Source organism: Simochromis diagramma, unplaced genomic scaffold, assembly GCF_900408965.1.
Source record: "Simochromis diagramma unplaced genomic scaffold, fSimDia1.1 OVJJ01000165.1, whole genome shotgun sequence".
Classification (NCBI taxonomy): domain Eukaryota; kingdom Metazoa; phylum Chordata; class Actinopteri; order Cichliformes; family Cichlidae; genus Simochromis; species Simochromis diagramma.
The window spans coordinates 2216583-2277530 of record NW_024387467.1 but is presented as its reverse complement, the minus strand read 5'-3'; the positions used below and the strand labels follow the sequence as shown (position 1 = coordinate 2277530).

Sequence of the window (60948 nt, the reverse complement as noted above, 5' to 3'; positions counted from 1 at the left end):
GAAAGTTATATTTCCAAGAAAATACTACAAACATTTTTCTCAGTTATGGTGTCATTTTAGCAGAGTGGCAAACATTCTTGAGTCATCACTTTTTCAATTTGTTCCCTTTCCAACCTCAGCAGAAATAAAGGTTTTGTTTTTGAGTCTGAGCTTAGTGGAAATGTGGAGGAATTTTATATTCAAATAAGGAAAACTGCTACGCATCACAGTCTGACAGACACAAATTATTTACATATGAGAACGTAGTACAGTGTCAGCACTCTGCAGAAGCAGATTCAAAGATGCTCCACGTTGCTGTGAGTTATTGAAAAATCTGCACCAAGGTACAAAAACATGGAAATATTCAGGTTGGGCCTTTATTATGAAAAGCACAGGATACCAGCAGTTTCAGCTTCTTTAAATAAAAATACAACAACAACAAAATTACATATATTCTCAGTCAATTTTATTAAGTTCAAAAGTATTTCACAATTAAATGAGCTGTTTAGCAATTCTTTACAGGCTGACATCATCTGTCCTTGTCAGAAATAACTGTTCCACTGAAGAAAAGGTACACATACAGCTGGGAATATATGCTCACTGATCAACTGGAGATCAGCCAAAGGATAAAATGTTTTGGCGTGATTAACTTTGAGTGGAGCTGATAGAGCCAAAGCCGGATAATTTAAGGCCGGGTCTGCAGAGTAACTCTTTGCACAGCTTTGTCCCGCCAGGCTACATTTTAACATGCTGAACAGTTTGGCAGTCATTGGCGTAAATGCTAATTATTCCAATGTTGTTCATTTAGCACCAGTCTCATGTAGACGATTGTGGTTAGGCGTGATCCATCTGTCATAACCTGCACATCGCACCCCGGCAGCATCATAAGCAGCTGAGGTAATCACAAGCCAGCAAAACAAAATCGCTGTCCACATATTTACTTTGACCGATGAATACAAATGTAGATTTCCAATTAACAATTATATTACAAAAGTTTAGAAAAATAAATTAAAGCATTGCACATCCTTGATAAGATAAGCATCTTATACTAAAACGAATCAACATCATCTTCACTTCTTTACTGAATAAAAAAGTCATTTTGTGTTTTGCATGCTGGCATGCACGCTCCACGTCCCTGAGTCACTCGAAACAACGATGTTCTATATTATTTAAGTCTATCTTTATTACAGTATTTGTCTTGCACATAGCAGGTGAACACAGCTATTCTGCTTGATAGTGTGAAGTGCCAGCACAAGACAATTACTTTTGCTTTCTCTTTCCAGTTGTGTAGGCTAATTACCTCACAATGTAAAGTGGCCTGAGCAAATCGTTGTTGTGAATTGGTCCTCTATAAAAAAAAAACTGCATATATTTCCTACATGCTTGAAATGGGAGGTTTGCAAAATGGAGAAAACTGTAAACTGGCACACGGTGTCTTCAACTAACGGCCTCTAAAGAGCAAACACTCAAAGCATCACTGCAGGTTTTAATCAACTCATCATTATAACTGAAGTTATTACTACATGTGGTGATTAAACGCTTCCTTTTAATCAGGCAGTTGTTTGGGCAGCAACAGACGAAGAGGAACGGTGACATTTTAGAACACGTTGAGAACTGTAGCTTTAGAGTCCAAGCCAATGGCATTTCTGGCTGTGCATCGGTAGATGCCAGCATCTCTTTGTGTTGGATTCTGGATGATGAGGGAACCTTGCGGAAGGAGGTACTTGTTTTCAAAGAGCTTTGGCTTTGCATTGGCAGCCAGACGAATTTTGTCAGGTGTTTCCCATGCTACCTCAACTTTAGGGATGCCAGTTGCTACACAGTTTAACTGAACAGCAACTCCACGTTTAGCATAAGTCACAGAGGGAGGGCCGTTAGTAATTTGAGGTGGGTATGCTATTACATTTACCAAAATGGAGAGCAAGGAGCTGCCATATTCATTACTAGCTCGGCAAACGTAGGGACCCCGATCATGGACTGACACTTGTTGAATGGCAAGGGTTCCATTGGGCTGTATGGTGTATCGCCCAGCTCTCTGTGGTCTGCTGAGGACGACTCCACTGGGCAGAGTCCATGCTAGTCTGAGTGCTTCACCAGTGGTTTGACAGTGAAGCCAAAGGTTTTCCCCATTCATGACACTGACAGGGGAATTATATCTGCTGTTGATCTCTGGTTTTTTTCCTGGGGACAGTGTAACAGTATGCTCCACAAGCCCCCTTGAATTATGTATCAGACAGCGGTACATACCAGCCTCAGCCATAGAGGGGTTGCTGATGATCAGCAAGCCGTCAGGCTGGTGGAAAAACTTGGAGAACCGAGCACCACTACGCAAAGGTGTACCGCTGGGCAGGATCCAGGTGACAGGCAGTAGTATTGAGCCCTCAAAGGAGCAATTCAAAGCCACAGCATTGCCTACACTCAGTGACTGAACATTTGCTTTGGGAGCTCTAATTTGTGGCCCCTCATCAACTGTCTTCACATCCAAGTTGACCACCAACCTGACCTCTCCTCCTTCATTACGAGCAATACAAACCAGCTGCCCCGAGTCTGTCTCCTTGGGTGAATGGATTTCCAAGGTACCATTCTGGTGAACTACCACTCTATTGCTGTAATATGGCGCAGAAAGGGTCAAATTTCCTGGCAGAAGCCAAGTGATTCGAGGGCTGGGGTTTCCATGTACATTGCAGTGCAGCAGCTTTTGCTGATTCTGAACTGCGGTTACTTTGATAGCATTCAAAGTTCCTCTTAACCCACTGATCACTGGAGGTGTTATCAAGACTTCGAGTCTGGTAACTTCACGGTCCTGTCCTGCATTGTTTCTAGCTATGCATGTGTAGTTACCTTTATCAAAACCTTGGATCTTTTGAACTACCAATGTCCCATCATCCAGAACCTGGTATTTGTCTAATGCGGGGGAAATCACTTTGTTTAAAGGGGATAGCCATGTGATGACTGGCACTGGTTCACCTTTGGCATTACATCTCAGAGTAGCTTCGTTGCCATAGAAAACGCTGACAGTCTGTGGGTCTTTATTTTGAATTTTCGGTGGGGAGGGTGCAGCTTTGATCTTGACTCTGACCTTCATCTCATCTTTGCTATGCTGGTTTTCCGCGTAACATGTGTAGTCACCTTGTTCTGGCATGCGAACATTGTTGAAGTAAAGTGTCCCATTGTCAAACACCACATACCTACATGTAGTTCCAGAAGAGAAGGATAAGAAATGGTTACTCACTGTTACACTTTCATGACTGGATTCATTGGTTGGCAACGAAGAGAATGTATTAAATTAATACAACATATATAATTACATTATTTAAATTTAAACTTCACATATTCATGTCACATGAAGTTCTTTTCTTACCAAAGGAAAAATAACTAGTGATTACACCTGATGTTTCAGTCTGACTGAAATCTGTTAATTTAATTACATTTCAGTTAATTTCTATAGCGCCAAATGACATCAACAGTCGCCTCAAGGTGCTTTATATTGTACAGTAGATTGTACAATAATAGATACAGAGAAAAACCCAACAATCATATGACCCCCTATGAGCAGCACTTTGGCCACAGTGGGAAGGAAAAACTCCCTTTTAACAGGAAGAAACCTCCTGCTGTGATTGGTTGGGGTGAGAGAAGGAAGACAGGATAAAGACATGCTGTGGAAGAGAGACAGAGATTAATAACAGGTATGATTCAATGCAGAGAGGTCTGTTAACACATAGTGAGTGGAGTAGAAACTCCCAATGCATCATGGGAATCCCCCGGCAGCCTACGTCTATTGCAGCATAACTAAGGGAGGATTCAGGGTCACCTGGTCCAGCCCTAACTATATGCTTTAGCAAAAAGGAAAGTTTGAAGCCTGATCTTGAAAGTAGAGATAGTGTCTGTCCCCTGAATCCAAACTGGAAGCTGGTTCCACAGAAGAGGGGCCTGAAAACTGAAGGCTCTGCCTCCCATTCTACTTTTAAATACTCTAGGATTTCTCTAGGATGGTAAACTGTTCTTGAAGTTCACTGTGAGAGAAAGAGCTGTGCAGGAAGTGTGATTATGTTGTGGTGGAAGCAAAACAGCCAAAGTCAGAGAGAATTAACGATGTTTATCAAACATGAAGATTAGTTTGGATCTTCTTTTGCTGCTGGTTCAGTGAATTTTGGATGGAGAGAGACAAAACCTGCAGCATCAGAATCTGTGAGACGTCGGCCTTCAGCACCGACGGCGTGCCTGTTTACGTGCGGTCGGGTGAACGATCCACGCTCTGTGTTTATATCTTTGTGTGGAATCTGTTTACCTGCTCTCGTTTGCTGTTTTAGCTTTTTGGTGGTTGTTGAAATAGTTTAGTGAGCTTTGAGCGGAGACTCTGGCATTTCTGGCAAAATACATTTATATTTAAAAATTGATTCAGGGTAATGAATCGATTTATCGCATTATTCAAATTAAAATCGGTTTGAATTGGGAAATCGATTTTTCAAAGCCACTTCTAGTTTTGATGCTTTGTGAATCTTTTATGTTTTGTTTAAGCCAAAATATGTCAAAAAGAAATACATATTTTACCAATGCTTAATAGAAGAGTCATTAAACTTAAGGTGGTATGGTGCACTAGAGACTCGACTAATCGTTTCCAAGGGAGTCTAGTTTTAATGAAATGAGACCAATGACGTAAGACACCTTTCAACATATTTATGGGGTAGTTGCAGACTTTTCATAAGGCAAACTAGCAAAGCTATGTTTTTAGTCATTTTTGTTTAAAAGGATACAATTTATTGGAGCAATATTGTACTTTTAAATAATTCATTTACGTGCTCTGTAGCTGCTCTTGACCACATGGTGGCAGAATTGTTTAAGTTACAGTTAAGTCGAGTTCTTGCAGCAAAAGGGAAAGTACAGAGACAGAAAGAAGGTTAGCTCGGTTTTCTGTAATAATGCCCAGAAGTTCATGAAACAGTTAAAGGAAGATGGATGTTCAGTCATTTCTCTAGTGACTAGGTTCCCACACTCACAGATCCTTCTGATAAACAAAGCATCACCATAGAATAGAACTTCATTAACCCTGGAGAACCCATGGGGTCAGATCTGACCCCATGGGTTCTCCAGGGTTAAAAATGGTTAAACTTTCATCTACACAGAAGAACTTGGATCACACAGCACAAATACTGGCTGGTGAAGGTGTTTTCCCCCTGTGTTAGACACCGGGAGCACTTTGTAGAAGTTAAAACAGCTCGTACCTGCGACTGCGCCCCTCAAAGACACCATCGCTCTGTTTGACTGGGTTAACCATGGTGCCATCCGGCAGAACCCAGCTGATCTCCGGGTTGGGGAGGCCAGAAGCCACACAGTCCACCGTCAGGTCCCCACCGTACAAAACCTCCTGACTGGATCTTTGCTGCTTCTGTTCGATCTTGGCTGGTCTGCTCAGCACGTGTACCCGCAACAGCACGTGGTCGTCGCCCATCTTGTTACGAGCCACACATAAGTAATCGCCACTGTCCTTGTCAGTCACTGGATGAAGGCTAATGCTGCCATTGGGAAACACTTTGATTCTCCTGTCAAAACTGCAAGAAACAAACAACCAAAGTTGATGCATATGATTAATAATTAAGATGCTTTGAATGATTTCTAATGACAACACTTAGTATGAGCATTTTGTTTCATTACAAGATTTACGTTTCACCTGTACTGAGCATCTACTAGCTTCTTAGAAGGTGTCCTCCAGATGATTCGGGGCTCTGGCTGTCCTGTTGCCACACAGTTTAGTAACAAACTACTCCCATAGATGACATCTGTTCTTTGGGGTGATGATAAGGTGATACTGGCCTTGGCAGAGGACAGATTCTTCCTTATGTTCAGGATCACAGTTCTCCTGCTGGATGCCACTGTGTTACTGGCTGAGCACTCGTATCTCCCAGCATCTCTTTTGCCCACACGCTGTATGTAGAGAGTCCCATTGGGGAAAACAATTAGGTTCTGTCCAGTGTCTAGGGATGCAGTGAGCTGTGCACCATCAGGTGTAAACCAGCGAATAACAGATGGAGGGGAACCTGTAGCAGTGCAGTGGATGTAGGCAGGGCTGCCTTCTGAAATGGTGGCAGTCTCATGATGTGACTGCTGAATCACGGGTGGCAATGCTCGGACATGAAGACGTACTGAAACAGAGTCAGTTCCAGCTGCACTGCTGCCAATGCACTTATAAATCCCTCTGTCTGTATAGCGGGCCTGGCTGATCCGGAGGATCCCGTTATTTCCAACAACTACGTGCTGCTGAGATGGAACAGAAACGGAACCAGCAGCTACATGGACGTAGTTAGGGAGTACCCATGTGACCCGGGGCGCAGGATGCCCTTCCACTTTGCATTCCACACTGACTTTGTCACCTAGATGCACAGTCATTTCTCTGTGCTGAGGATGCAGGACCCGCGGAGGCTGAGACAAGACCACAAGGTTGACCAGCATCGTGTCCGTGCCGTACTGGTTCTGCGCTGTGCACAGGTATTGGCCTCCGTCTGTGAGCTGTGTGCTCCTGATGATTAATGTACCATTTTGGTGGACCTCAAACCTCTGGACCCTGGTGTTCTGAGGAATATTCGCCCCTGCAAAAGTGGACAGACACAAAATGCACAGTCTTTTCTCAAACACAGAATAAAATTTAAGATGAAAATAATTGAGAGTATAAAATATTTAGCGCAAGAGAAATTGATGTCACATTTACATAGTGTACAAAAATACAATAAATGAGAGGACTTACTGAAAAATGCAAATATTTTAGTGTGATTGCCAACCGTGGAAAAAAAACCCGTACCATATAAGAGCAAAATAGTTACTTTTAATTATGAGCAGGCTAAAGGCCCTTTTAAAAACTCATATCATAATAAAGTAAGTAAGTAACATAGATTATAAAAATGTTACAAAATTCAAGACTATAACCATAATCTTACAAGTGCATCATCTACATCATAGCATCGTCAGTCATGGAGGTTATATGGAAACACATCTACAGTAATAAGGACTGTCTGAACATACTGATATGCTTGCAAATGTTGCTGATAATCTGCTATTTGATATACTATGTGCCAATATTTCCAATAAAACATCTTTGCAAGCTATATTTATATAAGTCTGCAGGTAGTTACATTTTGCTCTGGTTAACATTTCACAACATCAAAATATTTTTGGATGTTTCCATTTGAATAAATAAATGATATGTTTTCTGTTTTCATAGCCATGTTTCAGCAGACAGAAGTATGATGGCTCTGAAAATGTATGGAAAAAAGAATGAATGAGGTTGAGTCATACATACCACTAAGAGCTTTGGTCCATGACAGGAAGGGCTTTGGGTCACCTTCGGTCTCACAGGGAAGTTGAGAATCTGTTTCAGCTTTAACAGTGAACGTCTGGAAATGAGTCTTAGTTATCCTTGGCTTTCCTCTTGGAACAGATCCTTGTGTAGGTACCTGGTGCTTCCTGGACACATTGTGAGTACTTGTTAACAGTGTCCCTCTATGCGGATTCGTTTGGACTGTAGCAGTCGGAGCAGAGGTGACCAACTGTAAGACGATCTGTCTGCCAGTCAGACGTGTGCTAGTTGGTTTGTGGTCTGCCGACTGGGTTGTGGGCTGGAGGTCTAATTCTTTCCGTGGCTCTGATATGTTAATGATGGGGTTTATTTGTTGGTCTTCATTATGGCCGACTCTGATCCAGGGAGTCTCCTGCATGCTGGTCCTCAGTGAAGAGTCCATCTTGGCTTCTGTGGAAGATATTTTGGGAAGTGTGGTATCCACTGTCACTTTGACACGCATTATAGGATCAAGCCTCGGAGTGGCAGGAGAGGTAGGTTTTGCTTTAAAGGTACTAGCAGTAGAAGGAAAAACATTTTCATTTAGAGCTTCTTTAAGATTCTGAGCTACCTTTGAGGGTTTACTTTGACTAGAAGTATAATGTGAATTTTCAGGTACTGCAGAAGTCTGTGTAACACCCAGAGCTGTCTCCAAATAATCCTTGGAAAGTGTGCTTGGTGTCACAGTCAAGTCACTGGGAGTGTACCCAGAGGTTGTCTTGATTACTTGGTCGATCAAAGACGTGGAGGATGGGGACAGCGGTGCCAAAAACCCCTCCCCACTCTCATTCAACAGCATCCCTTCATTAGTTGTGTACTGCTGGCCCAGTTGGCTCTCCTCCCCATTGCGTTGCAGTTGTAAAGTGTTGGTGGCGTAAAAACCCACCAACAAGCTGTCAGAGCTTGGCAGAGGTCCAAGGTCACCCATAACACTTGACCTTTGTGTCTCCTCAGGAAGCCTAATAGGTGGAGCAGGCGTGTTTATAAGCCTCTGCAAAGTGGCTGGTGTTGGTGCACTGAAGTGCTCTAGTGGACAGTCTGAAACTCCAAAGGCTGCTTGAGAGGTTGTCTTTGTATCACCCACTTCTGGAAAAGTTGCTGGAAGCGATGGTGCCGCTAACGTGCTTTTTAATAATGGCAGATGGCTGTCCTTTGTTTGGAGGAGAGAAGCTGGTGGGGAGGAGGGTTTAGTGGCTGCCTCGTGGTCGTGCCTGGAGGCTGTGCTTTCTTTATGACTCAGTTTTCCTGATGACGCTTCTTGGCTGCCAGTGAATGGAACAGTGGTACTGTGATTGGTTGCTGTAACTTCTGAGGAAGCTATTTTTAGCAGTGTGGAGGGAGTGGTCTTGACAGTTGCTGGGACAGCTTTGGCAGGTGTGATGGCCATAGACGGGACAGATTTCACAAGCTTTTGTTTCCTTCTGTTTGGCCTCCTCCTCTGACTCCCATTCCTTCGCCTGGAATTATGTTGTTGGAGGCGTGGAGGGGATTCAGAGCCTTCAGAGCCAGTTGTTGGAGATGCCCTTGCTACAGACTGCAAATCATCAGATTTTATGACAGGCTCACTAGGATATTTTTCTTCTTTGCTTTTCGTTGATTTGTTTGGATTTACTGAAAGGATCCTTTTCAAAAAGGGTTCGTTATCATTCCTCGAACTGGCAATAACCTTTAGTCTATCTGTATTGACATGTCTCTGTGATTCCTTGGACCAATCAGCTGTTTTATCCTCATTAACATCTGTGTTTGTGAGCGACTGCCAGAACGTGACAGCATACAGTGGAACAGATGTGGCCTGTGGGGAAAACACACTGTTTGAACTTGTGTGTAGGTCTAAGACCGTATCGTTGGATGTCTGTGCTGTTGTAGCCTGTATGCTGTGTGCGTTGTCTATAATGTTGCTGTTAGATGTCGCACGTTGTGTGGCCTGGTCTTGTACATTTTGTTTATCAGTTTTGAACAGTGGATTGTGTACAGGAGTGTGCAGCGTCCTGAAAAAATCCTGCCGTGCCTGCTCAGTCACACTGCCTGCTGATCCTTTAGTAGCTTCATTTGACTGCGTTGTCCCCTCTGCAGCTTTCCTCTCTGTTGTGTGCTGAGTTGGGATTGGTGTCACAGTATTTTGAGCCTTTCTATCTCTAATCTTGGCCAAAATATGAGCCCATTTCTGTGGATCTATTTTACCTTTCGATATATTAATCCTCCTTGTGTTGTCAGTAGGATTCTTCCTGTCTACAACACGCGATCCTCTTGGTTGCTGAAGCACTGGGGGCTTCCGCCAGAAGTGCCTGGACGGGTGAATGCCCCTCCTGCTCGGGACCACACCTCCTGGAGTTCTCCTTCTCAAAGGCTCCAGGTGGCTCACTGGAGCCCCACCCTGAGTGCCTTCAGTGTCCCCTGATGCTTCTTCTGTGTCTTCTGTGGGGATTTTAATTTGAGTGTTGACTCCTGAAGCTGACTGAGGTGTTGCTGGAAACTTCCTGAAGTTGTGCCTGATAACAGCGAGTTTTGTGGCCAGTGTATCCACACCATGTTGATTCATGGCAACGCATTTATAATAACCACTGTCTAATAACTTGGACTGTGGAATATGTAGAGTGCCATTGGAATAGACTAAAGCTCTGGATGAGTTGGCTTGGAAACTCACGATGCTGCTGTTTGGCAGAATCCAGTTAATTTCAGCATCGGGGGAGGCAGATGCAGTGCAATGCAGGGAAATAGGTTTGCCTACAAATACCTCACTAGGTTTGATTGATGTTTCGTCCCTCGGGGGAGGGCTGGAGGATTCCTGCACTGTCAGATAGAACGGCAAGACAGCAAAGTCTTCGTGAGCCCTGGCGATACAGTAGTAACTTCCTGCGTCTGTGGGGCGGACAGCCTTAATAATCAACGTTCCACCGCGGGACACAGACAGTCTGTTGCTTGGACTTGAGTACGGTGCCTCCACTTTGGAGCCATCTGGCAGCATCCAGCGAATAACTGGTTGACCTGAACTGTGCACGTTGCAGTTCATTCGAGTTTGCTTTCCTAGGATAGCACTGAAGACTTTATGACTGGTGTTTGTTGACTCAATCGTGACCCATGACCTCTTCTGTCTTTGCACCTCCTCCGTCTCCACCATCTCTGAGAGCTCTGTGCTCATAGTCAATTTTGCCATCCTGGCTGACGACTGAAGCCGGTTCAGCTGAAGGTTCACAGATGTTTGCAGCAGCCATGGTGGTTGGGCTGTTATATTAACTTTGAGACCTGTGTAGTACAGGGCATCTTTCTCAGAGTCCTGTCTGTACATATGGGTTTGATGAAGGTCTTTGCTTAGAATAATTTCCCTTTGTAAATGTGCTGGCACACTGCTGTAGTATGCTATGAGCCGCCACAGTTTTTCATATTTTTCTCTATTAACTGGACAATCCAGATCTACCGCCACTGTGATGTTGGTCAGCTGAGGCTGACTGCTCTGCTGCCAGCTGATCTTGGTAAGCTCATTAGACTTGCTAATATTACACATCAGATCCAGCTCATTCCCATGTTCATCAGATAGGCCAAACGAGAGATTTCCAAATGGTTCTATAAAATCCTCTGTGGTCAAAACCTCACTCTCAACATCCTTAGGTGTGGACATCCTGTGAGGAAAGGTGATGACGGGGCTTCTGCAGACCAGGTTCTCCACATCAAAGAGGTCCTTTCTCTGGAGGTGTCTGGGAGACGAGCACATGGGACACAGCTGGCCACTAGGAAGGGTCCTATCCTTTTTACATTTTACAACTCCTGGGCAAAGAACAGAGCATGAGCGTTATAAAATCAGATCATCACGTCTCTTTGAATATTTTATGCATTTTGAGTCTTAGTTTACTTTAACCATCACAAAAAGAAAGCTCTAAACATAATTGCAGCGTACATATTAAAAATACCACCTGGAAACTTTTTATTCCAGTCATGGAGCCGCCTCATGCTGCAGTCACAGATCCAAGGGTTTCTATGGAGGTACAGGCTCTCCAACTGGGGCATGGTCCCTACCAGCCTGGAAGGCAGTGTCACCAGATCATTGTCTGACAGGTAGAGGTGCCTCAGAGTTGAGACATGAAAATGGCTTTTCACAGTGAAGGTGGTGAAGGTGTCTGGGTGCAGCTGCTGAAGCTGGTTGCCCTCCAGCTGCAGCAGCCAGAGAGAAGTGAGGCCCTGGAAGGCGTCTGGATGGATGTACTCCAGCTGGTTGTGATCCAGGTGTAACCTGGCCACAGACCACAGACCGTGGAGAGCGTGCCTGCTGATCTCCTTCAGTTTGTTGTAGCTCATCTTCAGCATCTACATCAGTGAGCAGGAAGAACAGAGAAAGTCTCTATTGCTCATCATATTAGAGTACTTCTAGTTTCTGATGCATTGAGACATACATGAACCAGGCATCAAGGTTCAGCATCAAGGCACATGTACATCATACAGTTTGTATGTCAGTGCTTTGTTTCATTAACATTTCAGGGAGAAATTTGGGATTTAAAATTACACAATTTTTACTTCATATCTTACAAATTCTTAGGAAGAATCAGGAATTTGTCCAGCAGATAAAATGATTATTAAAGTTGGATGTCTTTTGTAAATTTCGATTCAGTTTGGCCCAGGTTCAGATATCTTTTGCTTTTTTATTCCTAAAACTAGACTGTGTGGATAAATCCAAGAGATTTACACAATCTCATTTAAGTGCTCGTGTTGAATTAATCAGTAATATGTGCTGACTCTTTTGCACATTAGTAAAATAGTTATTATTGTATTAAAACCGAGCATTTTGGGAGATATAGGCTTAATGTATACACTCATAATCATATGTGTATGTGAGATACCATATGAGAGTTTATGAAAGGCTCAGACTAATATGGATTCATCATTAAAATTCACTGTTTTGCTCAAACAACAATCCCCCTGCCACCATTTATTGATTTGGGTCATTGCACCTGAAGTGAACTGAGCTCCGTGAACGCTCCATCAGGTAGCTGGTGAAAGTCATTCCCATGAAGCATGAGCATCTCCAGCTTCCTCAGGCCCATCAGTGATTTGTCAGTGATGTTATTAATTTTGTTGAACCTTAAATAACAAAACCAGAGTGGAGAGGATAACAGACATGAAACCAACTCATGCAGAACACTTCCTAAGCCTCGGTGTTTACATAAAGCATTTCACTGCATTAAGTGTTTAATCCAGTCACTGACAGTTTAATAACCATGCTAAATCAATGCTACGGATGCCAGAGCGACTGACCCCAGGTTCATGTGTTTCACGTGTTTGGGTATAGCTGCTGGGATGGTGAGAAGGGAGCGGAAGGTGCAGTGGAGCTCGGTGGGCTGAGGGCAGGAGCAAAGTCGGGGGCAGAAGCCACAAGTGGCAAGAGGAACAATAATCAGCACCAGCAGAGTGTTTAGGACGAACTGAGAGGGAAGATCCATCTTCATCTGCGGGATTATCCGTCACAGCAGCTGCCTGTAAAGTCACTATGATGACAGAACAATGAAAAGAGTACAGAAAAACCCAGCTGCTCACTTTCTGGTGAAAAGGCTCGCCTGAGATGTCAGTCATAATCTGTCAAAGGTAAACTTTACTTTCAGCACTTTCATGCCCCATGCATGACTTTGAGGCTCTGCTGAATGATGCGCATAGCGCTGGAGCAAGGTTTCATAAACGTCTGCTTGAAGCACTGCAGTCAAATGCAGATATCCTTACCTCCTCTCCTGCAGGGGGGCTCCTGTGTCCCATTTTAACGACACTGTTAAAACCGAAACTTTAAGATGACGTGCTGCAGAAAACCCCAAAAAGCAAAAACGATTTTAAAGTACAGTCCTCCTGATCACTGACTGCTTTAAGCAGTGACCCTGGTTGTGAACCTCCGTCGGGGAACGAGCGGTGAGTCTCCTCCGCTCGCTCGGCGGAGACCCGACAGGAGGAGGGGCCAGCGAAGCCCGTGGAGGAGAGCGAAGACGCTGAAGGACGGAGCAGCGATGTCACACCGCTCTCCAACAACTGCTGAGTGTTTAGATATGCTTCGTGAGTCATACTGAAGCTATTGGAAAGTAGATCAACGCTGGAAGCTGAAAGAGAAAGAATGAGGAGGAGAAACTGTTGAACTACACAAACTGAACAAACTTTGACATTTAGGCTGCTGCTCGGACCGCAGCCTGTCAGCCTGCTCTTCACATTACTGCGGGGATGTTTTATGAGTATCAGTGGAAAGCATTTATATCTGAGCAACACACGTGACCTCAGATTAAACCCTAAAAATGCCATTGAATTGAGCGCCATTATAATAGTGAACGCATAACCAGTACATATACCTTGGCATGTTTTAGTTCTTTCATAGTAACACTACTACTCCATTAGAGTACCATGGTTTCAAAGATGGTAAAAGCTATTTTCCCCTTTTTGTGCTCTCCCACATGCTGCTCGGACAGCTTTCATTCCTCCTTTAATCCACGAGAATCCACACTGATCATATTCAAAGGATAACTGAGAGGAGCGAGGCTCAAAATGTGCGGCTGGTCGTTCCAGCTCACAAAGGCAATATGGAGTTACTACAGTTTATTATCGTAGAGTCTTACATAAAAGCTTGTTACGCCATAGCTGCAGTTGCAAATTAGTGAAACTTAATAGGATTTCTTCATTATTAACACATCAAATTTGGACTGATCCATCCCATAATGAACAAGTCTTCCATCTCCTTCTAGAACACACAGGCGCAAAAAACTAAGTGAAGCTCTGAGGTAAAGATTTCTCAAAAAGGGAGTTGTTCCAGGTAATGAGTGGGTGTGGAGGCTTTTAGAGCTTCTCCTTCTATTAAATGTAGACCAGGGGTGTCAAACTTAGGCCCGAGGGCCACATCTGGCCACCGAGATAATTTCATCTGTCAATTATGAACGACTCCTTGGTATGTGGGAGCCCTGCTGAGAGCCCTGCGGGCAGGGGTGGGACTTTATTATGATGGGCAAACCATGCGGCCAATCACATGCAAAGACAGTCTGGGATCATACCATTATGTGAAAGAAGGAAGGGGGCAAAGTTCTGAGGACAGATAATGTAGTGGTACAGGCCAGGTCCACAGAGAGACGGGGAGTCGGGTTTAAAAGCATCGCGTCGGGAAACAGTGAAGAAATGAGTGACAACATGAAATGATGTTGGTGAGTGCAGAACTGATGCAGTGATGCCCGTTTTTATTTTCAGCCACAGGTCTTAAACCTCATGTGTGTTCTCCGCTGTAGCAGTGAATCCATAAAAATAAGGCTTTTATGAAAACACTGAGTAAAAATTGCTTCATTGAAAAAGCCTAAATTTATAGTTGAGTGTTGAATATTCCACAGTCAGCAAAGTGTTTGAATGGCAGAGGCGCAGGAAGCACAGAGGCTCAGTGTGAGTCTCACAGGTCTGAATGTGCCTGAAGCCGTTCACACTTCTTCTTTGATCTGCTGCTCACTAGTTTTTATATGTTTGACACCTTTTCCTCCCTTATGGCCGTTCACACTACACACAGTCAGTAAGCAATAAACAATTCAAGGACAGAAAAATGTCTATTTTTCGCTTTCTAATATCAAAATTTCAGGCTTTTAAAAACTACAGTTTTGTTTTTAAAAACTACAGTTATTAAAAACAAAAACTGGACAGTCGTCTGAGCTCTCAGAACGTTTTCTGTAATTTTGCACATTTATTTCTTACAGTTTAAGTCCAAAGAGTCGTGCTGACAGATTTCTTTCTGTGTCACAGCAGCTTTTTTTTTTATCACGTAGAGAAACAATTAAATATGAACTGACAGGAAGAGGAGTTTCACTGGTCCAGCCTACTCAAGGTCAAACTGACCAGTAGAACCAGTGCTGCCAGCATGCTGCAGCTCGCATAACTGAACTGGTTCTTAGATAGTGCTTTTCTACTCTACTTTAAGTGCAACTGTGTTACATGCCAAACGTACTTGTAGAAACTGTAGACTGTCACAGTGCCAGCAGTAATCCCTCTTCCCCTCCAGTGTAAGGAATTAGGAGTTAGGCCAGTTCATTGTGCATTATTATAAACATTTCAAATCCAAGTTGTTTTGATTAGAAGTTGAAGATAACAGAAATTATGGTGCAGTGCTGAGCGTCTGGGTTTAGCTGATATTTGCATGCAGAGACAGAAGAACGGAAAGGTGGCATTACTGCTCGGTTTCCCCTAAACTCAAGCTGAATATAAAGAAAAAGTAAACTAGTCATTCACACTGACTCATACATATAGGGCACAAAAAAACCCAGCAAACAGACAGACACGCATACAAGGCCTACTAAGAATGGGCCATAAACAAAAACACGTAGAGAACACGCTGAAGCTCAGGCTTTGTAACGTGGTGGAGAACCGTGGAGGTGATGGAGCTCCCTCTGTTCCTGTTGCTTTTCTAACACAGTTGAGCTCGTGGTTGATTCTTAACACCGGTGACGTTTTACTTTAAGGTGTGTTTCAAGTTTTCTTACAATCATTTGTTAAAAACCAACTTGAGAGAGCAGAGATTAAAAAAGACGACCTTTCACTGCATTAGAATAAATAATCTGACACTGTAAGTTCTTCTAAAAGAAACTGAGAATCGTGTTTAGGCTGTACGTTTCTTTTTATTTTAGGGCCCAGTGTTTTCTGGTTTGATTCAGTCCTCTCATCATTCATTAACATTCAGACTAGCTACACTGAGTTAGCTCATGGACACTGTGAATCGAGTAGAGCTGTTTTGGCCTCTGTCACATTTATTAGTATTTTTGCATATTTGTCACACTTACATTTTTCAGATCATCAAACTAATTTTAATGATAGATAAAAAATATTAAATCCTGGTTTCAGTTACTATTAAAGAAAAACAAAGCCATATGTACCCAGCCCTGTGTGAAAGAGTAAATCCACATATGAGGTCTTTAATAATCAGCCAGCATCTTATGTGCTCCTGTTATTGTAGAAGGTTTTTGCCCGTTTCTTTACTCGAGCTGGTCCCTGCTTGTTTTTAAGATTACGCTTGGCCCTGCTCTTCTTCACAATTACAGAGCAATCTCCAAATCATTGCTACGTTTATTGCTAAGATTTTAGAAAAGGTTGTTGCTGAGCAGCTTACAGATGTTTACTTGACAAACCGTCATTGTTTTGTAGCACTCATTCTACTGAAACTGTCCAGTGACATTTTGATGCAAAGCGATGCAGGCGAGTGTTCGGCTCTGCTCATGTTGGACCTGACATCTGCTTTCGATACCATTGACCACCAAATTTTGCTTGATAGGCTGAAATATTGGGTGGGTGCATCTGCTTTGGAGTGGTCCACACGTTATGTGTGTGAATGATGCTTTAAAGTAAAAGACAATATATGCAGTGTTTTCTTCATTTTAGATGTCAAAAAGTATTCGCGGCTCCCAGTGATTTCTTTTGCGTGGATGCGTGGGTGTTAAAGGTTGCTGACCCCTGAGGTAGAGTATAAAGATGCTATATGAGAACAAGTCACATGATGAAATGAGCATTTCTCTCCCAGGTCTATGTTACTGCCCCTGATGCCTTTACATGTCACTGCTGCATGGAATCACCTTTGATCAACACTCTCTATCCTTTTTCTTCTCCTCACCATAAAGCAGCTGCTGCCCACCCTGGAGCCTGGTTCTGATTAACGGTTTTTCCTGTTTAAAGACTTTTTCTTTCCTGCCACCAACAAGTGGTCGCTCATATAGGAGATCGACTGGTTGCTAGCATTTTCATTCTAATATCATAAGGTCTGCCTAACAGTAATAACACAATCAAGAATCTGTTGCTGTGAATTGTTGGTATATCAGTACAAATAAACTAAACTGATCATACAAGCTCACAATGATCAATGTTCAGATGTTCAATATCTTGATTAAAGACAGTGCAGCATTCAAACTGAATACTTCAATCAAACCAGACAGGCGGTCTTGGAAGGTGTAGCTGGTTTTATGGTCGGCGTGGTGCACTCCCTGCCAATTCAGGGACTGCCAAGCTGCCTGCAGCGAGCTGGTGAAGGCAGTGTAGAAAGTGTGTGGTACAATGGGTCATGCTGCTGTTGGTCTGTCAGCCAGCCACCGAACGGTTCCAACATATAAAGAACTGAAGTGAAATTTAGTGGTATAAAACAATGCACTACCTCTGTATAGTGCACGCAATAAATTCGATTTTGTTTCCTTTAGTTAGTTGGATAATACACATGTTTGCATTGAAACTTACAAAAAAATTACAATATGTACCAAGGTGAGCTGTGCGGCAGGCAGGGGTGGGACCCAAACGCAGGACTCTGACAACAAGAATTAACTTACAGTTTCAGCTTTATCCACTGGGAACTTAAACTCAAAAACAAAGTAGAAAGAAGCAAACAAAGCAAAGACTCTGGACACTACAAGCTCATCACTATACATAAACAAGAGCCCATGAAACACTCACTAAACACAGCTAACGTGGCAAACAGGCAAAGACTGAAGACTTAAGTACACCTACAGGAAAACAGCGGGATGGGAAACACAGCTGGGGCTAATCATGGGACAGAGAGGAAGCAAAGCTGGATACACTGACACGGGACAGCAGACTACCAAAATAAAACAGGAAACACTAAGACAGAAGATAAACAGAGCTAATACACTCAACAAGCCTGAAACAATAATACTAATGCTACTATTATTCTTGCATAAGTTTGCTAAACAAGCCAGCTGTTTGTTCAAAGCGGGAATAGTGTTTTAAGTCTCTCCTAAATAGCAAATTACCCGTCATAACAAACATACATATAAAAATGAAATCTGAGATACTTTGACTCGAGTAAATTCGGATATTTTTAAGCTTTAATTAATGTCAAAGATGAACCATTTTGGTGCGTAAACTATATTTCCTAGTTAATCTCTGTGACTGCATGCAGTGTAGTTTGGCATTTTTCCCTAAAAACATCTGTCATGGCTACAATTTTACTTTGAAAATAGTGAGTGAGAATAAAACTCCAGATTGTGGACTGAAAAGCTATAAACCTAAAATGAAAGGAAACTTACTCTACAAGTTAATAAAAAGGAATGATCATGAAAAGACCAGAAGTCATGTTAGAGAGTTGTGAAGTAAACTGCTATAAATGTCACAGCTTGAGTCGCCTCCTCCACCCCTCCCATTTTAACTGTTATGGATCAGGATCTTACACGAGGTTATAACCAGTCTACTGAAAAAGACAAGGCGGAGAGAGAGAATCAGACAAGGTCATGCTGTACAAGAAGACATGTGTTAACATTTGAAAATGTGTGTGAGGGTTACGAGGTCATAGAGAGTTTTCCATCCAGCAGTGAGTCACTTTTTCCTCCCCTCTCCTTCCTGCAAAGCTTTTTTCTGCAATGACTTAAAGTTCAACCAGTCTTATCTATTTCTCTACATTTTTTCTAATATCTGGCTTGGTTGTTGGAGGACAAAATGTCGTGGGTGTGTTAATAAAGCTTCAGGGATCCTGTTTCACATTATGCTGCTTTTCCTGCAGAAAGAATGATGAAGAACTTATCCCTTTACCTTCTGCTGGCTAGTCATTTTTGAACACAGGAAGATGGGATGCCGTGGCAGAAATTGAGGATTTCATCTTCTAAATTTCCAGCCATTAGGTTTCCCTTGGCGTTTACATAATGGCAAAGTGTCCAAGTACTCTTTAGCACATGCTTTGGGACTGTTTTCTGAGGTGAATCGTCATAAAAAAGTCACCCTGAGCATATAGAGTAGAAAAGCCAAATGTCTGAGAGACATTTAGAGTGAGTGTAAATGCAGGAATCCTCCTGATGCTCGTCAGCTCTATCATTCTACAGGGTGGGCCATTTATATGGATACACCGTAACAACATGGGGATGGTTGGTGATATTAAAGTCCTGTTTGTGGCACATTAGTATATGTGAGGGGGCAAACTCCTCAAGATGGGTGGTGACCATGGTGGCCATTTAGGAGTCGGCCATCTTGGATACAACTTTTGTTTTTCCAACAGGAAGAGGGCCATGTGACACATCACACTTATTGGTAATGTCACAAGAAAAACAATGGTGTGCTTGGTCTCAACGTAACTTTATTCTTTCATGAGTTATTTACAAGTTTCTGACCACTTAGAAAATGTGTTCAATGTGCTGCCCATTGTGTTGGATTGTCAATGCAACCCTCTTGTCCCACTCTTCACACACTGATAGCAACACCGCACCCTGTACTATTGCGTCTCTCTCTCTTTTATACAAGTGCATATTCAGTCATATTCAGTCAAACCTTTTCCTTCATTTAAAGCTGAAAAGTTCCTAAATCAAGAAAAACCAGGTAAATAATTCAAAGGGTTACAATAAGTTCCAACTAAGCACAAAGAATGCAGATACCTTAAGTAGGTATCTGTAAAGTAAATTCTACTTAAGTACAGTCAAAAAATGATTCCTACTTGTTACTGTTCTGCTACCTAGCAAAGTAAACTGCAAATAACACAAAAGGTAACTGATCTCATGGCCACTCGGGCAGGTTGAACTCAAACATTGGAGTCTAACATAAAGTTTGACAAGCTTAGTAGTTCATACAAAAGGAATCGCTGGTTCAGGCAAAGATAAATCCAGAGTTCAGACAGGTATTTTCCACAGAAGCTCCTCTTCATCTGTTGGGTTTAATGGCAGTTGGCAAACCAGCTTAAAGGTGTATTACTGCCACCCACTGGATCAGGAATTTGACAGAAAAACAGACACGCTTATTACAAATCGCAAATTCCATCAGTTGGCCATAGATTTCACATTATATTTATTGTAAAGTTTTATGAAGACCTGAGTCCTATCCTGAGACCGGTGACTGATATTTCTTATTTCGGTTCCTGCTCACATCCCATGACCATCATGTTTTTGAATTTTGTATGAGTGCCTTCCTGTATCGATGTCCCAGTACTTCTGCCATATTTGCTGGATTTGACTATAACTTTTAACATGAGCTTTGCTCAGTGGTGTCTGTAAATCAAGTGATTGTAGTTTCGATGATTGTTTTGTCAGTATATCCACATCCTTGTTTCCTTGCACACGTACATGTGTGGGAATCCAAAGAAACTCAGTATTTACACACCTATTGTGCAATCTTTGCAAACTATAATATTTTTCATGTTAGCCTTTTACTTGCATGTTTTCCCAGACCCAAATCATTATCAATAATTTTATAACTTTAACTAATAACTTTTTGGATTATTTCTTTCTGCCCACTGCAAACCAAGCATTATGACCACCAGCTCTACTGTTTACACTGATGAATTATCTGCTAGTCTCTTCTTAATAGTCGAGGGATGAATACTGCAGGACCAATGCACCCAGACCTTGGATCTCGTGACCTATTTGTATATAGGTAAATGCATCACTTTATCTGTATATTGCTTCTTCATAAAACTCTGTGCTATATACTGAACAAGTGTATAACTGGACTTTCCTTTTATTGCCTTTTGTCCAAGGATGGTGTGACAAACACATAAGGATAAATAGATGAGTAAGTGACTGTTGAACAATACATGCTTTACAAAATATAAAGTAAACATAAGCTTAAAATAAGCATGAGCGTAAATGAAATTTGAAGTGCTGAAAGAAACAATTTTACATGCATGAACTTGTACCTGAGGCCTACAGGCAGAAATGTAGAAATCACAAGAAGTCCAGCAGTCAAACATATGCTGAGTTTGCACATGAAAACGGGGCTCTTTTTGATAAATGGTGTCCTAGTGATGATTAGTCCCTTTGTGAGTTAATGCTATTGGAGGACTTTAAGAATTCTTAACTGATGGAGTAATAACGTTCTCAAACGAACAGAAGGTGATGTCAATGTCAAAAGCAGCTGTGGTAGCCGATGAGTTTCTGTTAACAGATAAAAATGTGTTTACCCCTTTTTCTCGTCCAGGCAAACCTGCAGCGTTGTGTCCTGCACAGCTTGAGTCTAGTTGCCCCTCCTCTAGGCCAGTATGACTACCCTCACCTCCACATGGTGAGCGTTAACACTTCTACTGCCATAAAAAGGATCATCTCATTGCAGAGTGTCTGGCATTAAAGCATAAACAGCAACCCTCCTCACAACCAGAAGGGGTGGGACTGATTAAAGCCCTTCATCCTAAAAGGGAGTAATTTCACTGACTGGGAATCCAAAAGATCAGCAACTGGTGAAAATACTGAGAGACACGGGGCCTCTCAGTCCGTCATTAGAGAAGTGATCTTACCATTTTCTGAAGAGTCATTCTGTCAATCAAGTGTCATTGTCCAGGGAGTAGAACTGGGATCTCCACATTTTGCTTTGCCTTTCAAAGGTATTAACTTCATCCTAGGTAATGACTGTGCTGGAGGCAAAGGCATGTCCGTTCCTGAAGTATTAGACAGACCCAACCAGAGTCTGGAGTCAACCTCGGCTAAAGACCAGCCTCTGTAGTTACCCAGTCAGAAAAGTATGACCCTGACTTGGCTGATTCCTTTAAGAGGTCAGATCCCCTTGGCAATTACAAAACATTTCTTCTGGCCAGGTCTAAAATCGGATGTCATTTGTTACTGCCATACATGACAAAACCAAAGAATCCCTCTGGCTCCCCTCTGTCCTGTCCCAGTAGCAGAGGAGCCATTTCAAAGAGTGATTGTTGACTGTGTGGGACCTAAACCTAAAACTGGATTTCAGTTTCTGTTGACAGTTATGTGTGCTTCCACCAGGTTTCCTGAGGCAATCCCACTACGGAGGATTACGGCTCAACATTAAGTTGAGTGTTCGACCAGGCCCTTAAAACATTAGGCATTGAGCACATAACCTCCAGTCCTTACCGTCCTGAGCGTCAGGGGGCGCTAAAAAGGTTTGATCAGACTTGATCAGTCCATGTTGTGGAAACACTGTTACAGTTCTCAGCGGGACTGGGACGAAAGTGTTCCCCTTGTGTTATTTGCCTGTCACGAAGCTAAGTAAAGATAGGCTGGCTACTCCGGTTAACAACACCAAAATCCTCCCAGAGTCTGTCAAAATGCTAAATGACAGGTTAAAGAGAGCTTATTCACTAACAAGGAATGCACTACCAACTTCACAAGCAAAGACGAAGAGACACTTTGACCAGAGGGCTGTTGACCGTTCATTCCAGCCTGGTGACAAAGTGGTCCTTCTCCTTCCTGTGTCTGGCTCAGCTCTTTCTGTTAAATTCTCCAGTCCTTAAGTTGTAGACAAAAAGCACAGCAAGACCAACTACATAATTCGGACCCTAGATCGTACCTGCCCTGTCATGTCAACATGATGAAGCTGTATGGCCCAAGAACAGGTGGCTACATCACTGATGGCTTCTGTTTCCAAGGTGAAATTTTCCCTGATGAAGATGGGTTGGTGTTACGGGGTGCTGAGCCTCAAAGTGCTGGACTAGGTAATTCGATAATACAGCGGTCCCTCGTTTATCGCGGGAGTTACGTTCCAAAAATAATCCACGATAGCTGAAATCCGCGAAGTAGCCAACTTTATTTTTTACAATTATTATAGATGTTTTAATGCTGTAAAACCCCTCACTACACACTTTTCTCAGACAGGCATGAACATTTTCACTTTTCTCTCTTGTTTAAACTCTCAAAGTTCAAACCTTTGTAGAAAAATAAGTCCAGTATTATAGAATGAAAACAAAGGCTCGACGGTGCAAACCGTTTCATCAACATTTTTGTGTTTGTTGGGGAGAAACTTACAAACATACAGTGCAGCACTTCAGAGTCACACTGCTCGTGATCGCAGATTTATGTAAATTTGACAAGCTAAACGCGTTCTGTACTGTACAGGCGACACGGCATGAGATTGACTGACAATGGTCTACACCAGGGGTCGGCCACCCTGGGCACGTGTGCCACAGCTGGCACGCGAAGGGTTAACTGATGGCACGACCATAGCTGGACTGGCCATCGGGTATTTGCCCGGTGGGTCGATGGTGATTTTTTGTTTTTATGGGCCGATGATTTTTTTTTCTTCTTGTAACGGTATAAACAATGAGAGGTGGTGGACTGGTCAGATACTGGTCGATGTGTAAAAATAACTCAGTTGTTTGGTGGTGGCTGTGGCGGAGCTTCCACAGAGGCCAGCAGGTGGATGAGGGAAGGGGAGGCAAGAGGAGCAGAGACCCGAGGCGGCCGCCGGTCCGAGTGTCAGGTGAACTGAACTTCAGGTAAGAAGTTCTGACCTGCAGTCTATCTGGGTCAGATATAAACCAAGTTTAGGTGGAGTTTATTTTCGTTGTGCTGACTTTTTACAGTCAGTTACAATAACTCTGCGTGCTAGCTAGCATGATGGAGTTGCTATACAGCTGGGTGGGTGCTATGATGTTACTGATAGTGAACTTTATTTTGTTCGTAAGGTTAGTTAGTAGAGTTTCCAACCGTCCCGTAAAAAATGGAATCATCTCGCATTCAGAGAAAATATTACGCATTTCGTATTGAACTGAAAAGGAACAGTTTGTCCCGGACTTCAGCTACAATGAAAAAGACACAAAGCTGGAGTTATTCTGTGTCTTTGCTGCACAGCTGCCTCTTCTCCTCTCATTCTCCCCCCTCCCTCTCCTGTTGTTACTTCAGTCATGAAACTGATCAATGATCAGCTGATCGTCTCTCTTGTTTGTTTATCTCCCACTTTGCGCCAGAAAGAGGAAACCAGCAGATGTCGCGCTAAACAACAGCAGCACGTTTAAGCTTGATCAGCTGTTGTTAGAATTTATTTAATATTAATTTCTAGTATCAGCTGATGTTTGCTGGAGCCACAGCTGTAAACCTGCTGGTCATGATGTCGGTTTGGATATGTGGTGAGAGGGAAACATGAAGATGAAACCAGGAGATGTCCTTACTGAATCATCAGAGCTGAACAGGTGATGGAGAAACAGGTTTACCTTTTAGGTCACATGAATGAGTTGAAGTTATGAACTGTTTCTGAGAGACAACACTTAAAACTATTGAAAACATTTATAAAAGAAGTTTAAAACTACTTGACAAAAGACAGACCTCCCACCACCACTGTCATGTGTTAAAAAAACATAAATTACTGAACTTCAATAACTTAGTGAAACTTAAAAGAGTGTGTTTAATATATAAAGTCTTACACTCCCTTGCTCCACCACCACTAAAGCAGTTCATTAGGCATAAAGAAAGCTCAGACAGGACCACTCGAGCTACAATCCGAGGAGAGTTGTTTATACCCCACAGACGGACAGCATTTGGGCAGAACGTCCTCTCTGTCAAGGGAGGCCACCTGTGGAACAGTCTTCCTCAGCCCATTAGAGAATGCTCGACACTCAATTTGTTTAAGGCAAAGGTTAAAAACTGGTTATGGACAAATCAAGTGTGTGATCATGTATGAGTTGTATAGTTTTAATGTTTTATTTGGGAACAGAATGGTGTGTATGTGTAAGTTTGGTGATGGAGTTTTTATTATGAATGAATGATGAATTTTTATGAATTATTATGTCTATTTTTTATGTTTAAGGACAACAGATGGAAATTAGCCTTTGGCTATAATCTGGCATGTTTACATTCATGTAATTTTTTTTTTTACATTTATGTTCATTAACATGCACTGTCCTAAATAAATAAATAAATAACCCCAGGATCCTTTTCTAAGTAGCTGACAGCTGGTAACTGTGCAGGGGCGGGTCTAGCAAAGTGTTGCCAGGGGGCCAGGTAGGGCATTAACAGGGGCAGGAGCAGTGCCTCTCCAGGAGGATAATCAGGGCATTGACCATCCTGTGAGTTACTTCGCTTGCAAGTTTGATAAACATTAGCTCAAGCATTCTACTATTAAAAAGGAGACGCTTGCTTTGTTGTGGGCCTTGCAGCATTTTGAAGTTTATATAGGGTCAAGTCTTCACTGATCACAACCCTTTGGTGTTACTCTCTAGGATGTATAATCATAACCAGCGACGTATGCATTGGTCACTGATTATTCAGAACTCTGTTCTCGACATCCATCACAAAAAGAGATCAGAGAACATTGTAGCAGACACTCTCCCGTGCTACTTGAACATGTTACCAAATCCTGAGCTTGGCTCCTAATGGGTGGGGGTGTTACATACCACCATAAGTGGCATCTCTTGTCTTTCAGGTGTCAAGCCTCAACCTATATACCAATTCAGAGTTAATTGGCACGTGTCTGTTGGCTGAACTGGGCACAGTAGACCAATTGCTCGCCAGGGATCATTATAAAAGGACACCTCCATGGCCAGCTGGGCTGCTTCTGACGGTCTCTGAACTTTTGTTTGTAGGTTTCTGTGTGTGTGAACAGAGTGTTGTGGTGGGAGGCTGGACAGGTAAGTTTGGGGTATCCCATATACCTGCAACAGAGCTACAGTTGTTAAAACCACTAGATTATGTAGTTGATGCCACTTTTGTATGTTTATGAGCTTTTTCGTCGAGCAGCCCAGCAGGCCTTTTGCGTATTGGTTTAGACTTTAAGGAAGCTCTTTGTGCTGTATTCATTTCTTTGATTTGGCTCGAGCCCCTAGTCCTCCTCCCCCACCTTTTTCTTTTGCTAGGTTCATTATTGTCAAGGCATGGTAAACGATAAATAGACACTGCCTGACTATTCATCTTTCTGTTGTCCCTCTCTTTCATTAATTTTGGTTGTGTTGGTGTCTCCCCCCTGTCTTAGCCCCCACCGTGGTGACGTAACAGCCATCGAGTGAGACAGGGCCAACTATGAAAGAATCAACTGCTCCAAAAACATCTTTAAATTTGCAGCTGCCCACACAGGCAAGCCAAATGCTTCCTGTCAGACAAGACAAGAATTGTTGGTCTGTTGGATTTTCATGCTGTACAGTTTTTTTGTTGTCTTTGTGACCCCAATACATTAGTCACATATAACCAGATCACAGTGATAAACCAGGCTATATAATTACATTAGGATCAGGGAGTCTAATTTCAAGGCACGTCTGCTCATTTGGTGAATATCCTATGTCTGAAGAGTCTCCCTCTCTGCAGCATCTACTCCCTTGGGCAAAAGCCAGCCTCTCTGTTTCCTCAGCTGTGGATGTGGAATTCAGCCAGACCCATTTGTTTCTATCAGCAGAGGGCTGTATCTCCAGAGAAAAAGGTTCAGCGATTAGAACAGCTCATAATTTTCAAAATGACATTTTTGAGAGCTGCTTCGTGTTTTAAAGCTGTGGAAAAGCTTCCCAAAGGTTAGTTTAGTTCTAGCTGAAGTGAAGGACTGAGGATTTTTTCTTTGTCTTCTTATTTCTTTTAGAAAACTGAGGGTTTCTAAAAAGGCAACAATTGCTATGGACAAGAAGTGATGTTGTTACAGCTATCTGACAAAAATTGACCAATTAATAAAAACTGGTTAGTGATGTTATTGGCCAGTACAACGTCATAATAGACGTGATGATGGATTCCAAAGTTACTGTGATCTGGCATTAAGATAGCAATTGAGATTAAGTCAGTTCCTGTTCTTCAGTCAAGTGACCGAGTGAATGGAGAAGTGGTTTTAAACAAATGAATGAGAGAATTCTTCCACTCAATGAAGGACACAGGGCAGTGTCTGAATTTCCCTCAAGACATAGCTCACTCACCTGCAATTCCATTAGTCAAAAATGAACATTCATATACTCAGGCAGGAAACAAAAATCTAGAAGGTGCCGCGATGTAGTCACTTAGAAGCAGCTGACAAAACTGTCAAGAATAAAAGGCACTGCTGAATATCATGTAAGTGCGTTTTACATCTTGGCCACTGAGAAGTCTGCATTTTGATTATTTGAAAGATGTGGAATTACATTTAATGAGGATAACAAAGTGTTTTTGTAGCTTTACATGAACGTGACTAAACACAACAGCTGAACATCAGCTAAAACCAAAAAAGCTTTTATATCCTTGTACTTGTACTGTTGTCTAGGTGAATCTTATCAGTGAATCCTTGGTCAGTTTATAACAGTTCTAATGTTCTAATGTTCAACAGGACCTACAGTCGAAACCACAGTATCTTTGTACAAGGTAATAAAGTTATTGTCATCACTGACAAATATCAGTCTTCCTGTTGACCCACTGCTACATCTTCTGCTTTATGACTCTAGGCTTCCAATGACAATTGTTCTAAAAGCAAATAAATATTGCATTATAAAAAAAACACAATATATTTATCCGGTCGTTAAGTGATGATGTGACGAATCCTACTTCCGGGCCTAAAGTAGTCTGCGTTTAATATGGCTTTTGTGTTGTTAACATGTTTAATGTTTTGTATTTTCTTCTATTTGATCTCAAAAAGCTCCTAAAACAGTCAGTGATCACTGTTGACCTCCCTCGGCTTTTATTACCGCTAATCATTTATTTACGCTCAGTTTTTAAAACCTTAGGATGTAACTACAGCCCAGCCCATGCAGCAGTATATGAATGACTAACCTCGTATTGTGGATGGATTATCTCAGTTGTTCTCCTGGCTGAAGTTTGGTCCTTTTACAGCATCCTGCCATGCGATTACATTTGTTCCTGACCACCGAGAACACTCACGTTAACTTTTATCGAGTGGAAAAAAAGTTAGCTTGTTTATATTATGCTAACATAGCTGTGTCGCTAGCGGTCACGTAGCACATCATTATATACCAGCTAGCCAAACTTCAGTAACCCTACAAACGTCACTGCTGTTTAGTTTTCTGTCTTCATTTATGCTGGAAGTGATAGCAGAGCTGTACGTTTGAATTTGTTTCCAAAACCCCGCAGTCAGGACATGCTATATTGTATTTAGATAGAAGCTAGCGAGCTAACTTCCTGCTAACTTCTAACTCCGTTAAATGTCATAAATTCAGTTTTCATGGATGCCTGGATGTTAAACTCAATTGTTACACCTGGTAGAGCAGAACGCTGATCATTTTATTAAAGATGAAAGACTTTAGACAGTTTTTCAACTCTCAGTAATGCCATAGTGATCGTTGCAGCGGAGTTTAGGCCCAGACACGGCTAGTGACGTCAGACTGAACGATAATAACTTAATTATCCTACGTGTAACAAATCTGTTTATTAACAGTCATGTTTGTCAGAATGGATAGGTCAGTTGTAAGTAGCACATTTTCATAGATGTTTGTTTTGGACCCAAGAATTAGCTTAATTTATAACAGTATTTATAACAGTATGTTTGCACTGAAGCACCGCAGCAATTTCCTAATGTTGTAAACCCGCTCAACATTTGGCAATAAAACCCTTTCTGATTCTGATTCTGAAGAATTTGTAAAGTCCCTCCAGTATGTGATAGGATGACCTTTTAGCAACCACTCCAAGAAGAACTAAACAGAGTCTTGGTTGAAAAGTGTCAATACAACTTGGACCCAAATGCAAGACACAATACAAAGGCAAGAATAGCTTTCTGTACTTTACTGTGTATATACACAATATACAGTGACATGGTGTGACTGTAGGAGCCCTGGTTCGACTATGAGAGTGGCAGCAAGTCTCTGAGGTGATGGACACTGAAACAGAGGAGAGATCGGTTACTGATCTGAGTGAGAGGAACCAGAAGCAGAGTAACACTGGCAGGGTTAGTGGTTTACTTGAGTATGCGAGGAGCCTAACGAGGAGCGGTTCTGAGTGAATGTCCAGATGCAAACAAATTCCAATCTGTTTTCCAGGTGCAACCAGAGCCGGTGGGCAGGAGGACAGGCAGGTAAAGACGGCATGAATCCAGAGAAGCGTGAGCAACCTTAAGCTGAGCTCAGCAGCTAACGGAAGAGAAGAGTAGTTCAGTGTGGCATGGACTCGTGGTGTGGCTGCTTGGAGAGAGAAGAGAACAAGGTCAGTACAAAGAACAAAGAATTATTATGTGGTCTAGTTACAACCATAAGGTAACTGACAGGCTGGTGGAGACAAACTAGTGGTGATGCTGACCTTAAAATACAGCTCCCACTGATTGCTGGCATTGATGAACAGGTGGACGCCGCAGGACCGGGCTGGAGTGGAAAACACATCTTTTTTTCAGATACCACACAAGCCCTTGAAATGCTTGTTGAGACCAAGTCTTTCTGACCTAAAACTGGTTTAGTGACATGAAGAGGGCCAACAACATAGTAGAAGTTAGTTTTTAGTTTGACTCCACAAGACAATGTGTGGGCAGGGGGCCTGTGTATAAGGAGAATTCAAATCTCAACGTTAGAGTGTCCTGGCTCTAGATATGATTGAATACTGAGTACTGCCCAACATTGCATTGGTCTGTTTTGTGCCCCCTGGCCTGGTGAGTGTCAGGGAGGAGTGTGATCCTAAATCCTGACTATGCGCCACCAAGTGCCATAGATAGAACATAGTGTGCAGTGAGATAACCACTAAATCAGTAAACAAATACATAATAAACACAAAAAAATCTAACTGACGTGTCAATTTTTTAAACTTGTTTAAAAACATGGACTGAACTGTGATCCCATGAACAATGAATTAGTTAACTATATGGCAAGTTAACTATAGCTATTATTTTAAACACACATTTAACTGTTCATATTCTCAGTCAAATTACTTTAATTTTTTTCAAATATGTATGAAAAAGCAAATAGAAATGCATACTTTCAGTTTTGTGCCACAGCTAGTCACCCAAAATTCCCTTTCAATAACATCCCAAGGATGGTGTATTATACTGAGATATGGTAACTGTGGAGGGATGCATCCAGGTGAAGGAGAGAGGGCGCAGCAAGTCCGCAGCCCCGGTAAGCAGCAAATTCTGGGCGAGAGGCGCCGTAAAGCTCGCGGCTCCCCTTTGCCACCGACCCTTCCTGGCCGAAGCGGAGCCAGCTACGACGCACCACCGCAGAGGAAATGTGCCCGGCGGGGAGGCCAGCATTTGAGTGTTTTTTCAGTCGTCTATAGTCCAAATTTGTTGAGTCTGTGCAAACTGTAGTATCAGTTTCTTGTTCTTAGCAGACAGCAGTGGCCCCAGTGTGCTCTTCTGCTGCTGCACAGCACGTGTCGTGTAAAGCAGAGAGTACCGGAAGAATGCTGCTTGGTCTGTAGTTACTGACAACCATGTTATGGCCTGATTTAAAAACAGTTGTAATCACTGCAGTTTTCTTTCCAAGCACGTGGAAACACTATTATTAATGGGACAATTAATGTTTTTTATAATAGGAGGAAATAATGCCTCCTTCTGAGTTTTGATAAATACTGTGTAAGAGGGTAATGTCACTTGTAATGGAAATTGTGTATTTTGTTTGAGTGTTTTTTATAATTTTTAATATTTACATGCTTATATTTTCAGAATTGTGAAACCTTATTGTGGAAGTAAGAGCCAAATTATGTGGATATTTTGCATCCAACTCATTGTGTAACATTTTATTCGGTGGTATTTGATGGTTTGGGCCCCAGGAAGACTAGCAACCACTGTTGTGGAAGCTAATGGGGTTCCTTATAAATAAACAAATAAACAAACTTTATCCATTCCATGTTCTTCCGTTTCCCTTGAGTACTTGACAGAACAAACTATCCTACGAACTTCTGAATTAGTCGTTTCTCTAAAAGTCAGAATAGGAGCATTAGTATAGAGGAGTCATTATAAAGCTGCACATGTGCAGTGTTGGGGGTTCTTAGTAACAGAAATGTGTTACACACTACTTGCTACTTTTCTTAAAAGTAATGCAATATGTCACCAAATGACTCGCTGAAGACAGTAATGCAGTTTTTTCTGTCCTGAATGCAGTTTGCATGTTCCCAGTGCGCTCTCCACCTTTTACAAAATCACTTCATCAGATAACTGATGAACAAAACCTGAAAACATGAGCAACAAAATGATGTTAGCTTGTCTCTACCCTGTTGCTTCTCTGCTGGATAGAAATGCAGAAGCACACAGAGTAGTAATGAGTCGGTGATGATGGACCGGGCATTTCAACAGCAGACTGTGAATGTGACGTTACCAAATCTCCATGATAACACATAAGTGATGAATCTGGACATGTTGAATGACCTATTCATGATTTCACAGACCGGGGCATGAATTGAATTCCTGGAGCTTTTAAAGATGAAAATCAAAACACTGTCCCTGCTGAGTGGAAACTATTCTTTTGTGATTTTTCACTCAGAATTAGGCCAAGCGATGCACTGCACTCAGTCAAACATAGCTTTGAATATTCTGGTTTATAAAGAAGACATATTAATCATCAGGAACTAGGACGATTCATTGACTTGCCGTTGCTAAGTGAGCTAGGCGGTGGTGTCTGGATGTTTTCCTGGCCAGCAGGGTGATAAATCTCTGAATCCCTCTCCCAATCGCTTGTGTCACAGCCATCAGCCTGTGTGTAATGTTTCCTTTTGCTGGTGCCAAGAATCTGTCCCCCGTGGTGTTGAGTCCCACATCATGCTTAACAGCAAAGCGCTCACCAAGAGGCCGGGCAAAGGCCAAACATTTATTCTGTGTCAGGAAGTGAGGGAGTTAAGTGTGGTTAATGTGCCAACAAGCATGGCAGGACAGCTTAGTAGCATCTGGGAAAAGAAGGTGAAAGCTAATATGAAAATACATCAATAAAAGTAAGTGCTCTAAGGGATACGAGGGAATGAAAGGTCAGGCATGAAGCAGAAGGGAGATATTTGAGGCAAGCTTGGATGATTGTGCTCCTACTAGTGCCTGAAAATGATCTTTCTTTAGAGGTTCCCTTAAATATGGGAGACAAAACTTCACGCTCACATAAACAGATGACTTTGGGATGGAGTGGAGACACTCAATTGCATCCAGCTGTTGTGCTGATGGATGGGAAGCAACCATTCACTGAAAAAGTGGTTCTGGTGTGATGTGCACACACAATCATGTGCAGCATGGAAATGGTAGCTGGCTTTTGGCCTGTTATATTAGCAATAGGGAGTGGGAATGGAAAATTACAAACTGCACGTCTCTGAAGAAGTCTTTGCTCACGCAGACCAGGAAAGTGTTTTTGTGCATTCACATGTAATGCCAGAAGCATAATCTATTTTGCTTAGAGAGAGCTGTGAACAATGAAAAGCTGAGCTCGATTTCCACCACAGTTAGGAGGTGGCCTTAATAAAAATAACTCACCGCTGTCTTTGTGTGTGTTAAGCACATATTTAATGTGCAGTTTCATTCAAGTGCAGAAACCAACACTATTCATTATACCCTCAGGATTTCAGGTTTCCACCTGCAGTAAAAACAGGAAAAGTCCTTATGAAGGCGCGTCACAAATCAACAGATAGTAACCGTTTTGTCTTTTATCCTGTTGGGTCACAGTTTTCACTTGATTTTAAAAGCTTTGCACATTACAAAGTTCAAGCACATCATTGCCCAGCTCAATGACAAGGAACCTTTTTTGTGGGGCAAATAATGTTGACACCAGTCATTTTGTGTTTTTCTGAAATAATTCTGTTATTGTGTGCAAAATATTTAAAAAAAAATAAGCTATCGGGAAATCCATCCATCCATCCATCTTCATCCGCTTTATCCGAGGCCGGGTCGCGGGGGCAGCAGCCTAAGCAGAGGCCCAGACCTCCCTCTCTGGCCGAACTTCTCACCCCATCTCTGAGGGAGAGGCCAGCCACCCTTTGGAGGAAGCTCATTTCCGCCGCTTGTGTCCGCGATCTCGTTCTTTCGGTCACTACCCACAGCTCGTGGCCATAGGTGAGGGTAGGGACGTAGATCGACCGGTAAATTGAGAGCTTCGCTTTTACACTCAGCTCCCTCTTCACCACGACGGACCGGTGCAGCGTCCGCATCACTGCAGCTGCAGCCCCAATCCGTCTGTCGATCTCCGGCTCCCTTCTCCCATCACTCGCGAACAAGACCCCGAGATACTTGAACTCCTCCACTTGGGGCAGGAACTCATCCCCGACCCGGAGTGGGCACTCCACCCTTTTCCGGCTGAGAACCATGGCCTCAGATTTGGAGGTGCTGATCCTCATTCCCGCTGCTTCACACTCGGCTGCGAACCGTCCTAGTGCGAGCTGGAGGCCCTCACCCGATGAAGCCAACAGAACCACATCATCCGCGAAAAGCAGAGATGAGATTCTGAGGCCACCGAAGCGAAAGCCCTCCACCACTTGGCTGCGCCTAGAAATCCTGTCCATAAAAATTATGAACAGAATCGGAGACAAAGGGCAGCCCTGGCGGAGCCCATCACCCGCCGGGAACGAGTCCGACTTATTGCCGGCAATGCGAACCAAGCTCTTGCAACGGTTGTATAGGGATCGAATGGCCGTAGCAATGGGCCAGACACCCCATACTCCCGCAACACCTCCCACAGGACACCCCGAGGGACACGGTCGAATCGGGAAATCCTCTAGCTGAAAATCCTGTTTAAAAAAAGCATTTGGGACAATTGTGTTGGTGACAGCTTTTGTTATAATATCAATAATATTTATGTGAATATGGGATACTGTTACATGTTTGCATAGACTTTTGTGGAATATGGAGAGACTCCTGGCAATGGAGTGAGCAAAGTGAGACTCATATTTTAGGGTTTATGGAGATGAGTGTGAACACCCAAACAATCCCTGTCAGTGATGGAGAAGCTTTGAAAAAATTTGGTAAAAAGTTCACCAGCATGAAGGAAATGGGGGACCCCAGCACGCCTGCTTAAAGAAAAATAACCCTCTACTGCATGACCTTTTCATTTTTGGGGAAAAAAAATATTTCTCCCTATTTTGGGGGAGCTTTAGGGTTCCTAATAATATATCAATTATAATATTTGACCCCCCCCAAAACAGATATTGGTTTGTTGCTTCAAGGCAACACTGTGTGACAAGGGTAGTAAAACACCAAGTTATTCTATAATAAGTTGTATTAGTACAACAAGGATGAACAAATAAATAAACAACAAAAAACAATGTAAACATTTCACAGAACAATAAAACACCAACATTTGACCATAACCCCATGCACGCGCACACACACACGTGCACACACACACGCACACACGCGTTGTGTTTCCATCACTTTTGGAGACATTACATTAACTTACTTTCATTTCCTGGAGACTTATCCTCACCCTACCCATCACAGGTCCCTGCCTGAACCTCACCCTGACCCTGACTCAAGCCTTCACCCTAAAATTGAATGAATTACTCTGGATACTGTAGCTCCTGTGAAAACTAAGGTCTCTAATCAGAAGTACCTGACTCCGTGGTATAATTCTCAAACACGTACCCTAAAGCAGACGACTCGTAAGCTGGAGAGGAAATGGCGTGTCACAAATTTAGAGGATCATCATTTAGCCTGGAGAAATAGTTTGCTGCTTTATAAGAAAGCCCTCCGCAAAGCCAGAACATCTTACTATTCATCACTGATTGAAGACAATAAGAACAACCCCAGGTTTCTCTTCAGCTCTGTAGCCAGGCTGACAAACAGTCAGAGCTCTGTTGAGCCAACCATCCCTTTAACGTTAACTAGTAATGACTTCATGAACTTCTTCACAAATAACATTTTAATCATTAGAGAAAAAATTACCAGTAATCATCCCACAGATGTAATATTATCTACAGCTACTCTTAGTACCATTGATGTTAAGTTAGACTCTTTTTCTCCAATTGATCTTTCTGAGTTAACTTCAATAATTACTTCCTCCAAACCATCAACGTGTCTTTGAGACCCCATTCCTACAAAACTGCTCAAAGAAGTCCTGCCATTAATTAATGCTTCGATCTTAAATATGATCAACCTATCTCTAATGATCAGCTATGTACCACAGGCCTTCAAGCTGGCTGTAGTTAAACCTTTACTCAAAAAGCATCTCTAGACCCAGCAGTCTTAGCTAATTATAGGCCAATCTCCAACCTTCCTTTCATATCAAACATCCTTGAAAGAGTAGTTGTCAAACAGCTAACAGATCATCTGCAGAGGTTTATTTGAAGAGTTTCAGTCAGGTTTCAGAGCTCATCACAGCACAGAAACAGCTTTAGTGAAGGTTACAAATGATCTTCTTATGGCCTCTGACAGTGGACTCATCTCTGTGCTTGTCCTGCTAGACCTTAGTGCAGCATTCGATACTGTCGACCATAATATCCTATTAGAGCGATTAGAACATGCTGTAGGTATTACAGGTACTGTGCTGCAGTGGTTTGTATCATATCTATCTAATAGACTCCAGTTTGTGCATGTAAATGGAGAGTCCTCTTCACACACTGAGGTTAATTATGGAGTTCCACAGGGTTCAGTGATAGGACCAATTCTGTTTACATTATACATGCTTCCCTTAGGCAGCATCATTAGAAGACATAGCATACATTTACACTGCTATGCAGATGACACCCAGCTCTATCTGTCCATGAAGCCAGATAACACACACCAATGAGTTAAACTGCAGGAATGTCTTAAAGACATAAAGACCTGGATGGCCGCTAACTTTCTGCTTCTTCATTCAGATCAAACTGAGGTTATTGTACTCGGCCCTGAAAAGCTTAGAAATATGGTATCTAACCAGATTCTTACTCTGGATGGCATTACCTTGGCCTCCAGTAACGCTGTGAGGAACCTTGGAGTCATTTTTGACCAGGACATGTCCTTCAACGCACATATTAAACAAATATGTAAGACTGCTTTCTTCCATTTGTGCAACATCTCTAAAGTTAGAAATATCCTGTCTCAGAGTGACGCTGAAAAACTAGTTCATGCATTTATTACTTCCAGGCTGGACGACTGTAATTCATTATTATCAGGAAGTCCTAAAAACTCCCTGAAAAGCCTTCAGCTGATCCAAAATGCTGCAGCAAGAGTCCTGACAGGGACTAGAAAGAGAGCAGATTTCTCCTGTTTTGGCTTCCTGTTAAATCCAGAATTCAAAATCCTGCTCCTCACATACAAGGTCTTAAATAATCAGGCCCCGTCTTATCTTAATGACCTTGTAGTACCATATCACCCTATTAGAGCACTTCGCTCTCACACTGCAGGCCTACTTGTTGTTCCTAGAGTATTTAAAAGTAGAATGGGAGGCAGAGCCTTCAGTTTTCAGGCCCCTCTTCTGTGGAACCAGCTTCCAGTTTGGATTCAGGAGACAGACACTATCTCTACTTTCAAGATTAGGCTTCAAACTTTCCTTTTTGCTAAAGCATATAGTTAGGGCTGGACCAGGTGACCCTGAATCCTCCCTTAGTTATGCTGCAACAGGTGTAGGCTGCCGGGGATTCCCATGATGCACTGGGTGCCACTGTGTATTAATAGACCTCTCTGCACTGAATCACACTTGTTATTAATCTCTGGCTCTCGTTTTGTTAAAAAAAATAATACTTTTTCCTCTGTGCTTGGACTGAGTTTCTCTTTTTGGTAAAACAACCTTTCTAAAACCTTTTCACATGATACTTAGGATGTAGGAGTCTCCCACAGTTTAATAATAGGCCAATTATTAAACCCCTTTCTGAACCAGTGAGGCTTCAGATGTCATCAGTGATGTCACCCTTAAAGAAGCATGCCTCGATACAGGCTTCATAAAAGGCCTCCTGAATTTCTCAATACATGCTGCAAAGCCTTGGGACAGTGCATCCCATCACTTACTAGCAGTGTGACTGCAAGACTCAAACTTTTTTGTAAATATCATTTAAATTTTATGTGTGAATATTCAGACACAGGAGCAAGAAGCCTTTTGCTGGAACCCTTTTTCTCTCATTTAGCTAGAGGCTTTTGTTTGTCCTTTATTTTCAGTTTAGGAAAAATAGGAAATGTTAGAGACTTTAGTTTGTTTTAGTATTTCTCGCAACTCAAGCCAATAACTTGCAGCTTAGCATGTTCATTTGTTTGCCATTGGCTTCCTTCGGTGTGGTTGGAGTGTCATCACTTAGCCAAGCAAACTGGAATTCCAGACAAAACATGACTCGCTTTTCTATTGGAAACATAACAGTTCATGAAACACTGCGTTCAGCACATTAAGTCCACTCCTACATTTGGATTTAAGAGATCGAATGAGGAAATTAAGACTAAAGTAACTAAAGTAGGATTAGGCTTATAGGGTTATAGAACAACATGGTCACACCTTTGCTGAAAAACATTTTGACTGATTGTCAGATTGTTTCCTCATGAAGCGGTTAGCCAAAGTACCACCACCAACTCTTTTTGTCACAAAGCTTAATTCTCAATGGACACACTCAGGATCAACCACCTGCATCAGTCCTACAGCAGCAGTAGGAGGGTAGCAGCATACACTGGCAGCTGCTCCAGTCAGCAGCACACATATTCAGTCTCTAAGGAATAAATAGCAACACGACTCAGCGTTGACTCATGACTTTCCGTCTCTGCCACGAGCAGACTAAATCTGCGGTCAGAACCATTCCTATGGCACTTATTCAGCAATAAAGTCATTCCTCAGTTATGCACGAGAAGAAAAACACTTACCTCTTCAAGCTGGAGTTGTTGAGAAACTCTCTTAACAAGTTGTGGGAGATTCGCTGCAACAGTCATCATCATTCATTTACTTGCTGCTCCAATCTTTAGAGACTTCATTTAAAATTTTAATGAATAAAACAGAACAAAAAACTATGAACTGTAAATTATTTGATTAAAGGCAGATGTTAAAACACTGGAATGTTGGACTATCGCACTCCCCAGTGTAAGTACTAAAATAAGAAACGATGTACTTGAGGATCACATCCATGCACTCTGAAAACTTTGAAATACAGTATGCTGGATAATGCAACGCAAAGGCTTTCCATTATACTGTACTAACACCTACATTAACAAAGGAAGTCAATCAGTATTCACTGTGGGCAACATTTTCTGGTCTGTTCAGCCATTTACGTGAAAAGGGAAAAACATCTCTGGATGGAGGAGGGGCCTAAGGGTACATCTGTCACCATCGTACACTCTCTGTGCATGGGACTCATGGACATTGATCAATGAGCTTTGATCAGTGGTTGTTGATCAATGGTCATGAGAATTTGCATATTAATAATCAAGAACCTGACCTCACAGCGTGTTGGTCAGATGTGTTAGTTTCAGTCATTATGCAAATGTACTGTTTATAAGACTGAAGAAGATGCTTGGATGAAACGTCCCATAATGTCAACTCAGGAAGTTAGCGTCATGCTATGATTCAATAAAAAAACAACAAACAGGTAGTAGTGCAGGAGACAGCCAAACTGCTTTTGGAAAAGTCCTGAGAGGAAATGAGTTTGTGCACATTTAACATTAACATATAGGGAACGCTGATGGTGGGTAGGCTTCACAGTTGATATCAGAACACAAACTAATGTAGCACAAATGAGCTCGACTGGATTTCTATTAAGACTGGAGCTTTTCTTCCTTCACACTATGACAGTGTTCATGCTATGATAAAGTGCACACATCACACATACCAGCCGTAGCACTAGAATGTCTCCAGCTGAGATTCTGTAAGAATGGGATAATAATAAATTGCAGTACCTCGCTTCCTTTACTTTGTCCTGAATCACCGAAATGTGAACAGCCTGAAGAAAGGATGAGGGGACTATAGCGTTCGACTCTTCCCAGCACCAAAAGAAATGGCAGCTCTGTCAACATTTCTGTTGTCATCAGTCTTACTTAGAAAGAACTCTTCCAGGTAATAAGTTGCAACAGAAAATTCACACATGTAACAATCCCACATCCTTAAAGTTCACACACACTTTAACCAGACATAATGTTTTATAACATAATTGTTTTTTTCAACTACTAAGAAAAATCAAATGTTATGATGCTCAGTTAAACTTTTGATGCAGTAGCACCCGTCTGTAGAAGTAACCCCTGCATTTCTCTTCTGTGGCTCGAACAATCCTCCTGGTTTGTCCATGTTTACTTTCATGCACTGACATGTTTCAATGACCAATTTCTGTGGCATATGGACACCTATTAATATTACTGCAGGAACGGTTAGGACCAAGGAAAAATATGGCAAGAAAACACTTATTAAACATAAAGAATCAAGTTTCAGTTCAAACGACTCCATTTAATGTTTTAAATCAAACTGGAGTATGTGTGGAGGTGGTTTAGAAACGAAAACACTGACTGTGTTGTCTGCTTTGTTCTAGATGGATGCTGCTGTCTCCTGAGTGGACTGACGGTATTTTCATGAAGGCCTGGACCCGAGAAACGTCAAACAGCAATGAAGGCTTCACTTCCCAAATGTCAGATTTCCATTTTGTGAATGCAAAAGGTTTGCTTGACTACACAGGCAGGCGACTAACCTTCAGAGGCTGCTGGGTGGCTGAAGGACGCCGCACAGGTGAGTGTAAAATAAACCAAGCTGGACAAAACATGCTTCTTTATAAACTCCACTTGTTTCGACAGTTTAAAACTTCACTCAGGCTTCAGAGCTAAAGGTATAACTAGAATTCATGGAAATGAAAAGGCATTGCTACGTATTGGGTAGAAAACAATGCATATTTGCACCAGAAAACATATTTCCAAGACAAAGGCTGACATTTTAAACAATATATTGCTGTGTAAGACACAATGTCCCAGGACTGGACAGAACATGTACACTCGTCGGGTAAGAAAACAAAGCTTGAAATGCAGCAGGGGTACAGCAAAGAGAAAAACCTGTGAATACAGATTAATGTGACACTTCAGGTATTTTAAAGCATGCGGACATTTCTATTTAGAAAAGCTACTTAACAGGACACAAAGCTCTTTGTAAAATGATGCCCATAAACAGCATAATTCAATCATACACTCTGATAAGTATCAAGACAATAACACAGAAATGTCAACAACACATTTAAGCTCAGGTGATTACAGCACAGGCGTGTCCATAAAGGTAAAGGTAAGGTGCCAGGTTACAGCATGCAGTCGCCGATTCTTGAATTTTCTGGCATTGTCCTGGAGGGTGGACACTACTTTTAGTGTTGTGTAACAAGTGGACATGTTAAGATCTGCTGACTAGGACCATCAAAGAACATGACCCTTATCATTTTAATCAAACCATTCACCGAATGGGAGCTCTGAGTTGGTTTGCAGTGGTCCTTCCCTTCAGCGGCCTAACAGAGCTGCTTCTTTATTATGTGGCTCAGGAGTTTGGGTTTTCATTCATCCATAGCTAACAGACTGTCACTGAATCACTAAGAGTCTCCTTTAAAAGGTCCACCTCAGAATTCATCCATGTGTGATAATGTTCTGGAAAACCTTCAGTAGATCTATGTGCAGTCTTACAGATGCAGTGACCTGAGTCTGAAGGATCTAAAGTTAGATTTCAGTTTACTGAAGTTAAATCTCTGATGTTTCCACTTCTCTTGAGCACTTATTCACAGGAATGAGAATTTTTCATTTATTTTAAATAAATAAATGTAAGCAAACATGCCATTTTATAACTGCAGGGGACAGGTGATGCAGGGGACAGGTGATGCAGGGGACAGGTGCTCTCTGCCTGACAGCAGGTCTCAGGTGCTCGAGACACTTGGATCCAATCATTTTCTTATCAGTTTATCTAATTTAGAGTTGCAATGTCTGGAGTCCACTGCAACTGACATTGGACTGATAAACAATGAATAAGTCATCTGCGATCTTGAAGAGCGGACTTTCGTCTACTTCTGTAAGGTCCTGAACCACATAACGTCGCTGTTACAACAGAAAAGCAGCTTTGTTTGTCCGTATAACACAAAAGTGCAACGAGAAAAGCTTACCATCATGAGATACATGGCTCACCAACAGCTCCACTATTCTGGTATCCTTCTAGCTGTCTGGACTTTTGCAGACCTACGTGGACATGAGGTGGTATCTTGGCCTTATCTTAAAAATGACTCTCGCTAACTCATTTCAACAGGAGCTACTTTTCAACTTTAAAACGTGTTTTTAAAATGTCTTCAGGGTGTGCCACAAGCTCTGGAACAATTTGAGTTGTAAAAACAAAAACAGCAATCAGAAAAAAAACTTGTTTATGGACAGTGTGGCTGCAGCTACATACAAATAAATGGATGAGGAAAACCTGTGTAAAAAGGACATTGGGTGATTGTTTCTGCAGCGAGACACAGTCCACCCAGAGTGTTTTAGATGAATTGATGCTGGAGCCAAGTATCAAAAACAAATTCCAGTCAAAGGCATTGATAGGCTAGGATGTTTCAAAGGTCCAGTAAGGTTGTGTTCAGAGCAACATCTGCACAGCGAATTAGGAAAAATAATTCCACAGTGTTTACAAAACAGGATACAGACACGAGGGACGAATGAAAAAAGGAAAATACTCTTATGTCATCCACAGAGGCAGTCCAGCGGACGGTGGATAATAAAATACAACCCTTCTATCATCGTATCCATCTGAACAAACATCATGGCTTCCATCAGGTTGCTCCTGCTACTTTCAACGTTTTTTTCACAACAGCCTAAAAGGTCAAATTTCAAAGTGGAGTCAGCACTTCTGAAGTCAGCCAGTGATGTTTGACAAGAGTTCAACATCCCTTCTAGTTCATCCTGCAGGTGTTCGGTAGGGTTCAGCTTCTTCACCAACCCCATCCAACCATCCTTTTATGGAGCCTGCCATGTGCACTGGAGGCATGGAAGAAAGCTGTGCCGATTTTAGTTAGAATGAGATGGATCCAACTCATAATGAAGCATGAGGCACAAAACCCGTGATAAACAAGGTTTATTTTGGAAGGTTGATATGGTTGTGATATTCAGCAAGCAACAGTTCACAGAAATGCTAATGAATACTGACTGTACGAATGCTAAGAATGGGAACTGATAAGATCAATATCACCTATTGATTTTCACTGGCTCCGCTTTTAGAGTCATCACCTTCACTAAGCAGCACATCAACAACATTATAGTTGCTCAGAGTAATTGCATGCTGTGCGATCAGTGCTGGGGTCATTACTCAAAAATATATTAGTCAGAACACTGTTCTTAAAAGCAATGAAGTGCTTTAGTTTACTGTTCCCAGGAGAAAGTCCTTTGTGACCTGAAACTATCATCTTATAAGCATTTAATAACATGAGGCTACAGTCCCAGCACACACCAACACAAATCCCTGTCCTGACGAGGACACACATGTGATCCTCGTCTTAGTATTTAGGTATGAACACGAAGCAAAGATGAAAACCAGCACAGAGACTTTAAGCGATCGCCACGCTGCCTCTACTTTAGAAACATGAACAGGTAGAGATGAAGGCTTCATCGCTGGCTTCGATACCGGTCAATGTTCAGGCTCTGACCGCCGGGCTGGCGTCAGATTCACGATGCTTTCATTTAACTCTGGGTTCTTGGCTAGCTTAGCGTTAGCACGCTGTGCTGTCTGTGTAAGCGCCTCCAAAGAGCTGATGTTGTGTTAGCGACATCGTTAACAGCCGTTTCTGTTCTGACACACTTTCCTTTGTACCACTGCACTCTCACGGTTTTGTGCAATAAAAATAACTGTGCCACCTCATCGGCGCATGAACTGAAATCGGCTGACTGTAGTGCAAATGCAAGGGGATAAGCAGGGTTGATGGGCAGGCAGACTAACTATAACTGGGAACTGGTTCTTATAGAGAATTTAGATTCGTATCCCTACCAACTGCACATTCACTCTGTACTGTGATGCACTAAATGAGGCTCTTACATAACATCCTTGGCTTTAAATAAAATACGACAACAAGGTGAATGAGTGAGGTGCAGCAAAGCGCCTGCAGAGCAGCTGTGGCTCTACAGTAATGGCAAAAACCTTGGGCTGTGGAGACCTAACGCAGAGATGTTAGGCAGCTTTACGTTATTAGATGTGACAACAGTTCAGTGGTATGTTGTCTCCAACAGCACCTCATGTTCCACGTCCACTATACTTTGAACTCCATTGACACAGCACAGAATTCAAATGTGTAGCTGCGAGACATCAAACAGTGATGTAAGGCACTTTCTTTACAAGTGCTACTGGTTTCCTGTCCAAGTGTCTGACTACATATAGAATAAGTCATTAATGACTGCTGATCAGAAGACTGTTACAGTACCAGTCTGCAGTCACATTGAACATGACTACATGAACATTTTAAAAAGAGAGAAACTATAAAACACGACTATATAAAAAGACCTGATTTTTTTTCCGTTTTATACCCAGAAAGTAACAGTCTTTTGGTTTCAAATGAACCAGATATTTTTGCATATGAATGGCTCAGAGAATAAAAACAAAAAATAAAATAAACTCAAAGTAGCAGATAAATAAACGTATAAAAAGCTAACCATGTCTTTAGTTTCATACATACACGTCACAGCATCTGTCCTTTGGAAGTTCATTATTACAGATAAGATGCAAATCCCCCAATTTGATAAATAAGAGTTTTCTCCAACAGAGTACCTGCAATAGTAGTTTTACAATGTGTGTTGTTAGTTATCCACATAAATCAATCGATTAATAAATAGACACGGCTGAGGGATCAGAAGTTTTTGAAGACCTCCAAGTCTTTCTCGGCCACGGGGGGGTCTTTTTTCCAGTCGTCCTCTGGGTAAACATCAAAGTTGGAGGTGTCGCCCTCATGGGAAACCTTAGGAACTATAGGAGGCTGGAAACAAGGAGGAGGAACGTGTTAAATGGAGGTGTGGACCTGCAGGGCAATGCTAGTGAGTATTCACATACAGGCAGTGTTCTTAATTCATCCAAAGTTTGATCCATAAACATCCGGACAGGGACACAGTTCTCTATTCTGCACTACAAAAATAGATCACGATAACACACAGACTTAAACTCAGTTCAAAGGGTTATTCATTTCATTCCGACGTGTCGTCCCTTGAAGCCACACAGAGGGTGTCGAGCTAGATTGTTTCCTAGTGTTTCCTCTTGACTGAAATCCTCTGTATTTACATTCCTGAAGCCACCTCTCGATTGAATATTGCCACATTCTTCTCCACTCAGCCAACTGAGCCAAGATTTTTTCTCTTTGCGTGGGTTTTCCCTGAATTCTGTAGTTACTGAGCTCACCACAGCATTTCGTCTGTAAAGACCGAACCCGACAGTCGATCGAGCAGTTTTCACCATGTGTCCCGTAGCTTTGGTTTTTCCACCGAGATCTCTTTGGATTGCAAACAGTTTGCAAATGCAAAGACATCATCATCATCAAAGCATTCGCCATTGAATAATTAAGAAATACAGCAAAAAAGTCCAATTACTCTATGCACCTGTAGAAACTGAAGAAAACAGGAATGTCTGCAATGTGAAAGTCCTTAAATGAAAGTCTGCAATTCAATCACAGCATTATTGCATCATTCGAAACCATCGGTGTACTAGCGCACAAAAGTAAAATTGTGAAAATGATTCTAATGTCCAAAATGTAAGCAGGTTTTTTACCAGCCTGATATGAATGTAGCTGAACAGGTGAAAAATACACCGAATCAAACCCACCTTTAGTTTCCTCAGAGGAACGGCCTCCCAGTCAATAGTTTTAAACCATCGGTGCTTTTTCACGTCGTCGGCTCCATTCTGAAACAGACAGCACCATGTGTATGTACATACAGTGCTGGGAATATGTATTTGCCCCCTTTCCTCACTTCACAGTTTTTTGTATATTTGTCACTCTTTAATGTTCAGTCGCCTGAAATTTTGTCCAAAGAAAACCAGAGTAAATGCAAAGTGCAATGTTTAAATAATGATGACAGAAAAATGCTAAACCAACCTCGCCCCGATACAGGAGCTGCTCTGTATCTCATTGTACAACTGTATAGTGACAATAAAGGCATTCTATTCTATTCTACAGTAACTGTAACATTTTGTTGCACCCAGGAAATTCCAGCAGTTGTAACAAAGTAAAATGTTACAGTTACTTTATTACAAATGATGGAATTTCCTGGGTGCAACAAAATGTAAACGTCTCACATTCATGGCTTCTGATTTTTAAATCTTTACAGAGTTTTGAAGTGCACTACAATCACAAAATGATGACGTTATTATTAATCCACACATTCAATATTCAGATAAAGTCAGGCAAGTTTTGAAATGAAAACATAGGACTACACATTGTCAAAAGGAAACGGTAAATCAGCGGCACTTTTCTACTGTGAGCAGTCAAAGCGCTTTATACAACTTGCCTTATTCATCCATTCACACAATCACTGTTTTCCACGCTCCTTCAGTCCAACATTCACACTCCACTGGAGGCATCACAGCAACTCGGGGTTACCATCTTGCCCGGAGATAATATTCGGCACGTAGACTGGAACAAACTGGGGTCGACCCACCAAATGTCCGATTAGCAGGTGACTGGCTCTACCTGAGCTACAGCCAAGTCTACACCGAGGTCATGATTACAGAAACAAACCTCCAGCAGAACCTCATTTATTTCTCTTTTTTTCAGAAAAACACACCATCACCCATGGGTTTTTTTTGGATCAGAAAATTGAAATAAACTCCAAAAGTGCACCAGCAGGAACTCTGATAGGCCAAGAACAATACTCATCTCCCACTAATATGCCACATTTGACCAATCAGAGCTCCTGCTGCTGCTCTGTGCAGACTGCACTCAACTGAAATTTGATCTACTTGACTTTCTCAGCGCATGTGTCTGCGTGAGTGAGGTGAAGCCGTGCGAGTGCACTGACCCAGACGAGGCTACAGCTGGTCGGCAGTGTCGGCTGATGTCTCGACTCAAAAGAGCAGGAGCAGATAAATCAGCATTTGATTTGTTCCTGAGCTTAAGACTGGTTTTTAATATCACACAGCTCAATTTGTCAACTTAAGATGGATGTAAAAACACATTGTGAGGCTTTTAATTTGAAAACATTGTTCAAGAACAAAATTGTCAAATCAGTAGCAAAAATATAAGAACAAAAGTTTATCCATCATTGACCAGGATTATTGGGGACTTTAATGTTTACTTGACAAACATATCATTTTTTGGACAAAAGTAGTTCATCAGTTTCTTTGAAAGAAACAAACTCTCAGTGTGTCATTATTCTAGTGCACTGTTCAACCCCCAACATCAAAATCTGTGTTCTGTTAATGAGGCTGAGGAATACTGGCAGCCACAGTCAATATCATCATGTTTGGAATTATGTGGCGTTAATCACAGAGCTCAGAGAGGCAGCTGTTTCACTGAGAGCAGCTCACGGTGTCACACTGACTTCACTGATGTTCACTGACACACTTCAGTTTGAATGGAGATCTGCACAGCGCTGCCATACTGCATCACACTCAGTGCATTTCAATCATTTCTCCAGCGAGTTTGATAGTTAGCAAAATAATAATCATAATTTTAAAAAATAGCATGTGTAACGTACACGTACTGGAAAATGATTCACCAGGACTCACCTATCATGCGACTGTCGTTTTCCATCAAACACTCATTAAAACAGCGACCAACAGGTATGTTAGCGCAGCGGTCTCCAACCTTTTTTGCGCCACGGACCGGTTTATGCCCGACAATATTTTCACGGACCGGCCTTTAAGGTGTCGCGGATAATTACAACAAAATAAAACTAGTACCGGTACCGAAAAAAAGAAGATTTCTTCATAACACACGTGAAAAGACCCAGGAAAACCGAGTTAACGATCAAAACGATAACAAAATAACGCTGAAAACCGATAAAAACCCTGAAAACTATACATACAACTATATAGTTTGTATATACACTTTCAAGCACTTTTAAGCACCACATCTGAAATTCAAGCCCTTTTCAAACCTTGAAAAGACAACATTAAAATTCAAGCATTTTCAAGGATTTCAAGCACCCGTATGAACCCTGCTACTAAACTTTGACACAATACAGCCTGTAATTCTATCAAGGACTCATTAGAAAAGAGGAGGAACATATTCTTCTGCTGTGTTCATGTTCTTCATTGTGACTGGCTGCTGCGAAGGCTTAATTGGTCGTGGTCAGGTTATTAAAAACTATTGTTGGTATTCAAATTTGTTACGGACATATGAATGCCTCAACACCTCGACTTGAACTTATGAGTTCCTCAGCTTTTAGAAGTTAATGCGAAACCCAAAGGTCACTAATTTACAGGCTAACAGTTCAGGAGCACAGCAGACGACCAGGTTTGAGGAACTCGAGCTCGTATCCAAGCGTTTACATCGTCCTTACAACTAGCACGCTGTTGATCATGAGGGTTTACATCTCTTGCACACAACGTCCAAGAATCAAACCAACTAAATGAAGTCAGAGAAGGAAAATCCACTTGTTTGAACTACTAGATGCAGCTTGAAAGCAGCACCAACCACTTTCCTGGGTGTAAGCCCATCTGACTCTGACAACCCTGCCACATCCAAAGTCACTAAGTCACTTCGCTTCTTAAATGTTTCTTTCAACTTCAGTAGGTCATCTAAACAACCCCTACATGGGCTGCAGTCAGCTGATTGACTGATTAGACATTCATGTTAACAAGCAGTTGAACAGGTCTAATGAATCCGTCACATGACCTCCTGTTGTCATAAGACGCAGACACACTTCTGCCACATGGTGAGATTTATTAAAACACGCCAGTCTCAGAATGGGATCCACCAGAACCATCAATAATGAAACAGCTGTGAGGAACGGGAGGGACATCAAATCAGAAAGAAGATCAACTAAACGAACACAAACCTGGAGTAGATTACTCCAGAACTTCCTGGACGTTGTTGTGAGCTGGGAAAATCCCAAACAAACGAACAAAAATACATCCAAGAAAGAGGGAAGTCTGGTCACCCAACGGAGAGTGACCAATATCAAATAAGTCATCAATGCAGCAGCTCAAATGCACAGTAATACAATCCTGGGTAACTGACTGTAACAAACTGGACATTTCTCTGAAACGAGCTGGCGCTCATTAAGCAGAATGGCTTATAAAACCATAACTGTAAATTGCATCCATCTGTTTTAAAATCTGTGAGCATAAAAAAGAGCCGCCCTCTATTAACACTCGTGTATTATAAGAAAAAAAAGAATATCAAATGATTGTTGGTCTATGGAGCGTTTCATACCTACATATCAAACCTATGTATGTTTGAAACTCTGTCTTTGTCCTCAGAACTCTCCATACTTCTGTCTGAAATAAATTCTCCAACTTTCCGTTCTTCAGAAGAGTGAAGCTGCTGCTCTCACTGGAGCATATTTACATTATAATTCAGACGTATTACACATGCACTGAAAAACCACAATAACTCCAAAAACCCTTCTGCATAAGTCTATTTCTTCAGGATTACGGTGCTCCAGCCGGACCACGGGCTTGTGCTAGTCATCAACTGCCTACTCAGAGTAAGACATACGGTACCACGTGGTTACAGGAGGCAGGAAATCAAACTAACTCACCTTCATGTTGCCTAGCCGTCTGGCTCGGTCAATCACGAGAAACTTCTTTATGAGGTCTCTGAGGAGACAAAGGAAAAGGCAGTGAATCCACAGCTTCACAGTATAGTTGTACAGCACTGTCTCTGTGGGACACAACCACTCATGTCTCTCCAGCACTGTCACAATGACAAATATCTCCTCATTAAAAGGTGACTGACGGCCTATTACAGGTGACAAAGTGAGGTGTGTCCATCTGACAATCTCCAACTGAAGCAACTGAGAACATTTTTCAGCAACACCTTCATCAGGCTATAAATCAGAACGTGTGATATAAACATCCACAGGTTTTCTCTCACAGGTGGCTGTAGCTCAGGAGGCGGAGCAGGTCACCTACTGATCGGAAGGTTGGAGGTTCGATCCCAGGCTCCTCCAGTCTGCATGCCAAGTATCCTTGGGCAAGACACCAACCCCAAGCTGCTCTCCGATGCATCCATCGGAGTGTGAGTGTGTGTGAGTGTGGTTAGAAAGCACTCAGTATAGAGGTGGTGTGAGAATGGGTGTGACTGGGTGAATGTGGCGTGTTGCATAGAGCGCTTTGAGCACTCCGGGAGAGTAGAAAAGCGCTCTATAAGAATCAGTCCATTTAAAGCGCGATACCTGCCGATGAACAGAAAGCTAACATATCTCAGATCCAACCATCTGCTAGCAGGCTGATAATTACGACAGCTGGATGCTGACAAGTCGACTATTTCTCATTTGTGACTGAGTCACACTGTGTCTGAACTGTGGGAATGACACTTAACAAAGAAATATTTTGATTTAATGGGAATACTTATGGCATTTCATGGACTTCCAAAAGGAAAACAATTAAAGACACTTTAGACTGTTTCCATGTAAGCATTCACACAGACAATGGCTGTTCAAAGTCACTCTAAGAGGACGTTTTACAGGAAAACTTCAAAACAGTGGAACCCCGACTGACGAACTTAATTCGTTCCCGAGGGTCTTTCATAAGTCGAAGCATCCATCGCGCCTTTTGAGTGAACGATAGGCTATAGGCTAATAGCTAACAGCTATAGCTAACATTCAACAGCAGCAGCAGCTGGAGAGACTGCGGGTGTCCCTCTGTGCGGCCTGTCACAGTTTGATGGATGGGACACTGTGGTGTGGACTGTGTAAGAAAGATATTCATAATTGTGGGAATATTAAAAATCCCTTCCTCTGTTGGCTTAAGAGTGGGAAGCTGTGACTTTGCTGAATTATCAGTGGAAGCTGTGACCTCTCCACAGTCACTGCATTAGAACTTAGTGACACACACTCCCACCCAGAGTGCCTGTAATCATTCCTGCTCCTCAGGCTGTTGTGATGGGTGTTGTGCACTGGGTGGGGAACCAGTCTAAAAAGGCCAGGTGTGTCATCAGTGACTGCAGATCCACCCAAAGTGCCTCTTTAACCACAGGGACCCTGCAGGGACCCTCAGGAAACGGCCCCAACAGCCGTTTGAAGTTTTACACTGAGTCATGTTAGTGTGTCAGTCAGCCTCAGTTGGGATACGAGAATTTTCTGACTGGCCACATCCTGCAAACAGGTCCACCTGCAGGCCTTTTTTGAGCAGCTGCACCACCATCATGCATATATCTGCATATCCAATAAGTACTGAAGTACATATTGGGGTGGTTGTGGGTCCGGAGGTGGAGGAGGTGGAGGAGGTGGCCTTCTAATCAGAGCGGGTGTGAGTCGACCTGTGGCAGCTCCAGTCTGCATGCCAAAGGGAAGGATGCTAACCCGGGGTTGCTCCCGATGCGTTCACTGGAGCACGACTGTGCATGACAATTCCTAAGGTACACACAACGAGTCAACATGTTTCTATGTTACAATAAAGTTTAAAGACATTTCTAAAGTTTAAATGAAACGAGCCCTCCTGAGCGATGAACTCTTCTGCTCCAGGAGTCACAGCGTATGATGGGTTTACTGTCAGCAATCACAACCTGCTCCAGTTTCTAGTGTTTCATAAATTACAATCGTTTCCACAATGTCTGTGTTCTTAGCAAAGTCTCACTGTACAGATGTTTTCCACTGTAAACACATTCATGCAGTGTTTCTTTCTGCTTTCACTCTGACAGAAGCATCACAGGACACCTCGACATACTGACACGAGGGAATGAAACCTTCCAACTAGACGGCCTGTTCTACCTAAATAACATTCACAGCCACTCCTGTGGTTAACGATAAAGACCAACATTGGCAGACCGATTGCTGGGTTGTGTGTCTGATCCCCTGCATGATGCCCACATCTTACTTGACATAGAAATCCAGATGACGTGGGAATTCCAGCTTTGCAGCCAGAATCTTCTGATAGATTCCAAATGGATTGTCATCAAAGAAAGGTGGATACCTGTGGAAAGACAGAAACGTCAGCCCAGCCTGCTCATCTGAAGCTACAGACACACACTGACACACAATCACAATTCAGGATCATGATGCAAGGAACAGGTAACCGAGGCAGGAGCTAAAAGGCTCGCGCTCACCTGAGTCACTTAAACCTATGAACGAACATGTGAGGGGTCACCATTCTGGTGCAGACAGTGCAGTCTTTGTCCACAGCTGATGATTGTGTGTGTCTGTGTGTGTACGCGCCCTCTACCATCCATCCACTGAATGCTTTCCCAGCTCTCAATTCTTCTTTTGGCCTGGACAAGTCATTACCCACAAATTACATAATGGCAGCTGCCTCTAAAGACATTGCACACGGAGCAGCGAGGCACATAATAACACAGTTTGTCACACCCTGCTTGTGTTCCCAGTGAAAAGTTGCAGCCATAAAACTGTTGGATGTGGGGCCTGTGGGAGCTGCAGTTTCTCTGAAACTGATGCTGTCACAGCTGAGGAATTTAGGTCAGATTGAGAATGCAAGTCATCCACCTCAAAACAGCAAAGGCCTGACTGCAGTGTGTCCAACATCATTCACCCTGTGTGAAGATCAAGCTTCACACACGACTGTGCTGCGCTCCACCGACAAGCTTCTTCAGTTCTAAAGACGTCTTCAAGAAACTTAAAGGAGTCCAGCTGCTTTCTTTCCAAGCTCCTTAGACGACATGACCTGGATGACTGAGGACCTACACGGTTACACACACACGTACTTGTTGTTTGAAGCCAATAGTGACAATATACACATACTACATATGTGTATGATTTTCTGTAGATTAGTAGAATGACAATCTTCTCATTAAATATCCATTTTGTTGTTCATTGGCATTTTGACATAATTTGGCTTTTGAATGAAAAATAAAATTCCCGGCTCGCCCCGGGAGCTTGAGGGTCCTGCGCAGTGTCTTAGCTGTTCCCAGGACTGCGCTCTTCTGGACACAGATCTCCGATGTTCTTCCTGGGATCTGCTGGAGCCGCTCGCCTAGTTTGGGAGTCTCTGCACACAGTCCCACAGGATCTTAGCTCGGTCATTCTCCACCACCCTTGGGGGCGTCTCTCATTTTGACCTCGGGACGTCCAGGCTGCATTCGGCACAGGTGTTCCTGTACACTATGCCGGCCACTTGGATATGATGCTCCATGCACGCCCTGCCTGCTGGCATCTTGCACCCTGCTGTTATGTGCTGGAGTAGGGCTGGGTTTTGATGATCGATTTATCGATTAAAATAGATTCTGGCTTGGATAACGTGATATCGATTCATCAAAATCCTTTTTTAATTTTTTAATATAAATTTATTTTGGTCGAAACGCCAGAACCTCAGGTGAAACCTCACAAAATTTCAACAACCACCAAACAGCTGAAACAGTAACTGAGAGCAGGAACACGGACTCTGCAGAGAGACGTGAACACAAAGCTCGACCCGCCGACGGCTCAGGATCAGTGAGATGTGACTTTCTCGCCGACGGCACGGACACGGTCGGGGCTGAAAGCCGACAGCTCGCTGATCCTGATGTGTCGGCGGGTCGAGCTTTGTGTTTACGCCCTTTTTGTGCTGATTCTGAAGCTGCAGGTTTGATCTCTCTCCAAACAATATTGACGAACCAGCAGCCAAAGAAGATCCAAACTACGCTTCACATAAACATCGTCATGGATTCACTCTGACTTTTGCTGTTTTGCTTTCACCACACCACTTCATGCATCTCTCTCTCTGCATTATTCACTTGCTGGTTACGCACCAGTCTGAGCACCAGCGCTGTCAGCCGCTGCTTTGTTTTTACTTCCGACAACAGAGCCTCATTTCTGCCGTTCAACACTAATCAAATTAAAACTTCTTAAAATGATGCAAAATTGCAAAACGCCGTGTCTGTAATCAACCCTGTAACTCTGCTTCACCTCAGCAGCATCAGGTCATGTTCACATGTTGATTCATGGTTTTCTTTCGTTTTCGTTCTACTGCAGAATATTTTTAAGGTTGTCTGCTTTACAAAGTCAGGCCAGAAAAATCTGCTTCATGTTTTTCTGTTTTATCCTGTTACTTTGATCTGCTGTGATGCTCACACCTGTGATGAAGTCTCACAAGCGTCAGCTTTGTTTCTATATATAAAAATATGGATAAATATGTGCTGTGATCAGAATTACAATATTTCTGTCTGTCTGAGGCAAAATTTCCCGATTCAAATCGAATCGATTCTACAAATCAGTGATGACACCCAGCACCATGCTGGACTGTCTCAGGGGCATCTTTACACACCTGGGGTCTTGCCTGGTGTGATAGACCCCAGCCTCTATGGATCTTGTGCTCAGAGCTTGTTCCTGTGCTGCCGTGATTAGTGCCTCTGTGCTGTCTTTCAGTCCAGCTTTGTCCAGCCACTGGTAGGATTTCTGGATGTCAGCCACCTCCTCTATCTGCCGTTCCATGATGGTTCCTCCTCTTCCTCGGGTCTCTGCTGCCTGAGGTACTCCCTAAGCATGCCGTCATGTTTGGCCATCTTCCTGATGTACTCGCAGATGTTCGTTGTCTCATCCTGGACCGTGCTGCTGACGCTCTCCAGTCCCCGGCCTCCTTCCTTCCACTTAGCCTACAGCCTCAGGCTGCTGGACGTGGGGGGAAAGCTTTCCTGGCAGCCTCTTCATGGTTAATGTACACATTACTTTAAATCTGAATATTAGCGCTGCAAAATGGAGCCTCTGCTGATTGCAAGGGAACGTTACAATAAAGAAGAATTCTCCAGAAACCAGTTGCATCCACAAAGCTAACCAATGTGGGGAGATCATGGGCTTTTCTAAAGTAAGATCCTGTCCTTGTAAAATGCCCTCGAATGAGATTTTATGTCAGCTTCATGAAACAGCCTCAGGGGAACCTCTGAGGTGTTCATTCAGTTACTAGAAAGCCTGAAGAATCACTAAATGATCATGCATCCTAGGTTTGTTCCAGCATTTTCAATTCAGATTGTATTGACGGCTGCAGTGTGGAGGAACTGGAGTCCAGACCAGCAAGTGTCCCCTCCAGCAGCTCCATGTAACCACCAGGCTGATGCTCTGCTGAGCTGAGGTGGAAAATCAGGTACTGCAGAAAAGTAAGTTGTAGAAGAAATAAGGTTTCATATACACGGCCACATGTACTGCAACTGCAAATACAAAAAGGGTACTGGTTTCCATTAAGGACAGGAATATGGGCCCAGAAGTAAAACTTATAAGGGAGACTTTCCCCCTCATCCTTGACTTGATGTTTTTCCTACACATGCTTTGGCCCAAAGCAGGATGATCTACTGATGCTGAGTTCTCAAAAACAGCTGCTGCATTCTTTGGTGGAGACGTGTGACAAACAGCTTCACGGCGATGCTGAATGAAGAGTCTTTGTCCGACTGTGGAAGTGTCCCTCTGCTGGGAGCAGCACAGCCTGCAGCTTTTCCCACATACACCAACACTTCAACGCCTGCTCACACTCATGCTTGGAAAAAGGTCACATTCCTTCCACCAATTCAAAGCCATGGAGCTTTTCCCAGCAAAACACAGAACCTAGATGGAGGAGGAGGATAGGCCAGGCTCACAGAAAGGTGGCATTTCAGTGCAAGTGGAGGAGGGCGCTCCACGGGGTTCAGCGTGATTGATGTAAGAGCGTTATGTAGAGTCTGGACAGGTGTCAGTGGCACATCAAGGGTCAATATGAAACTCTGTGAAAGCTTTTTCCTTTCAGACTGGAATGTGTCCCGAGTCACTGCTTCGTGTGTCTCTCCAGACAGACGGTCTGAAGATTTTGCACTGAGAGACAGAGTCCACAGTTTAACTCTTTCTTCCACCCTCAGGCAGTTTTTACACATTTGTGTTAAGCCCCGCCCCCCCGTCACTGAGGGAAATTTCAGTTAAGATCCTCTTTCCTCCGTTTTGCTTAGTTGCAGAATAGAAAGTGATGCAGTGTGGGATGCACAAACAGACGACACTGAGGAAGCCTAAATCCACAGAAACACTGTGGGAAGTTCTCACCAATGCTAAACCAGCTACTCGCCAGTTGGCTTGAAAACCTGTTTTTCTGTCTTCACTCATTTTGTGGTAACTACAAAGTACTCCTGCCATTACTTTCAAAGGGTCTCTGGCATGTTGTAGTGCTTCCAACCTTTGCACAGTGCTGTACATAATGCAACATGCACTGTGCAGTGAAATCATTGCTGGATTAATGTCTCTGAAACAAGCCAATCACAGCCTTCAGCACTGCTCGAATGCCACAGACGAATGGAAATCCTTATTGTTTGTGAGCACATGAGAACAAACAGAGGTGCTTTCTATAAGGATCAGTGCTGTTGTTCTTCCTGTGCTACAATGAGGCCCATTCACAGATCAATTTGTCCCAGCTCTACAGCCTCTAATAATGACAAGATTTCCCAGCATGAGACAATAACAGCAGTAATGCAGGTCTCTCCTGGAAATGAGATTTTTACCTGTAAAAACAAAGGACTAATAAGTCAAAGTACGATTAACGGAATAATTCTTCTGCTCCATGAACACAAACCACTGCAGTGGTCTGCTCTCTCCGTGCTGCTTTATGTCTACCCAAAAGCTTATTTCAGGGATGTGAGGGAGACCTCGGTGGTTGTCAGTGTGTACCTGCCTTATTGTGTGTATCTGCAGATATTTCTCTGAGCTGTCAGACTGTAGATTTCAGCACGTCTCCCTCCACATATCAGCCGTGGCCTTGGGCCTGACTTTAACCTCCTAAGACCCAAAATCTTCCACAGGATACATTTTGAATCCCTCTTTGATATTTGGGCTGATTGGGTCCTGATGAATGTAAAAACAAAGAATTACCAGATCTTTTTCTACCTTATTTTTGTTTCTAAGAAAAATCAGAGCCACATATGAAGATGTTCATTTATAATGTTGATAGAACAGTAGCAGCATAACGTCCTCGTCAGTGGACATCAGGCCCTTGTAGAGCAAAAGTGAGTATTTTGGTCTAAATAACCCAAAATGTGATGCCCACATATGTGGACGCAGGTCCTAGGAGGTTAAAGGTCAAACAGGTTCGACTCTGACTGCCTTTTACAAAATGAAGGAGTGCAGATTTACCCCAGTCGGTCTAATGGAGGAGAGTGCCCTCTAGTGTTTACAGCAGGTGTAGCGATGTTTACCATGGACTGCACCACTTACCCAGCCAGCATTTCAAAGATGAGGATGCCCAGAGCCCACCAGTCCACTGCCCGGCCGTGACCTTTGCTTTGGATGACTTCAGGGGCCAGATACTCAGGAGTCCCACACAGAGTCCAGGTCCTGATTGCCAGAGAGGACATCAAATATTTATTCCATCTCCTGCTTCTTCGATCCAAACCTACTTGTGTGACAGCTGAGTTATTATGAATGACAGGTTTCATTTTAATTTTCTTTCTGTCAAAGTTATTGATTCTTTCCATATAACTAGCAGAGTAAGAACAGCTTTGGTGTGAAATGGCTTCATGTTCAGATCATAAATGAATGTTATTCATTCATTCAGTGGCTAAACTGGCCACAGAAGACCAACGTGAGCCTTTTTATGATGAATGATTTCAGGTGATTCTAACATCCTTCTCATTTGTATTTGCATCACCATGATGCTTCTGCAGTTGGTCCAGAGACAAGATGCAAACACAAACACAGTTCTGTGATCCCCGTCATCATTTCTTTTTGTAATCTTTACCTTCCACACTTCATTTTACGCTATCGTTTGTTTCGTGGTGTCGCAAAATAAACTGTTTACGGTAATATTTGTTCATGTTCTGATGTCGCTGTAGTGGCTATATTCATTTCTTCTTTCTCTTATATTTAATAAAACCACACTACGGACGCACAAGCGCCTGTTTTTATGCGTCGTCGTTAGCAACAACGACGGTAAAACCATCGCGTGTCCGCTTGTTTATGTTCCACATAAACCTTTCACAATAAAGCTCAAGATCCTGTTGAGACTTTTCAAAATAAACTGAATCACGTGAAAGATGCAGATTATTTACGGATGAGAAGTAAAAAAGAGCCGCCAGGTGCTAAAAAATAAAGCTTAGACTCAAAAGTTAGAACAGGCTTTTCCCCGCAGCACGCCGTGTGATAAATACAAAGAAAACGGCGCCGTTACAACTTATGTCTAAAACGTATCGTTTCATGCATCGGTTACAACACTCGACTCCAGCTACACGACGCGCAGCTGGAAACACTTCACGCAAGTCGAGCTGCCCGAGATTCACAGAGTTTACAGGAAATGTTACATTTTTGTGATTTACATCGTTATCGGGACGATAGATGTCTGATATCGGGACATGAGGTTTTGGTCATATCGCACAGCCGTAGGCCGGCAGTGAAATCAAATACTGACCAACAAATGAAGGAGGTGTGAACAATAACGGGAAGCAGGAGCAGCTTTAGAGATGCTGTCTGTGTACACTGCCTTACACTTAATGCAATATGCTGCTTTAGTCAACTCTATTCACATTTGTAAACCTCCTTTCAGTTGGGTACACACGATAATGTTACCTTCAGAACAACTTACGCCCGTTCTAGGGTGGACACAGTCTGAGACAAAGGCTCAATCATGTCGACCAGAACTTTTCAAAATAAGTGAAATGACAATTTGTGAGGTGAAAGAATAAACATGCACAACACTGTTTCAGTCTCTCCACAAAGAACAAGTCCACCAAATGATCCCATACTTAGAGGAGCCTTGGAAGATCGTCCTGACTCCACACAGCTAAACAAGCATGCTGGTGAGAGCTGCTTTTGATGCATACAAACTCTCCTGTTATTGTGCAGACTCACATGATCACATGCTCCAAATCCCAGAGTGGAGAACAGATTTATAGACTGTCACATTAATATAGTGGCAGCCATGTTTAGAGAGACAGCAATCCTGTCAAACGCTACTATTCATGTCCATGAATGTGTGCGAATGGAAAACACACAAAGCTTCCATTAAATGCATGTACCGACCGAGAGGTGGGACACACCCTGGACAGGTTGCCAGACTAACACAGACACACTCACACCTACACACAGTTTAACCCCTCCACCTGCATGTGTTTAGACTGGCAGGAAGTCGCAGTAACCCGGAGAGAACCCACCTGGACACTGGGAGAAAACCATCAGTGAATATGGGCAACAGAGGCATTTGTTACTGCTGCTGTTGACCCCGCCCACATGTCCAGTCTAGCATGTTTAATTGTCTCTCCCTCTCCGTCCTCAGAATTTACAGACCAATAAAAGGCTTAAACTGATCTGTATTCAGACTGGATACAGCTGGTGCTGGACACACACCCACACTCTGCTCTCACCTGGATCTGAAGCTGTGCTGTGAACCATGAAGCGCAGAACAGGAACACAAATCTGTAACTAAACTAATAAAGTACATCAGCTGCTTTGCAGCAACTGGTGACACACCAGCAGACTAATGGAACAAAGAAAAACCAGCCGACACTATTAGTCACAGCATCGCTCCTGCACATTTCAGTTAGGCGTGTTTTAAATGTGCATCACCTCTGCATCATCTTTCTGCCACAGCAACCAAAGTCTTATTTAGTCTATTACTGACAAAGCAGCCACGCCAGTGTGTGAGCGCACTGCAGCATCACTGGGCAGGTTTCATCCTCCAACACAGAACATTAGAGGACAATATCAGAAGATCAGACTGAAATACATCATTATCACCACTACAGCTGTTTGTAGAGGTGCTGTGATGAAATGCAGGGACTCGCCCGAACTCGCCTGTGATGGAAGTCTAGAGCAGATTACTTGCATGTGGCTGTGCATGCTCCTGTCTAGCTGATTGACACTCTCTGCATGTGCCACACACACCCACACACATGCACACACACACACGCACACACACACACACACGCACACACACGCACACACACACACACACACTCCTCTGTCAAAGCCACTTGTCCTTTGTTGAAGAGCACTTGGTCCAGTGCCAGCCTTTCATCATTTGTCACCAATATCACCTAGGTAATGACCTCTTTCAACCAGTTACCATGACAACAGTAATTTGTATGGAAATCACGTCGCCCCGGCGGAGGATGAGGAGGCTGCTGCTGTCGGTAGAATCATACGTGGGGTGCAGGATGGACATAAGTGTGATATGTGATGATATCGAGGGATGTGTTCTTGCTCTTCACAGTTTCGTGTCGTCACGTTTGAACGTGCTGATGAGTGTATCTGCCAGCAGGGGGCACTGTGGAGACACGGGCAGGTCTGTGCTTTATCACAACCTGAACGTGGAGAGCACAACAAAGCTCGTGGCAATCAGGCAGTTGTCTTCCTATTCCAGGCAATTCTGCTGCCCTCCATTTATATAAGAGGGTCACTTGCACATCAGAAAGGTATCTGCTGTCCATCTGTTCTGCTCTCGCAGTCTGGGGGGAAATGTAATCTTACACCATTATGTTTACATGTACAGCTCTGGGCGAAATGCAGAGAAACTGAGACCGCAGTGCAGACATTAAGCCATCTCTTCCTTCACTCTGCATCTTCGACATTCTGCTGAGGTGACCGGGAGATCTCGACCACTGTATATCTAATTCAGGCTAAAGGACGCCAGTTTCTCCTCCAGTGAAACATTTCCTCCATCTCACAGGAACATGAAGCTCTCTACGAGCTAACTGGCCAATCAAACTCAAAACAACACAACCATCCAGTGCGCAGCATGAGTCCAAGCCAAAGTGCTTTTACCTGTTGTGAACGTCCTCAGTGAGTGAAAAGCCATCAAGCTGCCTCTGTGAACTCTCCCCTGTGAACGCTTTCGTGCGTCTTTTAAATTTCAGCTAAAGCCGTGACAGTGGACGTGCACCGTGTGCACAATCCAGCAGAACCTCACAGTTAAAACAGTCCTAAATAAAAAGACAAAGGGCGGCTTCTGCCTCACACGAGTGCAGCGGCTGTTTGTGTCCAGGGCTGCTGACCGATGGTCGTTTGTGCTCTTTCTCAGGCAAATAGCTGCAGAAAAACAGAATTTATGCAGCAAAAATACAAAATGCCAAATTTATCCAATCACATTCAGCCCAAAATCCCACACTTCAATCAACAACATCCAACATGTTCTATTTTATTGGATCATTTAAAAAAATAATGTCACCAAATGACAGCAGATGCTGTCCGAGGTCATTTACTGTGCACACATCCATGGATCCCACAGTAGTTACATAAACACGCAAACAGTAAACATTCAGATGTGTTCCCACAAAATACTCTGTTATGAGGAGAACAAACTTCACTACTGTAAACGTAATGAAGTGCAACCTGAATCCTCACAAACCAGGACATAACCGGGTATAGACGCAGCGCAGTGAGCCGTGTGGGCAGAGCACCGACAGCATTTGCAATCAAGAGGACATTTGTTCCTCACATCATTATCTTGTATGAATTACAGACGTATCGCTTTATAAAGAAGATTTTATGTACAGTAGGAAGGAGCTGAGACACAGAGGCAGGCAGATGTAATGCTTGTAAAATTATAATATAAAGGTTCAGTCTCACAAACTGAACCTGATATTTGCAGGTTCCAACCAAAGGTCAGCTCAGGTCTGACCTCTAGGTTTAGCAGTAGCCTGTGGGGCACAGTGAGACGCAGGGAAGGGACAGCCACCCATGTGTGCATCACATGATGCTAATCTGGGCTTTTTTCTTTGGTAACATATCTTTTAATCAGATTCAGTAAAACACACAGCAAATAAAGTCTGTGCATTAAAACGTGGACACATTAATGTGGAACAGAAAGTTCCTTCTTTCATGGTTTATTAAAAGTACTGTCAGCCTGCGGGCGCACACCTCTATGCTCTCAAAATCTCATGTCGCCTCGTTTTCAAGTTATTGCGTTTGTAAGATTTTCAGAAAACGTGACCTCCGATCTTGAGGTCATAGATCTCGTCAGAGAGTTTTAATGCGACCTGTGGTGCTGTTCTCCAGTTGGTGGATTCACACCACCTGACCATACTTCACGAGCCTCTGACGGCTGAGGGGTGACATGAAGTTCTGGTGTGAAAGAAACATGATTGCATTAGAAAAAGCAACAAGCCCAGGCTTATTAGACAAGAACGTATTATTAGTATTATTAACGTAAAAGATGAACATAACGTTCAATACATCTTGCAGCTGTATGTACTAAATGTTTTACTATAAACAGGCAAATGTGTTGGAAGGACACGTCTGCCGTGGATCAGACGAAGCCTTCAACTCAGTTTATGAGCACGTCTGGTTAG

The 60948-nt window shown here is 42.8% G+C and overlaps 2 protein-coding genes across 2 annotated transcripts in view; both read right to left on the bottom strand.

The window, feature by feature from the left end:
* Positions 1 to 342: 342 nt before the first annotated feature.
* Positions 343 to 13511, bottom strand: mxra5a (matrix-remodelling associated 5a). The gene is made up of 8 exons (XM_040014850.1): positions 13010 to 13511; positions 12551 to 12780; positions 12247 to 12376; positions 11215 to 11605; positions 7271 to 11068; positions 5648 to 6563; positions 5202 to 5528; positions 343 to 3167 (listed from the first exon to the last, which is right to left on the bottom strand). The coding sequence occupies exons 2-8, from the start codon at positions 12739 to 12741 to the stop codon at positions 1577 to 1579; spliced, it is 7344 nt and encodes a 2447-aa protein (XP_039870784.1). The 5' UTR covers positions 12742 to 12780; positions 13010 to 13511; the 3' UTR covers positions 343 to 1576.
* A 25902-nt stretch (positions 13512 to 39413) lies between these two features.
* Positions 39414 to 60948, bottom strand: part of prkx (protein kinase X-linked) — a 39104-nt gene continuing 17569 nt past the window's right edge. The window contains exons 4-8 of the mRNA XM_040014785.1: positions 55883 to 56002; positions 50610 to 50705; positions 48332 to 48389; positions 44451 to 44528; positions 39414 to 43614 (exon numbers count right to left, since the gene is read on the bottom strand). Of these exons, the coding sequence (XP_039870719.1) occupies positions 43489 to 43614; positions 44451 to 44528; positions 48332 to 48389; positions 50610 to 50705; positions 55883 to 56002 (478 nt within the window). The 3' untranslated portion in view covers positions 39414 to 43488. The remainder of the gene's footprint in view (positions 43615 to 44450; positions 44529 to 48331; positions 48390 to 50609; positions 50706 to 55882; positions 56003 to 60948) is intronic.

What these genes read in the sequence shown, in the direction of transcription:
- mxra5a (XM_040014850.1), bottom strand. Translation starts at nt 12,741, where the DNA reads ATGAAGATGGATCTTCCCTCTCAGTTCGTCCTAAACACTCTGCTGGTG. An exon ending in ATGGACCAAAGCTCTTAGTG is followed by an intron (nt 6,564 to 7,270) that starts GTATGTATGACT and finishes CCACTTTTGCAG; the next exon opens with GGGCGAATATTCCTCAGAAC. An exon ending in CTAGTAGATGCTCAGTACAG is followed by an intron (nt 5,529 to 5,647) that starts GTGAAACGTAAA and finishes TGTTTCTTGCAG; the next exon opens with TTTTGACAGGAGAATCAAAG.